Source organism: Gymnoscopelus braueri (assembly GCF_963280865.1).
Source record: "Gymnoscopelus braueri genome assembly, chromosome: 15".
Lineage (NCBI taxonomy): Eukaryota > Metazoa > Chordata > Actinopteri > Myctophiformes > Myctophidae > Gymnoscopelus > Gymnoscopelus braueri.
The window spans coordinates 26,538,146-26,608,964 of record NC_137620.1 but is presented as its reverse complement, the minus strand read 5'-3'; the positions used below and the strand labels follow the sequence as shown (position 1 = coordinate 26,608,964).

General features: G+C 41.5%; 6 protein-coding genes and 1 long non-coding RNA gene across 12 annotated transcripts in view; 2 read left to right on the top strand and 5 right to left on the bottom strand.

Annotated features, from left to right (window-relative positions):
- The window catches only part of tnfsf12 (TNF superfamily member 12), a 10,183-nt gene extending 809 nt beyond the window's left edge, over positions 1–9,374 (bottom strand). Inside the window, exons 1-6 of one of the 4 annotated variants that reach the window (XM_080451852.1) lie at positions 7,673–9,372; positions 5,867–5,948; positions 3,692–3,748; positions 3,502–3,525; positions 3,251–3,378; positions 1–2,609 (exon numbers count right to left, since the gene is read on the bottom strand). The exon at positions 1–2,609 is cut by the window's left edge and continues 809 nt beyond it. In XM_080451852.1, coding sequence (XP_080307978.1) covers positions 2,334–2,609; positions 3,251–3,378; positions 3,502–3,525; positions 3,692–3,748; positions 5,867–5,948; positions 7,673–7,861 — 756 coding nt within the window. In that variant the 5' untranslated portion in view covers positions 7,862–9,372 and the 3' untranslated portion in view covers positions 1–2,333. Of the gene's footprint in view, positions 2,610–3,250; positions 3,379–3,501; positions 3,526–3,691; positions 3,749–5,866; positions 5,949–7,672 lie in introns of all 4 variants that reach the window. The other 3 variants (XM_080451853.1, XM_080451854.1, XM_080451855.1) reach the window with 3 other exon arrangements.
- A 103-nt stretch (positions 9,375–9,477) lies between these two features.
- Positions 9,478–20,974, bottom strand: sat2a.1 (spermidine/spermine N1-acetyltransferase family member 2a, tandem duplicate 1). The gene is made up of 6 exons (XM_080451857.1): positions 20,823–20,974; positions 19,155–19,206; positions 18,478–18,561; positions 16,768–16,869; positions 16,369–16,409; positions 9,478–14,787 (listed from the first exon to the last, which is right to left on the bottom strand). The coding sequence occupies exons 1-6, from the start codon at positions 20,883–20,885 to the stop codon at positions 14,620–14,622; spliced, it is 510 nt and encodes a 169-aa protein (XP_080307983.1). The 5' UTR covers positions 20,886–20,974; the 3' UTR covers positions 9,478–14,619.
- Positions 20,975–39,859: 18,885 nt separating this feature from the next.
- Positions 39,860–43,796, top strand: LOC308102233 (uncharacterized protein). The gene is made up of 3 exons (XM_080451848.1): positions 39,860–40,241; positions 42,597–43,328; positions 43,634–43,796. Exons 1-3 carry the CDS (start codon positions 40,226–40,228, stop codon positions 43,717–43,719), a joined length of 834 nt encoding a protein of 277 aa, XP_080307974.1. The 5' UTR covers positions 39,860–40,225; the 3' UTR covers positions 43,720–43,796.
- Positions 43,797–47,015: 3,219 nt separating this feature from the next.
- On the bottom strand, positions 47,016–49,702 carry LOC308102240 (uncharacterized protein). The gene is made up of 5 exons (XM_080451858.1): positions 49,617–49,702; positions 48,702–48,765; positions 48,091–48,256; positions 47,533–47,730; positions 47,016–47,226 (listed from the first exon to the last, which is right to left on the bottom strand). The coding sequence occupies exons 2-5, from the start codon at positions 48,711–48,713 to the stop codon at positions 47,102–47,104; spliced, it is 501 nt and encodes a 166-aa protein (XP_080307984.1). The 5' UTR covers positions 48,714–48,765; positions 49,617–49,702; the 3' UTR covers positions 47,016–47,101.
- A 2,649-nt stretch (positions 49,703–52,351) lies between these two features.
- Positions 52,352–53,146, bottom strand: LOC308102245. The gene is made up of 3 exons (XR_013934622.1): positions 53,063–53,146; positions 52,866–52,937; positions 52,352–52,501 (listed from the first exon to the last, which is right to left on the bottom strand). It is a non-coding gene; the product is annotated as an uncharacterized lncRNA (long non-coding RNA).
- Positions 53,147–55,065: 1,919 nt separating this feature from the next.
- Positions 55,066–66,132, bottom strand: man2b2 (mannosidase, alpha, class 2B, member 2). Of its 3 annotated transcripts, none has more exons than XM_080451828.1 (19): positions 65,959–66,132; positions 64,871–65,017; positions 64,646–64,751; positions 64,368–64,540; positions 63,860–63,978; positions 63,169–63,346; positions 62,584–62,782; positions 61,250–61,440; positions 60,716–60,887; positions 59,697–59,833; positions 59,175–59,452; positions 58,684–58,875; positions 57,983–58,226; positions 57,672–57,782; positions 57,375–57,567; positions 57,010–57,153; positions 56,677–56,783; positions 56,095–56,212; positions 55,066–55,360 (listed from the first exon to the last, which is right to left on the bottom strand). In XM_080451828.1, exons 1-19 carry the CDS (start codon positions 66,094–66,096, stop codon positions 55,257–55,259), a joined length of 3,051 nt encoding a protein of 1,016 aa, XP_080307954.1. In that variant the 5' UTR covers positions 66,097–66,132; the 3' UTR covers positions 55,066–55,256. The 3 variants fall into 3 exon arrangements, with proteins under 3 accessions (XP_080307954.1, XP_080307955.1, XP_080307956.1); XM_080451829.1 differs by having other exon boundaries at positions 59,175–59,446; XM_080451830.1 differs by lacking the exon at positions 58,684–58,875.
- Positions 66,133–66,762: 630 nt separating this feature from the next.
- Positions 66,763–70,498, top strand: smim20 (small integral membrane protein 20). The gene is made up of 3 exons (XM_080451861.1): positions 66,763–66,932; positions 69,782–69,838; positions 70,108–70,498. The coding sequence occupies exons 1-3, from the start codon at positions 66,824–66,826 to the stop codon at positions 70,149–70,151; spliced, it is 210 nt and encodes a 69-aa protein (XP_080307987.1). The 5' UTR covers positions 66,763–66,823; the 3' UTR covers positions 70,152–70,498.
- The last annotated feature ends 321 nt before the right edge of the window (positions 70,499–70,819 follow it).

The following is a 70,819-nucleotide window of genomic DNA, read 5'->3' as shown; positions in this document are numbered from 1 at the left end:
GTATGAGGAAATGGAATGATTACAGGCTTCATAATTACAATACACAAGAATTCAGCCTTGCCATTTAAGGCTTATATACATACATACATACATACATACATACATACATACATACATACATACATACATACATACATACATGATACATACATACATACATACATACATACATACATACATACATACATACATACATACATACATACATACATACATACATACATACATACATACATACATACATACATACATACATACATACATACATACATACATACATATTGTTTGTATTACGACTTGTGATATGCTAGGTTTTGGACTCTGAAATAAGATATCTACAAATGGTAGCCAAGGACTATAACGGGGAATAAGCTGCAGTCTTGTGAGTTTGGCAAGAAAACACATAAGTCCTTGATCAAGCAATATTTTGATGATTAGTCTGGAAAAACTGTTTTAAGCCAATGGAAAAATGTAATGATTGAGAAAACAGCACAATACTGATTAACCTTCATAAGCATTTGGTCAACTATAATAAAGGAGAGATACCAATTCACAATAACTCACTCAAAAGTAATTGTTTCTGAACATGAAAGAAAACATTCTGTCGAGTCACAGATGTGTTGAACCTCGAGCTACTGAGACTGACTGGGTAGATTTCTTAAATATTTACTTGAGCTTTATTTTTTATTTTATATTATTTTAGATCTCTGATCTGAACCAGCAAATCGACAGTCTACACAGTAAAATCCTTAAATCTGTGTCAGTTTAGCTTAGAGAAGAGTACAAATAGAACCAAATCCATTTGGTTCCATTTGTAAGTTAAATTGACACTGAGGATTTTGCAGCGTTCCCCTTCACAATCCCACTTGAGGTCTTCCTCATTTGGTCTTTCATCAATCATCTCCTTACTTGGCTATGAAGAAATAAAATAAACAATCCGTAATTCAAACTAAAACACCACAGGGCAAACATAAACGATGTGATGTTCCCCATTATATAGTGTTTTAACTTTCAGTTTATAAGTGTTACATCACTAGAATGAGGTTTCATGAATGCGCAAATTAAACTGATCTCTTATTTCCTCTTACTTTAATTCTGGTTCATAATAATGGTAAAGGCTGTAAAAACGTTCTTCTAATGCTCTCATATAATTGACATAATAACCAAATCACATGCAGTGCTTTTATTTCAGCACCACTTCAAAAGAGTGTGGGATTTTACCTCAGATTACAAAATGTGACATTCACTCTTGACATACTTGCGCCATTGGCTTTGGATCGGCAAATACCTCCCAAATACTAATCTATGAACAATTTGTAACGATAAGTTAATAATTTCCTGATGGTTTTCAAATAGCTTGTAAATTATAGCTATTGTGGTGCCAAAAACGTATCAAAGGCAGAAAAATAGAGAGATGCAAAAAGCAGACATTAGTCTTTTAAGCTCCAGGCTTGGTTTACTATAACCTGCTTTTTAAAAGTAAAGCCAAGTAGACTATACATCCAGAACCTTATATATAGAAAGGCCCTGATCCTAGAGATAATAATAATAATAGGTAGAAATTCACATCTATGTTGTTATTTATAAACTTTTGACATAAGAATGCTCCCAGTTCTACTTCAACTCCCACTTCCATGAGCACATAAATTATCTACATGTAAAAGAAGGGTGTGAGTGTGTGATTATTTTAGGTTGTTTATAGTGTGGAGATCTGACGCTCATTTATGTGCTCTCAATTTCCTGAGGCACTTTGCGATGGAACAGTGGGAGGGCATGCACAGCTTTGTTCAGTCATGGTCCTTCTAATAAATCAAGTATAAAAGCACAATGTAAAAAACGATCTTAAGATCAAGTTGACGATCCGTGTATGTTTTTATAAATTGCGGGCCCTCGTCTACCAAAGAGTATCCATCACATCTGTTCGCTTGGCCACCATCCAAAAGGGTCCACTATGGGTCCTGGGTTTGGCCACATTCAGTTCCTACTCCACAGTCTGTGTTGCATTCCAAAAAGGCAACCGCGGGTCCAGAGAACATTCCATCTGCAAACTCCACAAAGCAAGACTCCGTTTTATGTCTTTGAGGTCTTTGGGGAGAGACACTGACATGATGTGATGTCTGACAGAATGTTTTTTTTTTTACATCAGGCTTACAGGGACAGATCGATGTACTCATGATGTGCTCTTTAAAAACTGTCATCTGGCTTTACAACGTCGCACTCAAAATGCGCACAAGTAGTTTCAAACTCCCCTCCTCACAGGTCTGTGCTCATGAAATCTGCACCCTACACATCCCAGCGGACGGGCTCACTTGGCGTCACCCTTCTGTTGACCTTCAGTTGACTTTAAAGATGCTGAAGACGTGTGGCGAAGCGGAAGAGGTTCCCACGGCGTGGAGCCTGAAGTGATGCCCCGTGATGGCCTGCAGCTCTGCCCCTCGGTCCAGGCGCAGGAGGCCGGACACCTGGCACGGCTTGAGGAAGTGGAAGGGGTGAGGCCCCGCGGCGGGCGTGGTGCCGTAGCCCTCCATACACTGGAGCTTCTGGGTCTTGTGCCCTCTAGCCACCACGTCCAGCTTGACGTACTGAGACTCCTGCTCGTTGAACAGAACCTGAGGGCAGGTAGAGTAAGAAATTCAATATACTACTGCCAAAAAATGAAAGGTTCAAGATTCAAAGTGGGTTCTGGGGGCCCTCAGGACTCAGGAGTCCTTGAGGGGATTCCAGGGGGGCCCCAACCAAATAAATAGTACAACAGATATTTTGATATTGCTACAATGAATCTATTTCTCATGTACAATTATGAAATTTAGACGATTCCGATCTGAGCCAAGTCTCCTGCAGGTGGTGTGTCTGAAGCCTGTCCTGGACAGGAGTCTCCGAACGTAAAAACAGAAGAGACAATTTAATTTAAACCAAAACATTTTGTTTTCATACCGGGATAGAATCATTTGAAATGGGGGTCCATGGTCTAATGAAAGTCAATGACATGAATCAGTTTGAAAACCCATCACTGATTTAGTCAATTGTCCATTTCAATAATGAACGCAAACCAAATTCAGAAAACACTACAAAAGTCAGATGAGGATAAGTTAATAGTTAAAGAAAGGTATGGAAAAGCGACGGAGGAAAGAATATATCAGTGGAGAATTAGAGAAACAGAACGGGTCATAGCTGGTCAAGTATGACAGCATCTCCCATCGCTGTTGTAGTCCTTCAATAATATATTGACTACATTTTTCCAGGGAATCACCTGGCAGTAGAGGAAGTATACCCCAGCTCTCTCCACTGTGAAGGTGCCTAGGTCTCGGTTGTACCTCACTGCTTTGCTCATATTCAACGTCTCCTCTTCCCAGCCCTTTATCACACCGCCGTCTCCCACTGTAACACACACAACACACACAAGGTATTACTTGGGCTGGGACCATGAGACACCAAAAAAAAATCACCACAGATCATCAGCAATCACCAAACATCATCATTATCCAGTTGTTAGGATCTTACCTGGCTGAGAGGACACTTTAGTAACTGAGAGAGAGAGAGACAGAGACAGAGAGGGAGAGAGAAAGAGAAAAGAGAGACAGGGGAAAGTCAATTAAGATTTTATTACTGCAACTGTATAGGGGTATATGACTGAAACCACTTCAGCAGATGCTACATAAGGAGGCTATAAGAGATCTGCCAGGGCACTTACTCTCAAAATGAGACGCCACTTTCCTGCCACTTCCACTCTTCCCTCGCACGCTCCCCCCTGACAAAAGCAGGGGAAAGAGAGAATACCACGTTAGAATGACAGACAGACAGAGAGAGGGAGGGAGGGAGGGAGAAAGAGCGAGGGAGAAAAACTTCTGCGGTTTTTCTGATCAGAAAAACAACAGCTGCATCTCTGTTTTAACATTGCAAATACGCTTTTGGGCATTTTTTTCTTCCACCTGAAGCGGTTTAACGCGCTTAGCAGATGGACAAGGATTTCCTTTCTCGTGCTTTTGATATATTTCTTTATACTTTTTTTTTTTTGTTAGTTTTTTTTTTTTCATTCAGCATGTGCAGGTTTTTTTCCCCTTTCTTCTCTTTTGGAGCTAATCTGAGAGCCAGCTGCTTCCAGTCATCTAGAAGATACAGAAATACAGAGAGATGGGGGGGGGGGCGTGGGGGGTGCAGGGAGAAATGTAGATGGAAGTGATGGAATAGGAGAGGGGAGAACAAGGGAGTGAGTAGAGATGGAGAGAGAGGAGTGAGTTGTGTGTTGGGGTTGAAGGGGAATAGAAAAAAGAAAAGAAAAGATGAACCACAAGAGTGATGGATAGGGAAAAAAAGTGAATGAGAGAACACTTAACTGCACAGTGAAAACAAGGGAAAAGGGGAGAGAAAGAGAATGCATAAAAGGATAGAATATGAGAAAGGGGGGGCGGTGGTGGAGAGAGGGAGAGAAAGAGAGAGGTCTTTGGCTGTTCTGTGACCCAAAAAGAGATCGAAGTCAGGCAAATGGAGTGAAGCAACAAGACATGGCCCCCATTCAAATAAATACAATAAATAAAATATGTTTCTTCAGGACTTCAACGAGTGGCCTCGTTATTAACCAACTGTTTGTTTTGGTTTTGTTATCTGACCTTGAGGGGGCGATTTCAAACAGAGATATGGCCACAACACTGTATGCATGGATGGACTGTGGAGTACATGCACTGCTACGTCTCAAAGACGGAGCAGCAAATGCAGGGGGAGGCCCCCTCATACTGGAATATTGAGCCCCTGCTAAAATAACTCACAGGTGGGTGACCCTGGAGATTTAGGATTTTGCTATGGCTGAACATTATGCCTTCGAGCAACAGTGATTTTCCGGCTAAAGCTGTCAGTCAAAATAAAGGGAATTACTCTGTGTCCTGCAGAAATGTGGCAAAACTCCACGAATTGTGAAAAACTATTTGACTTTTCCGTTCACGTTTGAGCATTTTTTTTAACACTGTAACATTGTGTTTTGCAAGACAATGTAAGCTGTCAAGTATGGTAAAACTAAATATATGTGCAGTTTCTTGCACCAGATACTAGATCCTACATGAATGCATCCTTTTGTCAATATGTATACCACATTTATTTCTTGACTAAGATTCTACATGATCTTTACTGACAAGCTATGGAGAATACAAAGTCCAGCAATTCACCAGCGGTGACGCAAGTGGGGCCCATAAATACTCCAATGATAGGTCATCAAATATCACCACTTTCACAACAAATCATAGCTGTGTCAGCCACGTCCAGGAGAAGAAAATCACTTTTATTCCCTAAAGCGTGCAACAAGGCCTTACTCCTTGTGCCAGCTGGTTTTCTGGGTTTGAGGCCATCCGGGCAGACCTGTAATTTCTGAAACAGTCATCCAGCCTACTTTTTCCTGTGTCAACTTTTAGCAGCGGGTAGTGCCCGCAGCCAGCTAGACCTGACCAAAGTGCCATGTGGGCCAAGTATGGCCAAGGTTTGTGTTAAACGGGCTTCCCGAAAAAACAACATGGTCCAATTTGTAAGTATATCGTGTCTGTTGTGACAGGGGTGATGATTTGGGTGGGAAGAGCTAGATACTCTATAGGATACCAAAGTAAATGTGGACTCAGTTGACTTTTTCTTGCCTGTGTGCATTAAGATATTTGACAACTGGAATCACATAGCACGTGGGCATATATGCAGTATATTTGCATGCAGACAGACAGACAGACACACAGACACGCACGCACGCACGCACGCACGCACGCACGCACGCACGCACGCACGCACGCACGCATAGACACACACACACACACACACACACACACACACACACACACACACACACACACACACACACACACACACACACACACACACACACACACACACGTACCATCTCTCTTCACTCTCTGCCCCACAAGCAACTCTCTCTTCTCCAGGATGAGCTGAACAATAGCCTTCCTCTGAGTATTCACCTAGGGAGAGAGACAGACAGGCAGCAGGCATATATATATAAGACTTGGGGCAACAAAACAAGCAAGGCACATTAAGGAGAAGAAAAAAAAAACTTCTACAAAAGCCCATCCAGTTTATTATTAGAATACTGCGCTGGCACAGAGCCCAAACGGACACAGACGGTTCCTTCCACACAAACAGCTGTCTTTTCCAGTGTCTGCCCCCCCAGTGCCATGCTATACTGTAGCTTTTTAGCAGTGGTTGCGACACCTAACGAATGTTTTTAGTGCTTTGCATTCTTCACATTTCTTAACTCCCCTGCTGTGGAAAAAAAAGGGGGGGGGGGAGCTGAATTTTGTCCAGCCAGCAAATATTTAAATCCTCAGCTAGGGGCCTCATTAACTACCTGGGGGCCCTATATGAAATAGGAAAATAAAGGTGGCTATGGATCGGATGTTTGGATATACTGTATAGCTACTGTGGAAATGGGGGGGGGGGGGGGGGCACTCTCCATACAGTCATTCACTGGCCCACTGGCTACCATCAGGAGTTGGGTAAAAGACTCTAATTGACAGGCCCCTTGGGGTGGACTCCAGCATCAACACTCCACATGTCCCATCCAGGGGTACATGAGAGAGAGAGAGAGTGTGTGTGTGTGTGTGTGTGTGTGTGTGTGTGTGTGTGTGTGTGTGTGTGTGTGTGTGTGTGTGTGTGTGTGTGTGTGTGTGTGTGTGTGTGTGTGTGTGTGTGTGTGTGTGTGTGTGTGGTGGGGGGGGGGGGGTCATGCGAGACAAAAGAAAGACATTTTTGTGCATACGTGCTTCTGAACATGACACACAGGCGAACATGACTTTTAACTGCCACGTAACTGGGTGACACAGTCACATGTCATGATCTCAATGCCAGTGCATCTTCGATTTCAAAACAATGCACATTTGACAGCATAAGCATTTCCATCCTGTGACTGCTGTTTCCTTTCAGAGGGGGTACTGCAAGTCATTTGCTTCATGATGCAATCTCATGCATGTGCATAGTATTTACAAGCAATTTGTAGGTAAGATGCATGCAAGTGTAAAACCAAATAGGACTACAGAGCCTGTGTGTTTACTTTATAATAATAGTCAAAAGACACAACTTGCAATTTACAAATGAGAGGGGGCTGGTGGCACATGTTCTAAATCACTTAAAATCACTTGAGACTTGCCGCAATAGGTTACTCTATGTTTTACCCTCAAAGCCTCAGTGCACTCAGTTGGCTATAAAGGCAAAGAAGTTAAGGGTTTCCAGTAAATTGGTCTATAATTGGAGCACAACTGGCAGCAAAACAATTCAATTGGGAGGTGGGGATGGGGGGGGGGGGTACTGGATGCAAAAAAATAAGCAATAACTCCACCACTGCTTGGCCACACTTTTTTGGTAAAGCAATAAAAGAACCAAGGTTCGGCCCACATATTACCAGCTACTAAGTGGTACAGTCAGTGCAAAGGCAAAGAATGCACAAGGGGGTGAAAAGGAGGAGGGGGCTGGGGTGGTGAAGTGGCTTCACATTTTTCCATGCCCCCCCCGCGGAGATTCCCGTAACCGCAGCCACAAAGAAATTGCATAACAAACTAGTTCCAGTATTTAACTAACTTGCCAGGAGTAAATAAATAACATTGTTGATATTGACGTTAAGGAATGCATGCTATGCGAAACGGGACAGAGTTGTACTTGTATCATCGCGTTTTAATTAAATGCCCCATACATTACGAACCTGCTCCAGTCGATCCTGCAGGATCCTGAAGGACTGGGACAGGTCCCGCGTCTGTCGCCAGGTCCACGCCGTGAACAGCGCGCTGCAGGCGGCCAGCGACAGGGCCACCAGGGCCAGGAAAGCCCAGACCACCCGGACCTTGCGCACTGATCGCGATCTCTTCTGCAGAATTCGTTGCATAGTTCGTGCATCAGACACTTGGCTGCACTGGCTGCTATTGACCGTGGCAGACCATCCGACGTTTGTTCGTGCAGTCAGACACTGCACTGGCTGCTATTGACCGTGCACAGTCAGACCATCCGAAGTTGTTTCCACTTCTTCAGCTCCATTCCATCAACAATGCATGCGATCCCACCAGATTTAATTGTGCCCAAATGTCCATCATCTCGGTGGGGACAACACGCATGTGGATGGATTATACCGCTCAGAGCAAGTCACGTCAAATAGGCTAAAAATAGCTGTTTCCCCCCCAGTATTGTAACTGCATTTTGTCCTGTTATTTTTGATTGTAATGTTGATATTTTGTCATAAAAATGATACAAAATAAAAAGTCACGTCAAATAAGAGGCAGACAATTTCTGTTGGCATGAAAGACCAGATCGTTTCAAAAAATACCTCCCGTACCTCCAGATGTGCACGGTTCAAAGCCACCATAGTCCGCCGGCTGCCTCGACACTACAGCAGACCGTCTTCTCTTCTCACTAAGTGTAAGTGGATTTTTCACGATGCAACTGATCGCTCACAGCAACTGTTGCATCCGATCCTTGTGATTCGTTGACTCAGCTTTCTCTGTCTTCCCTTTTATCCGCTTGATAGGGTCACTCACTCTATTAAGGACAGAGTGGTGGTGGCCGCATCTGACAACCTCACTGTGCCATCAATTAACTCCAACCTGGGATCCCGGTGTCAGTGTGCGCCTGCTGCTGCAAAGAAAATCCAACGGGGTCAACCGACGCTAGAAAAGGCTCTGAGGAGAAGAGCCCACCACCACCGGACTTTTACGCGCAGCTTCAGTTCCCAGATCACTTTCATCAACTTGCAGGCAGCAGCTCTGAAAAGAAGACCCATTGACGTTTTGACCAGTTCAAAATGTGACCACGCGGTGGCGGTAGTGTACTAGGGAAGAAGTAAAACATTCCTCAAAAGTGTACTCAAGTACAGTGAGTAGGCTACTTGAGTAAATGTATTTAGTTACTTTACACCACTGCATACCACCCACTGCACGTCTGTATTCACTGACTCCAGCACAAATAACATACATGAGATTAGTGTGGTTTTGATTAATTCATTAAAGATTTGACATTGCTAGTTACTTTTAAGTTAAGGCATGAGTTTAGTTTTTACATTTTAGTTCAGGTTAGGTATCATGTTAACGTTTTTTAGGCATGGGTTTTTTGAGTGGTTTAGTTAATTAATCTTTGTTAATGTTAGACACGGTTATGGGTAAGTTTAGGCATTGGGTTGGTTTGGTGTGGGAATGTGGTTTAATTAATAAATTTTCCTTAAGGTGAGGAACATCTGTTAAGTTTAGGCATGGTTTTGGTGCGGTTACGGTTTTGGACCACAGGAGGGCGTTCTCCAATCTACAGAGTACCGACCTAAGGTTGAATGTCCACTGCCTAGAAAATGATGTCTAATAATGGATAAAAGCTATACTTTTTATAGTTAAGTTAGGCCTTTATTGGTTACCTACATAAGATTATAGCCTACTTATTATTTCATGACAAAACTACTGACATGATGAGGTATATTAGCTGTGCAGTCACTGTTGTCAGAGAAGATACACAAATACAATGTCAAATAGTACATTTTATTTGAATGTAGGCCTAAAGGCTTTACAAGCTTTGTTCTTCAACAATTCAATGTCAACTGAACACAACTTTAGAATTCAGAGTGCAACAAATTGTCAGTTTTCAACAATGGGTGACAGCAACAAAGTAAAAAAATAAATACATTTTTAAATCCAATGAAGTCTTAAGTGCCTTGTAGATGGCAGCTTAACACATAGGCTACCCTTGTTTTGGCACCTGTAATGTAACCTGACACAAAGCATTAAAAAGCATATTATTGTGTGACAGAGTGATCTAATCATGGCAGGCTACTAAGATTTAGCAGCACACCCTGATTAAGGCAAGGTGGGCTACTATTGTGGGTTACATCAAATGATTACTTTGGTAAAAAATGGAGAAAAAACAAAAACAAGGAAAAAACTATCTCACCATTATTTTTTATCTATTTTGGCAAACTTTATCTAGGCCTACAATTGTAAATGGTGTATTGCCCAATATTGACTGATAACAGTTTCACAATGGACAGTGTTTGTGCTCAATACAACATTATCACTCTCTAGTCTAAGAAAGGCTACTACTGACAGTAAACACTGGTGTGGACACAGACATTAACATGGACAAACAGTACTTCCTAATTTGATCTAGTATAAACTTCATAATAGGTAGTTGTTGTTGGGTTGCTCTCAAATAAAATTTTGCTTAAAGGACTTAATGTACAGTACTTTGGTGAGAGGGACAATTCACTATATTCACAAGATTTGGATTATCCTTTTCTTCAGGATACTTTATTTGAGAGCTAATTTCTTGATTTATATACTTATAGGGCTGGCATTGTATGAGGACATTTTTTAGTGTAGACCATATGAAAATGCCTACGCATTCTGTTGGGGCCTACTTTACTGCTGAGGCAGGGACTTTGTTATCATGTGATGAAATGGTGTTCAAAGTTTCTCCAAGGGTCTCTATAGATGTCATGTAACCAACTACTGCAATTGCTCGTCTTCCATGAACCATTTGAAAATATTGCACAACCCATGAACTGAAACAATATACGTTACAGTAGATAGATACATACATACAATAAACAATGAACACATATTTCAAATAAATATGCATCAGGTGTCAACTATAAGGTTCCTTTAAATTCCTTAGGGACACTATGATGGTTTTGATGTGCATTTAAGGTGTTGTTTCTGTATATCATAATCTACAGACATAACAATATCTATGATACAATCGATGTTGACAGAGAAAATTCCCCTTTCTGTCCGTTTCACCTTTCTCTGTGTTTCTACAATTCCCATGATGCATTTCAGGGACACACATCATCCTGTCACGACTATACAATCTATGGCCACATTACATCAACCTGATTCATATTTTCTGGATCAATTTTGCCATAAACACAGTGAACAAGAATAATGTAAAAACTACAGAGTAGCAGCCAAAAACATGAAGTAAGGGGTTGTAGTTTTCACTTTCACAGATTTTACCACAGTGGTGTTCAGCAGCGTTTCAGACAGAAGACTGCTCAGTTTCATGGCTGCTAATGTATCATTAAACCTACAACAATTATTAAGAAATTATGTTGAAAATCGTGATAGTGTCCCTTTAAAGGAACAGTAAATATATCAGTCTAAATATATAAATTACAAAACAAATCAAACCAACACAACTTTCTAATCCAGCGTCAGCGACACTGAATGACATTGCCCAGAAAAGAGATACAATTAGTCTTTAAATGATTATGGGACACACCCCAGGTTTGGATTACAGTGTTTAACTACTGTAAGGTACTTATTTTAGTCTATTATATTAGACATGTTGTCCTTACAAACTGTATTTCAGCATGAGACACGGTAATATTTGGGGTTTCATGTTCTGGATTCCAGTCTCATAAATAAATATGTTTTCATGTGGTGGCCTTCAATACCAGAAACAAAATAAAACCTGTTTGCCTTCCCAGCCTGTTGTTTACACTGTACTACACTATGATAACATACACAATGAAAATTATATAAACTGAGATTACATCACACCATGTTTAACAGTTTCCTCCTGATGTGGGGATGGGTGACTGATGATATGGTCATAGTCTGTTGTATGACACTAAAGGGTATATACTCAGTGCCTAAATAAAGCTCAATTTGGGGTCCGGGGACCCCCAGGCGTCCTTGAGGGGGTTCCAGGGGGTCTCCTTGCCAAATGATGAGTAGCTAATGTCATTTTAATTTAATCATTACAATACAAAAAGTGACTATTCTAACGATATGTTTCAGTATACTATCTATGTATAATGTACAATTAAGAATGTTTAGACAATTTCATTAAAAACAAAACAAGTCAAACACATCAACATACTGCATTCATTCATTGTATTTCATATCAGGGTCCTAGGACGTAATCATTTGAATTCATGGTCCACGGCCTAAAGTCAATTTGGAGGTCAGACATTGACCAACTTCTACTAATAGAGGATAACATTTCACAGGGGCCAAAACACAATACTAAATGGAAGTTTAGTAGCTTGGTACAAGTACAAGTTTTACTGCGCAATTATCAAACACTGTATTCTTTCCTCCAACTGATATTAATTAATAGTAATAAATAGAATAAGAACATTATTGATCCCCAAGGGGAAATTTGTCAAGTAAACCCAGCAGCAATGAAAAGAGATATAAATCAACATAAATCACAATTCAAATACATTTAAAAAAGAAAATAACTATGCCACCAATTTATCTGAAAATGGGTGTGGAACTGGATCAATGATAAAATATTAACAGCTGATACAGTTATCCTTAGAGCTGCATTGTGCAATATTTCAGACAGTCGTGAGGTCTTAAAACCTACAGTATTATACTTAGTTGACCGGTGTCCCCCAGAGGTCTATACTAGGTCCGCTACTATCTTCCCTCAACACCAAATTTCTTCACCGAAAATAGGCGATCTGCAAGTTCACAACGCATTTCATTGTGGCGCATTGTGAGCTTGTAGATCTGCACTTTTTACCGAATGTTCGCCCCCAGAATAGGGAAGCTAGTGTTCATTAACTTTACACTACACTCATACTATGGGGAATGTTTTTGTTGCAGTGGTGAACGGGCATTCATTTCCTATCTGGACTAGTGGTGACAGCAGAGTGAGCAATATGAGCCCCAGAGCGGAGAATAAGCGAGAATAGTCAAACCTGTTTCAATATTGTTGCTGTCGGGCAGAAACCTTTTTATATTCTTTCGTACATTAATGCCCTACTTCAGCATAAGAGTGTGGCACAAAAGTAGTGAAAATAGCAGATCTACGAGCTCACTGTGAGCTCGTAGATCGTCTATTTCTATTATGTTATTTTAAGAAAAGGAACGATTTTGGATATACAAGGTTTCCACCCGACAGCGACGATATTGATTTCCCCAGCGAACCCTTCTCTGACCTCAGTGTCTGCTGGCAGTCTATGACATGTCATGATGACTGCTCCATAATCAATCCCTGATGCAAATCACCAAATCACACTGGAATCATGAGGGAAATGTCAAACAATCTTAACGTTACTGTCGGGCAGAAACCTTATATCTCCATATCTAAACTTTGTATGTGTTTTTGTAAATGAATGCCCTACTTCTTCGTGCAAGCGGCGTTGGAGATGGATAGGCCATACTCTCCGTAAACCAGCCTCAAACACCACAAGACAGTCCCTCAAGTGGAACCCCCGAGGAAAAAGAAAGAGAGGTCGGCCACGAAACACCTGGCGCAGAGACTTGGAGGCAGATGCCAAGAAAATGGGCCACACTTGGGGACAGCTGGAGGTGTTGGCTCAGGACCGAGATGCTTGGAGACCTCTGGTAGACGGCCTAAGCCCCAGAAGGGGTAATAGGCGTAAGTAAGTAAGTTCTTCGTGCAACAATGTCGCAGAAAATGAGCAAAAATAGCCAATCTATCTACTATTTTTGAAAAGAATTGAAAGTAAAAGTTAAAGTGGTTAAGTGTGTCTGTGGGTTTTATAATTATTGATAATTGAACCAATAAAAAGTATTAACAAGAGCTTGTGAGACAGGTTATTTTTCCCATTTCCTGAAAAGTAACGCTTTTGGACATACAAGGTTTCTACCCAACAAGATTAGAATAAGTTCGACTTCCAGCCTTATTGATATACAGTAAGGCTTGGTTGGTATTAATAGATTTATCTTCTGGCATGCAGCTGCTCTGAATTAGCATGTATGCTAAAACACTTAAGCAAAGCATCTCGAGTGTCCAATGTAATTGCGTCAAACTTAAACTTGCTGTCTTTATCAATTTTCTTTCTGTTCACGATTCATGTTGACCAACCAGCTGAGCAACACAGTTGTATTACAGAAATATGAGTTTGAACTGACTTTTGAATTGAGTTTTTGGGCCAATGGTAAACATAAACATCGGTGTCATTATCATTTAACACACGAAACCTGAGTTAATCATCCACGACACTTTTGAGCAGCAGCTCCAAAACAGTGAAATAATGTGGCATAGTATGTCTCTAGCATAATGCCTATGAAGGCTTCATTGAGATGCTACTAACCAATTTGTGCACGTGTTGGCCATCTATCTTGCTGTTTTCCACTCCTTGTCAAAATCCGATCCAACTTTGAGCTCCTCTCCCCTACGCGTGTCCCTGGTTTTTAAAATCTGCTCTCCCCTTCGGCTACCAATGCATCCCTCCGACTGTATTATGGCAGTTTTTCCTGAGCAAGATTACTTCCAGTTGTGTTTTGGCTGAACAGCCGTTATAACAATGCCTGCCCTTGCAAAGGACACAGTAAGTAAATAATATAACAAATTGCTAGTATACATTGAACCTACCCTTCTCTTCAGTTGGCGACGGCGTAATATTAAAAGTGCAACAGAAGGTAAGTTGTTTGTCTCCTTTTTTCTGCCATAGTCTGTTGGGTGATAATTTTGTAATAGACAAGGGACGGGGCAAAGCTGGCTTGTTTTGATATACAATTTTTTGTTAAGATCATTTCTATTATTTAGCATATAGAATAATGCAGTACAAAGCAGTGTGAGGTAAAAACAAGGAAGCTAATGACACCACTGAGTGCTTCTCTATCCCTGCATTGTGTAGGTTGACCTCTGTGTTTGTGATGGTCAAGAGGTCTCGGCCCCGGGGTTGGGTTAGGGTTGGGCCAAGTTCCCCAGAGCTTCTCCCTCACAGCGCATGCAGTGATAGCCCATTTCAGATGTCACATCGAAGCAGCCCTGGCTGAGGTAGAAATCCATTGATGGTTTGTTCCAGTCAAGCACCGTGAAGTTGAGCTGGTTGCACCCTGCGGCCATTCCCAGCTGCACAACAGTTGGGTAAAACAAAATACACATTGTCAAGACATGGGAGGGGAAATTACATAGAAACAAACAATAAGGCACACACATCCACTCACTAAAAAACAGGTGCTGGGCTGAGGTCAGAATCCAAAAAGAATAAAGTCTGCACACTGGGTCATAGCTTAAAAATGTATTGGTTCCTTTACACCATCATTGGAGAATGGAGACGAAACGTCAAGTCCAATGATGGTGTAAAGCAGGGGTGGGCAAGATTTATTTCCAGAGGTACACATTGTACAATTGAATTGAAACTTGAAACAAATAGTGCTGAATTATGTTAAAACTGCATGAATTTGGTAGATATGCCAGACTACTTTACAATAAGGTACTTATTTTCACAACAAGAATTTTCAGTTAAAAAATGTTGTAACTGAAAATTGTTCAGTTAAAACAATTTCTTTTTTTTCAGCTGTACTGTACTGTATCACTCTGGTGTACTCTGGCGTTACAATAAAAAGACTACTTAAATAAAACAATCCATGGCAATGCCGTATCAACTTTTAAATGAGCCTATAAATGTATACAGTATCTTATCTGATATGCACCACTCCATCGGTCATATTGCATTATGTTATAAATATCATGGTTGACTGTTTCACTGTTACATTATAAATACAAAACATTTGAGTACATACGGATGGAGGAATGCAGTTATAGTACTCAAGTGGTAAATATTAATTACTATTAATTGGAGTCAAGTTAAATAATTTGTTCTCAAAACCATTAACATGCGGCAGCCATTTAGAATGTAGATTTTTGTTGGGGGGGTCATTTTGTTTTTCTTTGAGGACTTGGCGTGGTCAAAGGCCAGGTCCCCGGGCCGTTGTTGCCCATGTGTGGTGTAAAGGAATCAATAAATGTTTAAGTTTTGGAGCATGAACCAGTGTGCAAACTTTATTCTTTTAGGGAAAATGACTTGGACATGAAAAGGATATTCAAGCACCAAAGGTGTGCTGGTTTATGGGAAGAGTGGGTGTGGATTTAGACAAACTGAATGAGGATCTGTGTATGTATTAGCCTATATGTCAATATGTTATAATGCACTTAGTTATGCTGTCTCTGTGAGAGTGTACAGTACATATTATGTGTTTGACTAAGCGTCTAATAACTCAGCATACTCCTCAGGTCTAACTGTTGTGTTTGTTTTTTCTTTTCTTTTAGATAATCTGTTGATTGCTGCTTCTCTATCAAAGTATATTTAATGTAAACACTATGTCCTGTTGTCAGAAAATATCCCTTGTGTTGTTGTTTCTTATTTTCTATTTCATTTAATGACTGCAATTCTAACCTGTTCTTTGTTTCTTTTGCCTACTATACCTTTAAAAAACGAAGCTTTAATGTACTGTACGTATTGTAATTATCACCAAGAGTGCCAAACACCTCAATAAAATAACTTACATAAAATGTATGTAGAGTGCACTGCACATATTGCTTTTTAAATTTGCAATACCAGTTTCTTCATTCACATGGAGAGCAAAAGCTTAAGGCAAATTACACATGCGCACACAGAATAGCAAAGACAAAGACACATGCTTTACTCACCTGTGCAACCTTGCTCATCAATGCTTTCCCCATACCTTTTCCTGGAAGATAATATTATTACAAGAGATGTTATTAACTTACTGTAAACAGATGTCCACCAATTGCTGTAAAAGTTAGAATTGTCTGAGTGGTTACATATAAATAACTACATTCTTTCATCATACCTACCATACATCTCATAAATCATTTAACCCTTGCTGGGCATGGCCTATTAGGTGAACATTCAGTGAAAATAGCCTATCTACAAGCTCACAATGTGTCACTATGTGACACGTTGTGAGCTTAGTAGTAGTAGATAGGCTATCTTCAGTGAAGAGATTTCGCATAGAGGGAGAAAAGGTGCATTTTCTCTTGTCTGTCTTTGAGAGGATCATTGCAAACAGGTGATGGTTACTGTACCTCTGAATTCAGGCATCACGTACAAGTCCTCCATATAGACAGCCCTGCCCTTCCATGAGCTGTAGGTATAGAAATAAAGTGCGTAGCCTACCTTGGTATGACCTGAAAGCAGACAGACACAAATATGAATCCACTGTCCAGGGAAACATTGAGGTTGACATTCATACATTATGCAGCCAAATCAGCTTTTTCTTTCCTGCATGCCAGTGCTAGGTTCTTGTAAATTAATTAAAAGTAGGCATTCACACTGTCCAACATTTCAGCATGATAGATCTTATGGCTATGAGGTGGCCATTTTAAAGAACATTATTGTTTTTCTATTGCAACGTTCAAAGCTGTATCTATACTTGATTATTATAAATTAGGGCTGCAACTAACTATTATTTTCTATGCATATAATTTGGACTGTAAAATGATGGTAAATAAGGTACTTAAGTATCAAATGATGCTACATTCTCCACTATAGAAATCCCTGCTGCATGGGAATCTTCAGTCTGTGACTTGCATGTGTCACATTCCATTCTTCATTGTAACTAACAATTTCTTCTGAAATGCCTATTGTTCTTTATTTAAATAAATACAAGCACAAATGGTTGCATATGTGACACACACACACACACACACACACACACACACACACACACACACACACACACACACACACACACACACACACACACACACACACACACACACACACACACAGAGTGCGTTGTAACTATGGAAAAATGGCTGTGTCATGGAAGAAAAAGTCAGTACAGGGCAGCAGGAGGAATGGTAATGTTCTCATTATTGTAGTCTCATGAAAATAGATGTGTCAACGTCGTTATGTAAGTGTTGTACAGAGAGAGAGAGAGGGGGGGGGGGGGCAGCTCAGCACTAGTGTGGTTAGGTAACAAACTGAGATATATGTGCCTGTGTTTCTACCATAACCCTATGGATCCTGCCCAAACTCATTTTGAGAAAATGTGGATTTTATGTAAAAAGAATGCCTTTTTTTGTACAATAAATCAATTACACACTTAAACCCTATATGCTTCATTGACGGGGGTCAATGAAGTCTTCGTTGAAAATAGCCGATCTACAAGCTCACAACGAGTTGCAAAAGCTATTTTTGATAAATGTTTGCCTGTTTTCATAGAATATTCATCTATTATGAAATGCCCAGAATAGGGACACTAGGGTTCATATGGTTAATTTTCGCAATTCCTAAAGATTGTTGTTAACCAAATCAAAGGATAAATGTTCTTTCCCAAGCTTGCAAATGTGGGGAGAGATGATAGCGGACAACTGTAGAGATTGTCAAATAGCAATCACACATGCTTTATTTGTTTGTTATCTCCACCAGGCCGGACGGCGCGCTGAAGGCCGGAGATTATGTTTTTGTCCGTTTGTCCGTTGTTCCATCTGTCTGTGAACAGCTAATCTCAGGCACCACTGGACCTGAAACTTTGCACGCACACTCCCAGTATGCAAATAAAGAACCTCCACCCCAAATTTTTCAAATCGGCCTCACGGCGGTGCAATAACAGGCCGCTTCACATTTTGGCATAGAACTCTTGAACCGTAAGTGCAGGTACTGGGCCGGCCTGCGCCAGCCTCACACAGACAGGGTTTCTTGCGAGTCCTCTGACTCGCGTGCGTGTCGTAGGTAGGTACAGTAAAAATAATTATGACATGAGAACAGAGTGAGTAGTAGTCTTCCCTCACCATCTTTGGTCTTGTGCTGCTCCGGTACCTCTGCGATGATACCATGGAAGAAGGGGTTCTTGGAAAAGCCGTCCTGCTCCAAGTCTGAACACAAAGCAGGAATCAATGTTCTCAAAAAGGTCTCATTTTGGATGACAAGTGAAGTATTTACTATACACAAACAAAAATAAAATTAGAATATACAGTATGTTGTGTTGTAAAGACATAATTTTCTTAATATTTAACAGTGATAGTGGTATCTCCATTGTAATCAATAGATAATAAATATATTTTAAGGGTATTTAGTGATTTCTGTGAATGCATGCTCATGCAGTCCAAGTGGGACTTTAATTTCAATAATTTGATGTAATCACTATATCAGTGAATAATAATAAACCATAGCCAATTCTTTCAAGGGCATTTAATTTATTGTGAGTGTGTGCATGCTCAGCCAATAGCAGGCCTGTATTTATAATGTTCAGACTCTCATCATAGCACTGTGGTGTTTTGTCTCTATTTGGTCAAAGTTAATTAGCCTACAAGGCAGCTTTTGGATGCCAAGGACAATCATGGGTATATGAAAGTCAAACAACTTCAAACATGAGAAATGGAGCAGGTGGGTAAGCAGCATGTGCTAATACCAATACCAAAACGAAATGTCAGCAGATAGTTTTTTCATAAATCATTTAGTTCTGTACCTCTCTGTGTGACTTTTACTTGATCTGGGACTTTCTCGTATTCAGCCAATTCCTACAGGGAATGAAATGCATCAGACAAGAGAATTCCACCCAAACCAGTCACCCTTAAGAAAGCCACATTTAAACATACGGCAGTGACCTCGCATCACCAGTCTTTCCACCTCGGAGGAAATACGGCAGTGGTTCCCAAAAGTTGCAGCTCAAGACCCAAAAGAGAAATTAGACGTTTGCCCGGTACCCAAACTAGTGAAAATAGCAGATCTACAAGCTCACAGTGTGCTTGACCCAAATGTTAACTCGCACTTTGAAGTCTTTGTGCAATATATTAGTCGTATTTCTCAATATATATGTATTTTAATCCCGTCTGTGACCGAACGCCATTTTTCCCCCCTAGTTTACTTCCTGTTTACATTGAGTGTAATACCAGCTTTCACCGGATGCGCCCCGCCACTACCTCCCATTGAGGAATAGAGGGAACTGCCGACAGAATCCGACACAGACGGGATTAAAACACATATCTATTGAAAAATACGGACTAATACATTGCACAAAGACTCCGAAGCGCGAGTTAACATTTGGGGCAGCCGGTTAAGCACCTTATTTTTATTTTTTGGTACATGTACGGATAAGTACGGGCTTTACTGGTGAAAGGGCAGGACGCACTGGGGTAGCCCTAGAATGTCTGTGATCTTACATACATTTCAAGTATTCCAAATACACAGTCATAGATCTCTCTCGGTCCGCCACTGTGTAGTGCCCATCTGCGCGGCCATAAAAGTGCTCTAAACTCCGTCTGTACTCACCCAATAATTAATTCCTAAGAAGTGGAGTCATATTTTGTCCTCTAGTTTCATATCCATGTGAAAGTTCTGCCAGAAAACGTGTGTTTAGTCAAATATCTCCACTTATTCACGAGCTGCACACGGACGAGTTCTGTGCGACGCGAGGGGCCAGGAATGATTGCAGCACTGAATATACGTAACTTCCATAAGGACGCACAAATGTTTGGGACACACAATTGACAGGTGCTTGTGATTGGTGCGGGGTAATGAATCATCACCTGCCAATTGTGTGTCCCAAACATTTGTGCGTCCTTATGGAAGTTACGTATATTCAGTGCTGCAATCATTCCTGGCCCCTCGCGTCGCACAGAACTCGTCCGTGTGCAGCTCGTGAATAAGTGGAGATATTTGACTAAACACACGTTTTCTGGCAGAACTTTCACATGGATATGAAACTAGAGGACAAAATATGACTCCACTTCTTAGGAATTAATTATTGGGTGAGTACAGACGGAGTTTAGAGCACTTTTATGGCCGCGCAGATGGGCACTACACAGTGGCGGACCGAGAGAGATCTATGACTGTGTATTTGGAATACTTGAAATGTATGTAAGATCACAGACATTCTAGGGCTAGCACTGGGGGTGCTAGCCGAGACTATCGTAGATGTAAAAATGTAAAAATCGGTCAAATACATCTAATAGTCTTCATCCAAGGCTATGTCTGTTCCATTAAATAACAGGTTTCTTGTCAACCGCGTTAATCTAAGTGCGTTGTTTGACTGACGCGAGTCTATACTGTATTATGTTGTTGAGTCTATTTTTATTTATCAAAAACACGTGCGCAGCCGCCAAAGGGGGGGACACGCGCACGTGCCACTGCTCACCAAAATCATCCGTGCAATGTCTTTGCAATCTTCCAGGTTTGCGGCACGAATAGAAAAATCCATATTGTGCAAATGTTCAGGTACACACAGACAGTACCGTACGATGTGCCCACTTGTCTAACTGGTCTCACAAGAGGAAGAGGAGAGCAGAGATTACGCGAATTACATCATAACCCCCAAAACAGGATCGTTGATAACTTGACTAACAGCGCCCCCCGCGAAGAAAGTGGCGACCGTGGGAAATGGCCTGTATTTTAGGGCAGTGGTGGAAAGTAACTAAGTACATGTATGTACTCAACACTCAAGTACTGTGCTTAAGTATAATTTTGAGGTATTTGTACTTTACTTGAGTATTTGCCATTTCCAATACTTTTACTTCTTCTCCACTACATCTCAGAGGCAAATATTGTACTTTTACTCCACTACTAAGTTACTAGTTACTTTGTAGATTTGTTATTATTACAAAACACATACATTAACCACTTCGCCCTATATACAGTATACATTTCGGCCATTTGAAAATAGCAGATCTACAAGCTCACAATGTGCTGTGATGCATAGATCTGCTATTTTCAAAAGATTGTTATACATTAGAAAACTTGAAATGGGACATTCTGTATAATGAGTACTCTCTACTTTTGGTATTTAAAGTACATTTTGATACCAATACTTGTATACTTTTACTCAAGTAATTTAGTTCTGGACAGAGTAATTCTACATTGCAGTATTGATACTTTTACTTAAAGGAGGAGTTCACCCCCAAAAAAAAAATCGTATTTTCTATCAATTGCACACCCCATGAAGCCTTGAATATATTGATTTATTTTTGTTTTTGTGGCATTCCTAAGCCAATAATTTGATGACCGGGTGTGTATCCGGTAGGAGACACAAATAATCTACTTTGTGTCTCCTACCGGATACATTAGCCGGTAGGAGACAGGAATCAAATTATTAGCTTAGGAATGCCACAAAAACAAAAATAAATCCATGGATTCAAGGCTTCATGGGGTGTGCAATTGATAGAAAATAAGTCATTTTTTGGGTGAACTACTCCTTTAAGTAAACAAATTGAGTACTTTTTCCACCACTGTTTTAGGGCAATACAAATATTTTATATTTGAGCAAATTGAATCACTTCCTGATTTGTCATTTGCAACACACCAGCCATTTTTGGCAAACCACATTAAATCACTGCTTTCTCTTTCTTACTGTCATAATAAATCAGATTTTTTTTCTCCCAAATAATCAGTTCTATGTTTACTTGTGTCTTTAATAGTTCATTACAGTATGTGTATGTGTATGGCAGGCCTAGTTACTTATGTACATAACCTGAGAACACACAGTGCAAACTAAATCCAAGGCATACTGTAGGAGCATTCTGCAAAAACAGGTTTCCTGATCCTGAGTGATGGACATTGTTTGCATTTATGGAAAATCAATGAACCATGGCGTTTTTGTTTGGTTTGTTTGTTACTTGATCAAATTATTGCAAGTGTGTGTGTGTGTGTGTGTCTGTCTGTCTGTCTGTCTGTCTGTCTGTCTGTCTGTCTGTCTGTCTGTCTGTCTGTCTGTCTGTCTGTCTGCCTGTCTGTCTGTCTGCCTGTCTGTCTGCCTGCCTGCGTGTGAGAGTGAGAGTGAGAGAGAGAGCACGAGCTGGGGGAGAGGGTACATTTGTGTATTGATCAATTATGCACAATAATTGAAACAAAGAAGCAGAATTTTAGCCCAGTGGTTGTATTTCCTTAAAAGTGGTTGTGGTGACATGGCATGACCATGTGATGGGACTGTCAAATTCAGTGCCAGAAATAACCCATTAAAATGATGTCATGTATTTGCACAATTTCACAAAGGCATGAAACTCCCAACAGCAACATGCTTAAGCCGCAAGAACAGATAAAGCCCCTTTTCACTGTTGAGACAAGTAATTGATGGGACAGCACGATTGATCAAGGAATGAATGAATCAATCAATCAATCAAGTCTTTATTTACACCTCATACATTGTAAAAAGTTTAGCTCAATGCATTTGCATATAGACATGGTTAATGTGGAATTGTAAAACTAAAACTTAGAATGAGCATTGTTGTATATTTGGTGTGTTATTGACATTGAATAGAATTAATGAAATAGTTTACAAGTATTGTTGTGCATATAAATATGATTTTGCTGCGGAAACCATACCAAGCCAAGGAAGTTAACCCATAATGTTGCTTACCCTCAGTATAAGTAAGAACAGTTTTAAAATCAAACCACTGTGTCATAATCAAGCTGACCGATAATCCATAATCAAGCTGGTTTGACCGGACAACATTAAATGACCCTACAGCAGGCTGACAAAATGTGAACTGAGTGACAACAGTGGTTTTCTGAAATCTGTGGAAAATATGGTGGAATCAATGAAAAATCTGGAGGACAAACAAATTCAAGTATTTCAAACGTCCAAATTAGAAATGTGCAATGGAAATATGATTGATTATGATTGAAATGTCTCAATTAAGCCACTATAAATAAAATGTTGACCTAATAGAACTCCCAAAATGTTATAGTGGAATGTAAGTTCATAGACCATTAACGTTTTGTCTGGTTAATCTTTACTACAGTGTCAAAGTAAAGTTGGTTAAATAGCAACACTTTAAATAGGTGAAAGTCGTTGCTTTGGGCTAAAAATAAACATGGAGAAACTGTAAGGGTGTGGAGGAAATGAGGAGAGTTGGGGGATTATTTTGCCAGGCTGGCTCCAAGGCCTCTGTAGCCAGCTTTTCCCTGAAGAGGGAAAGGCAACATATGTGCCTATTAATAGCTCCTATGTTCAGCCAGTAAGGTGGCGCAGCTCCTGACTAATGGGTCCTTTCATTCACTGTTCACAAGCAGAGAGCAGAGCTTACTGCTGTTTTCATCAGCCTCCTCCACACCCGGCACTGATGATGACGCGCGCATAGAGGCCCCAGACAACTTTATGGCGCACGTTGAGGACTCAACGGCACCTGGAGGTAGAAACACTGTGTATCAGCAAGAATAGAATGTAGTGAGTAAGAGAAAGGGGGGAGATTCAGCATTCGTCATCTTCATGTGGGCAGGATGAGAAAGAAATATTAATTCAGAAAACTTCAGAAAATCCTCAGTGTTGATTTAACCCTTATGAGTAGAAATATGGGCCCACATGGAGGGCGAATTTACTATGTACACACAACACAGTACACAGTATGTAGTGTGAACCCAATTCAATTCAATGCCAATGAGCAGGGCAGTGGTTACATAAGGCTGAGCTCCATGCCTACGAACGGAAACACAGAAAGAAGAAATCCAAGGGGAAAATGTGTAGGCCCTAATCCTGAATGTCAGCATTTTGAATGTTAACTTGGAAAAACTTGAACTGCTTCACTTAAAAACTATGCCAGCTTCACCAAACCAGTTCAATGTGCTTTTTACTGACTAAACAATCAAACTGGAATTTCTTTGAATCACTTTAAATGCTGCCCTAGTTTACTGTAGTAGGCCCTGACACATAGAATGCTTTCTATGTGTCAGGCCATTATAACTGTAATCTGGAATGTTTTAAAGAGACCGGAAATCACTTGATTCCACCCCTGACAACAATCACTATTATTGTACTATTCACTTGCAGTTAACGGCATTCAAATGTTCATTTAAATTTTAATGTTTTATTTACACCAGTAATAATCTTTACTGATTTTATTTATTTATTTAATTATATTTTTTTATGGCAAAATGCTTTTGCGTTTGAGTTCATAAATTGTGAAGAAAATCCACTTCCTGAATGTACTGAACTGTCAGGGATGCCAACAAACAACTAGCTGGTGAGGAAGTAGTTTGGAGTACAGTTCAGAGGACGAGGAGGAAGCTGATGAACCCCTCTCATCCCCTCTATGAGTCTGATGTGCTAGCTGGGATGATGAGGAGCACAATTGCAGACATGTCATCATTGCCCTACACAAAACAAAGCAACTTGTACAGTAATTTGGGCCAGTATAGCCATCAGGCGCCACAACCAAACCTGATCCCCATATGTACTGCTGTGTTCTAGGCTTACTGACTCCTGCTTGGATTTACACTACTGTACTGAACCATGGTACGTATATAAGGACAACTGTTAAGAGACTCACTTACAGTATATTCACTCACCATTGATAGACTGTATATATTGATAAAACATGTTAATTCAGACCACATGCACATTTATAAGGTAACTTTTTTGTATTATCCATACCTCTCTACGCTTACCTGTAGGCTACATATCCTGGTGTGTCATGCTTACTGCTGTTGCTACAACAGCTGAATTTCCCCACAGGGGTCAAGCTCTATCCTGTATCTTATTTACACCTTCACCAACATTCTAGAGTCACAGTGCATTCATCACGCCGTTTTTAGCATGTTTGTTTTGGATTTTGTTGTTAGTCTGCATGGTCCATCTGATAATGTTGTTGTGCATGCATTGAGGGTGTGTCCGCAAATAACTCAGAACAGAAGTCCCCCCCCCTCCCCCCATCGCCGCCCAGGAAGCCACCTCCCCTTCCTGTTTAGTCTGTCTCTGATTGGTCCCTGAGCCTAGTATGGGTATTTCTACAACAAAGCAGTCAACACCACATTTATCAATATCTAAATAACCTGACACTGATAAAAAATAATAATAAAGAAGTAGACTATCAGTGATATTAATCTCCCTCTGTCTGCATCTTCCCAAAAAAAACATTTTTTGGATATGCGATTACAGGCATTCAAAACACCACTGATGGCTATGAACTTACATACCATATTAGTGTATTTCTATACTTCAAGACAAAGAACAACACAACCCTGCCCAGTGCAGAGAAAATGAGGCAATGAGATTTCAAAGCTATTGAAGTGGTGAGACAGACGCCTTCTGTTGTGTTTATCACCAGCAGACCTTCTCAAGGGAAGCTGTGATCACAGGGGAATTCACTGAAGTACTATTTTGATTTGTTCTACATTTTTACACAATCTCTCTCTCTCTCTCTCTCTCTCTCTCTCTCTCTCTCTCTCTCGCTCTCTCTCTCTCTCGCTCTCTCTCTCTCTCTCTCTCTCTCTCTCTCTCTCTCTCTCTCTCTCTCTCTCTCTCTCTCTCTCTCTCTCTCTCTCTCTCTCTCTTAGCCAACCATCTTGACCTGCAGACTCCAGCTACCAGCCATATTAAGCTTACCAACTACTGACAGACATAGGCGCTTTAAGCTTGAAATTTAAACACAAAAAAGGAGAACTGCGTTGACTGAAATAATTCCCAGAGACAGACGCTTCCTCCTATCTTAACCCAACATGAACCCAAGCATCAACAACCAGACATATCTTTTTAAATAAGAGGAAATTATCTCATCAGGCTGACGCAATCCTCACACGAGATACTGTAACTGGGGAAAGCAAGAACAGACTGGGTGTCATTCACTTGCCTCCTCACAGTCACAGTGGGCCTATTAGCCATCTTCATGCCATATTAGGAGATCTGCAGCCGTTGTGTGTAAATGCCATTGGAGTGTGAGGCACCGGTCGGGCCGACAGATGTTTTTCTAAGAAGCCGTTCCTGCTGTTCCACTCAGGCGGCAGTGACTCATGTGACTGAGAAGGGTCAGGCCACTTGGACTTACCGGGACTTTTGTCCAAGTGGGATGTTCACTAGAAAGTTAAATAATAACAGTGTACACCCATTGTCGGTAATGCAAAGAAAAATAGAGGCTTATCACTTCACGGCAGTGAAAAGAAAAGGTCTCGTGTTGGCTCTGTTCAGCTTTTGCTGTTGACATATTATATGTCCATTCCAGTCCTCAGTCAATTATTCATTGCCTCTGACAGAACAAAGGCTCCTAATCATTGTCAGGTGGCTCATTCTGAGTAAAAGTGAAATGTGAGCAAACCTTACTTTCACTATCAGCTTATGGTAGAACTAGCAGCTTATAATCAAAATTAACCACTTGAAACCTATTGTGTCCCTATTCTTGGGCGAATAGTTGGCGGAGAGATAGGAGAGGGCCTAGTATAGAGCCCTGCATGGGAACTCCGATCAAGATAGGGTTCACGACATGTTTTCTACTTGAAAAGCCCTCTGTTTTTGTGCCACCAATTGCTGATTGTGGACGACACCTCCTTAAACCCATTCATTTAGTTTCTTTTACATCTTTTGTACATACACCTGACCTAGAGTAAACTGTGTCACACTTCTAGTCACACTTTAAGCCTCAGGCAAGCCAATTATGCGGTCAACTCTGTATACAGAAAACACTGACTTGCGTAAACCTGTAGCTATTGTAAACAAAAGTCACCTGCTGGATGAGTTTTAACATGGCTCATCCTTGTAGCTTTAGAGACGCCTTGCAAACTATTACGCCCTCCAGTTCTTGCATGATTATGCAAATAATGCAATGGTGAATTCCTTGGCAGACTTCAAAACAAGTGCCTGGCTGCTGTTATAAAGACGAAGAATGAATCACTAATGCCAATAATTTACTTGAATTGCACCTCCATTCCTATGTAAAATGTAGCTCAAATTGTTTCACAAACAATAATATACCGTATGTAAAGAAAAAAGTTTCCATAGCCACAACATTACACACTACCCTCTCCCACCCGGAAACAAGGAATTCTTACGTGAGAATGCTGTTTATAGATTACAGCTCAGCGTTAAACACCATAGTCCCCTCCAGACTTGACACCAAGGTTTGGTACCTACTGTAGGACTCAACCCCAGCCTATGCAGCTGGATCCTGGACTTTCTAGCGACACCAGGTCGTAAGGATAGGCTCCAACACTGCTGCCCCCCTGACCTTCAACACAAGAGCCCCCCAGGGCTGCGTTCTTAGTCCCCTCCTCTACTCCCTGTACACCCACGACTGTGTAGACACGCACAGCTCCAACCAAGTTCACTGATGACGATGAGGCAGCATACAGGAGTGAGGTTATGAACCTGGCACAACGGTGCCAGGAAAACAACCTGTCTCTCAACATCGACAGGACTAAATAGCCCGCACCCTTCTCAGCGATGTGCACATTACTGAGAATCTCACCTGGGATGGGCACACACCAGCCATGTAGTGAAGAACACACAGCAACGCCTCTTTCACCTCTGGTGACTGAAGAAGTTTGGCATGGGGCCCAAGTTCCTATGGGCCTTCTACAGAGGTAGGCTACCGCTGAGAGCATCCTGTCCAGTTGCATCACTGCCTGGTATGGGAACAATGCCCTCGACCGCAAATCATTGCAGAGTCATGCAGACAGCCCATTGTATCAGTGGATGTGATCCAGGACATTATGCGACAGATGTTGATTATCAAAGACCCTGACCATCACAACCACAGACTGTTTCAGATGATGCCACTTGGTAATGGGCTTCGCAGCCACAAGGCCACGGCAGTAGTCAGCGGAATAGCTACTTCCGAGGTTTTTTAAATGAACAGACAAGGAAGACGTCCACCCTGACTGACTGTCTGTCTGCCTGTGTGTTGAGACAGCTTGTGTCTCAACGCACAGGCTTATATTTAAATCCATACCACGCACACTGGTAGCCTGGTAAACCCTCCCTCCGGAAATCTCATTTCTATTTGATTCCAGGAGTGAGTCTGGCCTGAAGGCTTGTATGGGCGTTTCTAGCGCATTACCAAAAAACCGAGCCTATCAGCGTCGTCGCTCATCGTTCTGTGATTGACAGCAAAAGTTGGTCAATCAGGTGGCGAGTTCGAGTGAGCCCGAATGGACCCGAGTGCAGCCTGAGTGCAGCCGACCAAACACGAACGGCAGCCATTGTTTCTGTGGGCAGTTTTCTCTGCTGTTTTAGAACTTCAAAAAGCTCTCAAACTTCTTTTTTGAGGCACGGAATTTACTTATAAGATATCGTTTGGATAGAATTTAGTTGTTTAACTTCATATATGTGGTCAATTAATCATGACAGAGCCTATTTAAAAATAAAAATTCAGAGAACTGGCAGGGGCGGGCAGTGACACGCATGTATCCGAATAAGGCAACCTATTTTGGGCATGGCCATCTCAAAAGTCCCGTTGCGTCACATTAGTCACGGAGGTGGTAAAAATGCACTGCAATTGGCTGAAGGGGAAAAACGATCATTGGCTGAAGGGGTTGTCAGTCAACGGTATTACTCCCGCCCAACTCCAGCCCACAGTCACTATTGCAGAATGGGCGATCAGGCCAGACTCACTCCTGGAATCAAATGGAAATGAGATTTCCGGAGGGAGGGTTTACCAGGCTAGCACACTGGCACATGACACCTTGCATATCAATACTGCACACACAAACATACAGTATGCACATTGTGTAAATGTACATACACATACACATGTAAAATAGATATCTACACACATCTCTCTTGTCCGTGTGTGTGTCTGCCATCCCACATTTTTCAAATCGGCTTCATGGTGGCGCTATAACATGTTGCCTCACGTTTTGGCCTATAAATCTTGAACCGTAGCTCATACAATCAAAAATCCCTGTATTCCTTGAATCGTGACGGAACTACCCATATACACATTTGTGCCACATTGCATTTTATTCCATTTTCCATTTTCTTCAAAACACACTTTTTCCTACAGATTCTGGACAAAACTCACGCAAATCAGAACACATTATCTCTGGAGTAATGTGATCAAGCTGTATCTTTCAGATTTTTCATATGAGTATGCCATGCTGATTTGGCTATGACTGACTTTCAAACTTTATGGGCTCTGGGTAGGCAACCCGGCCTGTTGGAGACCTGCACTCCGAGGAACTCACATTTTTATTTGTTGAATCTACAGATATGTTGCCATTTGAGCCACAAAGTAAACTTTATGGTCATGAAAAAATATTGTTTTGAAAGAATATTAGCTGATAATATAGTTTGAAAACAAGGATGTATTATCAGTTGCCTACTTCCTTGCCTATATTTTCCCATCCAACAACTTCCAGCATTTACAGTCAGCCAGCACTATGTGACATAGACACGCTCTAGTCTAGATAGAACACTATAAATCCATTGCCAGAGTTAGCAATGCCACAGGAGAATCCTCTCCATTCTCATAAGTAAACATCCCAGGGGTCTGGCCAGTGATATAATTATGCACGTACAGAAAACAATTCAGAAACATGCAAGTAGGGCGCACAGACTGTAGGCTAAAGACATCCTGAGGAAATCACCTCACCCCCAGAGTTTACAGTAATGATGCTTCAAAGCTTGGACCACAGCCAAGAATGGGTGTGTGTATGAGATGAATTCGTTTTTCAGTGTGAGAAAAAATCAATCAATCACAAAGATGACGAAAAGTCCTCAAAATATTGACACAGCCCTGGTTTAGTGCATGTGTTGTTTCCCAGAATGTTGATGAGACACAGAAAACACATTTATTCTCTCTCAGTCCTCCCTCGCTTTGTTTTCTCAGGAGCCTGGAGTCGTGAGCCATGAGTTCCTTACCTAGATATATTAGATTGTGTTGTTTGAGTTCTTAAGCATTTTGATAAGCCTCACAGGAGGCTAAAAATTGAACCCCAAGGTTATTGTTTTGCATTTTTCATTCGTTTTTATTTTTCTAGTTTTTAATTTTTGTTTAAATTTTCAGTTTAGTTTTAATATGTTTTTGAAGCTGGTTTGCTAGTCTAGTTTATTTTTATTTTTTTTCAAAATGCCTTTGAGTTTTTATCAGTTTTAATGTTTTTTTTAATTGTAATATGGATTAATCAGGGGCGAGATTCAACAAGGTCAGAAAAATTGCAGATCTACAAGCTCACAATGTGTTGCATCGAGACTTGTTGTGAGCTTGACAATCTTTGACAACAGGGCTTAAAACATGCCACAGCTAAAAATAACTGAAGATAAGATTTCATATCTCCCCAAAATACTAGCCTTGTATGAATTATGTTAAGACTAAAAAGACTAAAACTAAGGACATTTCATTTCGTTTTAGTTTGTTTTTCAAGCACGCAGTTAGTTTTCATTGTTTCATTAGTTTTAGTTATAATCATCCTGGTGAACCAGGGTTCTCCAGGAACCTTGTGTAATAGAGATGAACCTTTTCTAGTAAGATGATGTAAAGTGGGAGCAAATAAATACACACCTCATGATGGTTTTCTCTGTGAGGGTGTTAATTGTCTCATCATCTTGGGCTTAAACTGGTTAAAATATGTAAAAAGAAATACTGTACGTACAAGCTTGTCTCTCAGTCAGTCAGTCAGTCAGTCAGTCAATCAGTCAGTCAGTCACTCACTCCTGTATTATTTATAGGCTGTCACTTGAACAATCGCATATACACCATTAATGTATTTGTCCCTGATTCATCAATATGCAATTGTTCACTTAGCCTTGTAACCCCCCCCCCCTCCCCCAATTTGGCTGTGGCCGCGATCTGGGCGGGATTAGTACCGTTGACTGACAACCCCTTCAGCCAGTCAGCAGTTCGTTCCCCTTCCACCAATCAGCAGTTCGTTTTCCTCACCACCAGCCAACGTGACGCAAGTGGACTTTTGAGAGGGCCATGCCGAAAATAGGTTGCTTTATTCGGATACATGCATGTCACTGCCCGTCCCTGCCGGTTCTCTGAATTTTTATTTTTAAATAGGCTCTGTCATGATTAACTGACCACATATATGAAGTTAAACAACTAAATTCTATCCGAACGATATCTTAAAAGTAAATTCCGTCCCTCAAAAAAGAAGTTTGAGAGCGTTTTGAAGTTTTAAAACCAAAACCAAAACAGCGGACAGAATTTCAATGGCGGCCATCCCATTTCGGTCAGCTGCACTCGGCTCCATTCGGGTTCACTCGGGTTTCACACCTGATTGGCCTACCTCCGCTGTCAATCACAGAACAATTAGCGAGGACGCTGATTGGAGAGTTCATGTTATGAACTCCGCAGAAACGCCCAGACAGGCCTGCAGGCCAGACTCACTCCTGATATCAAATGGAAATGAGATATCCGGAGGGAGGGGTTTACCAGGCTATTGATCACTACCATGCATATTGTGTCAGAGATCTATTCAAGAGCCATCCATGCTCTCAGTGGATCTGAGCTTTGAAGTGTAATACTACATCACAGTCTTGGATTTTGTAGGATTTTGTTGTTGTTGTACATTTGCATTCAGGCTAAAAATATCCCAATCAGGTTCACCATCAAAACACATGGAGTTTACTATTGACAAATAAGCGTGTAACGTATTGGCATTAAACCAGAACACAGTGTGGTGATTGACACAGATAAAACGGAACACAAAGTAAAGGAACAGGTCCTGAGCTTATTCCTGTTCTTGTAAACATGCAGGCACTGTGCAGAGCAAAGCGTTGTGAGTTGTAAATCTTGTTATTCGTGTTTGCATTTCACTAGGACCTAGGCCTTATCTAACTTCCCTATTTTATTTTTATGTAACTCGACCTATAACGGAGAGCAGGGGTGGCTGTTCAGGTTACAGTAATAACAACATGTCACTGGAAGCTGGATATTATGTGTTTTTCCAAAACAACTGTTGGGTAATATCTGCAGATTCTGGTGGTTAACGATTGTTGACCGAATGTTTGAAATGCTGCTGACATGGTGGCTTAAGATGTATTTATATTTTGTCTATATATTGTTTAAATTTTGTCTTAAGACGGTGTCGCTCACTGAATAAAATACAACAAATACAACAAAGGCTTTATGAGTATGATTCTTACACCTCAGTGCTTTGCATGGACATCTCCCTTCTTCCAATGATCCCCAAAACATGCTCAATTCTGCCTTGATGTCTGGGTCAGTGTACAGTATATGTGTCATGTCACAAGTGTGACAAAGTCATCTCCCATTGACTTGTGTTAACCACTTAAAGCCAGTGTTTTATACTCTGTAGCACTTATTTGTTATTATTATTATTATTATTATTATTATTATTATTATTATTACTGGTATTATTATTAGTATTATTATTATTACATCCTGTAAATCGTTGACTGGGGTCCCCCAGGGCTCTATACTTGGTCTCCTCCTTTTTTTGCCTGTACACCAAATCTCTTCACTGAAAATAGCCAAACTACAAGCTCTCATAAGCTTGTAGATCTGCTATTTTTGGTGAATTGTTGCCTATTTGATTTGATAAATGTTCACTAATTATGACATGCCCAGAATACGGACGTAAGGTTCACGTGGTTGCAGGGCCGGATCTAGGCATGGGCAAGGGGGGGCAATGCCCCCCCAAATGCCCCTTTTTTTTTTGACGGGGGGGCTTGTGAAAGTTACATTTATGTCATGATATGAAATGTGAGCTTACCATAATCAAAATAATCCTTAATCATATTCCATCATGTATCATTGCACAATTCAAATAATCCTCTGCCCTGACTTTCCATGGGCAGTGTTGCCAGATATTACTACTCCTAAACAATAGGAAGCAGTATTACACAAACAGCCGGAAAAAACGCAAAAAAACGCAAACATTTTTTTCGCCGCCGAGGAAGCCGCCCCCCAGCATTTCTTAATGCCCCCCAATTAATAATTTCTGTATCCGGCCCTGCGTGGTTGAATTAGATCTGTAATTAACAGGTTGGCAATGCAGGTGACCATTGTACAGTATGAGGGAAAATCTTCACAATGAGCTTTTTATAGCCCAAGTCGTATTTGTGTCAGGAACACAATGTGTCGCTACATTATGTTCTATGTGTGGATAGGGGTTGCAGATTGCAGATCGGAATGCAGTGTGACCTGCCAGGCATATTAGAAGTATCTGCGAAGTATAGGCCGAAGTATAGGCCTAACCACTTTACTGCTCGTTGGTCCCACACATGTACGCACACGCACGCACGCACACATGCATGCACGCGCGCGCGCACACACACACACACACACACACACACACACACACACACACACACACACACACACACACACACACACACACACACACACACACACACACACACACACACACACACACACACACAATTCAATATTGCAACTATAAAGTTTCAATAGCCTTTAATATGCCAACCTAGGCATAATTTAATTGGACCAATGCTACCCTACTGCCCTCACAGAACGAATACAAGACAGGTGGGCGCCATATTTTAGGATAACTGGGCACCTGGAGAGGTGGGCACCAGGACAACTGGGCACCAAAACCATCTGGGCACTAGGGACATGTAGGCACCTGGACAAGTGGGCACTTAGGGGTGGAGATAACTGGGCACCTGGAGAGGTGGGCACCGGGATAACTGGGCACTAGGACGAGTGGGCACCTGGACGAGTGGGCACCTGAATTAGGATTTGTATCCTCAAGTGTTTTTTAACGAGGTCAAAGGTACAATATAAGAGTTTATTTGACAAAATAGTACTGAGGTTCTATCATTTTATTGTGTACTGTTTAGTTATGTTATGATTGCTGAACCGCATTCAGTTCAGCAATCTTTAAAGTTTGTTTCCCTCTATCTTTTAACAGTAGGCTACAAATTGTTTATTTTTTTATTTTTTTATTTTAAGTGGGCTACTATTTATCTCCTTTTTTTCTATCGTTTTATAGTGTACTGTTTAACTATTTTCTCTATCCTAACATTGATCATTTGACCATTATTTGGTATCCTTGTATTTTAACATTTTTGCAATTTGTTCTATTTTTAACAGTACTTCTATTAAAACAAATACACTCTAATATTGTACTTTGAAACTCTGTAATAATGTACTTTTGACTATTTTGGCAAATAAACTCTTACATTGTACTTTTGACCTCGTTGTTGTGTTGTGTTTGGGGATTTAAAGAACAGTGGGTTAAATATCACTTACCAACAACAAAGCATCATGCTATGTAAACACGAATCCTAATTCAAGTGCCCACTTGTCCAGGTGCCCACATGTCCTGTCCCTAGTGCCCAGATGGTTTTGGTGCCCAGTTGTCCTGGTGCCCACTTCTCCAGGTGGCCACTCGTCCAGGTGCCCAGTTATCTCCACCTCTTAAGTGCCCACTCGTCCAGGTGCCCACATGTCCCTAGTGCCCAGATGGCTTTGGTGCCCACCTCTCCAGGAACCCACTCATCCAGGTGCCCAGTTATATCCACCCCTAAGTGCCCACCCATCCAGGTGCCCACATGTCCCTAGTGCCCAGGTGGTTTTGGTGCCCAGTTGTCCCTAGTGCCCAGATGGTTTTGGTGCCCACCTGTCCTGTTACCCTCAGAACCCTATAACTTCACTCTCTCTCTCCCCGGCCATCCGCCTGAGGCGGTGGTCGTGGTACTGGTTTACTTACAGCAGGCTATGACCCCCAAGTGGAATTTTTTTCCACTTTCAACATTTGAATTTCATGCATCATTTTCATTCACAACCTGTCCCTCTTTCTGTCATTGTGCTCTATAGTCCCTCAAGTCCACTTGGGGACTTTCCGGAAGATTGTACCCATCTCATTCTACTGGGTGACTTCAACCTTGCAATGCACCAAGGAGGCCAAAAACCTTGGTGTAATTTTTGACTCGAATCTCAATTTTAATACACATTTCTCCAACATCACAAAATCTGCCATCTCCCAACTAAGGAGCATCTTGAAAATTAGGTAATTAATTTCATTTTCTGATGCACAAACTCTCATTCATTCCTTTGTCACTAATCACCTGGACTATTGTAACTCCCTTTTTTCCGTCTCCCTCAAAAAGCTATCAACCGCCTTCAACTTGTCCAAAATACTGCAGCTAGGGTTCTTACTAGAACCAGAAAATTTGACCATATCACCCCTGTTCTGGCCTCACTACACTGGCTACCTGTGGTTTTAAGAATTGATTTTAATATATTATTGTTTGTTTTTAAATCACAAAACAGCCTTGCACCTGCCTATATTTCAGACCTTTTGTCCCCTTGCATCCCTTCCCACAACCTTAGATCATCAGACCAGCTGTTGCTCGAGGTCCAAACATCAAACCTGGTTACAGAAGGGGATAGAGCATTTGCCGTCAGGGCTCCACTTTTATTGAACAATCTTCCTCTGGAAGTCAGACAAGCTACCTCACTGGCCATTTTTAAAACTTGTCTAAAGACCCACTTTTTTAGAATGGCTTTTAACTAGAGCACTCTAACTATCTGAAGACTGTTTTTTGTTTTGCTTTCCCCACACTGTCTGTTGTGGGTTGTGTTGAGAAGCACTTTGTAAACTTTTTTTGCTATACAAATAAAGATTATTATTATTATTATTATTATTACGAACCACAAGTATCTTTATTGTTACTTATCTTCTTATCTCCTTCTCCTCCTACCCATAGACATGGTAATGTATTGGACCCAGTGTTCTCTAGACTCAGAGCCTACTTTCCCTCACCTTTCTGATACTCCCGTTCATGTCTCAGACCACCATTTTATAACCCTTTCCATCATTGCAATGAAAAATCCATTATTTGTGATTAAAATTGTGTTATGGTTTTGTATAGGCAACACTCATAGATGCCTTCACAGGAGCTTGGTTCCCACTGGCTCCCACATAGCTCAAACCCTGGGCCTAACAGTGTTACACACATTTGGAACAAAATTCTTCAATAACAATAGTCAGAAACACTGATAGTGTGCATGTATTTACCAAATAATAGAATTGTCCATATCTGATACGTTTGTGAAAAGGGTATAGTTTCTGGTTACGCTCTGTTTTTCTCATGTGAACATTCTGTGGTTAAAACCTAATTTATACCTCAAATAACAGATCTTTCAAAAGCTGTTATTTCCGGTGAGTGTCGTCACCGTGACGAGTAGGGATGCAAGATGCACTGATATGTCCGCCACATATCGGTATCGGGCGATATTTGCCGGTGTCTGTAAATATCGGTATCAAATTAAGTTGACATATTTATCTGTTGTTGGGAAGCATACATTTTTGCGCTGGCTATATTGGTGTGGTTATCTGCAGCCTATCAAGCTGAAAATTCTGAACAGCTATTTTTTTATTAAAAAATCAAAAACATGGGGGCACGGTGGCGCAGTCGGTAGCGCTGTCGCCTCACAGCTAGAAGGTCCTGGGTTCGATTCCCGCCGGGGACGCTGTGGGCACTGGGGGCGTGTCTTCTCCTCCGCGTCATCAGCGCCCATACCCTAGGTGGGGTTGGCGAAAGGGCCTACTCTGTGTGGAGTTTGCATGTTCTCCCCGTGTCTCCTAGGGTAGTTAATACCCTCACAAAAACATGTAGTAATCCTGGTCACTATACCGCCTCCCCCATGACAGCCGGGGCGCCTGATGGAGGGGAAGGGAACTGGTTGGAATAACGTGTTCCTTCCACGCGCTACGTCCAACCAGGGAAACTCCCCCCTGTCAGGTGACAAGAAGGTCAGTTGGCTCTCATGCCTGAAGGAAGCATGAGCTCGGCCCTGGCCTCCCTACTGTGGGGTGACAGGTGTAATACTGGTGTAGGGCTGGTGTAGTGCCCAGGATCACTTAGGAAATTGGCACCGGGTGAAAAAAATGGGTTACAAAAATCGCGGGATAAAAATTTAGAAAAAAAAAAAAAAAAATCAAAAACATAGGCTACATGTAGCTAATCACACAGGCACCTTTTTTTTACATGACCCCCAACTCATTTGGTTGCATGGTAGGGTAACACCACTAACTTGGCGCCTGTTTTGTGGTGTTCCTAAGTAAGATGGAGTGGGTGGGTGTGATGGACCATTATGTCACTGGTGGCCAATAATAGTTACAGTGTCTCTTTCTAGGTACTGGGGTGGGTGTGACGTACGGTCCAAAACTTAACTGTTGTTGGGCCCAGCCCAGAAGAAACAGGGGCCCTACTGTTTCCACCATGAAGGACACACCCATACACATAGGCACATATGCAATTGCAAACATGCACTCTCTCGCTCTCTCTCTCACACACACACACACACACACACACACACACACACACACACACACACACACACACACACACACACACACACACACACACACACACACACACACACACACACACTGCGTGTACACGCACACAAACGTACACATGGAACCGTTTAGCGCTTTCCCCTGCCACTGTTCAAATGCCCCCAAAATAAACAGTTGAAACAGATCTTAACAAGTAAGGCCAGTGATCCCCATTAGAAATAGGCGGCGTGACGCAATGTAATGCTGGTGAGAGGTAGTGGGTTTCAGATGTTTTAACCAGCTATACAGTATGTGGTTTATGTGTGAAGTGATGCTTTCATTTGAGGGACCCTATCATGTAATGGGCTTAAAAGATGATGGAATATTGGCTACCAGAGACAGACAATTCACGTCACAAATATAATCCCCTTCAGATTCAATTGAAAAAATATGCCACATTATGCTTTAGCAAAAAAAAAAAATCTAATTCTCCGACACATGATTGTCAACAAGGTTATTAGATTTAACAAAAAAAAGTAAAGCGTGAAAAAAACATCTTAATAGGTGACTGACAACAAAAAAAGTACAATTTGTCAACACAATTAAGGATGAGGAGGCATTATTGCATTTGTTTAATGAAAGTTAATAGTCAATTGTGTTCAAATTGTAATACAGTACTATGAACCTCCCATAATGAAAAAAGTAAACTGAAACTATTTGTTAAAAATACCCTTTCTCTTAGGGGATTCACCCACACTCTTTTCTCCTATAGGACTATGGGGACATTATATTTTCCCATGGCACTAATGGCAGAGCTGTGGATTCAAACAATGGGCTGGCAAAGATTTGAGTAAAGTAATTGCCTTGTATATTGGAAAACAAATGACCTTTGATCAGGTTAGTAGATATAATGGAACCCACTTCATTAATACCTACTACAGATAAAGAGGAGCTCCATAATATCACAGACCCACTCCTTAGAGGAGCCACCCATGTCTGCTTAAGAAAGGATCACTCTAAAAATAGTATCGAGATCACATCATATTCAAGGCCAGTTGTCTGTAGGCTATTTTATGATTCGCTACAGCAATCAAAGGAAATTGATACATTAAAAGACAGCACCGGAAAAGTACTATAGCTATTAATATAGTATTATTAATTATATAATGTTGTCTTCTTCTTTTTAGAAAAAAATATCAGATGTTGTGGTGGTTTGGGGGGGGGGTCAAACTCAAATGTCAATCTAAACAATAAAAAACTAAACTGAAACTAGCAGCACTCTGAATTAATCTGAATGAAACCAACTGAATTTGCAAGACAATAACCTTGATTGCCTATGTGTGTTTGAAGGTGATTCGTTGCGTGGTGGGAGTGGGGGGAGAGAGAGACCGCGAGACCGAGAGAGAGAGAGAGAGAGAGAGAGAGAGAGAGAGAGAGAGAGAGAGAGAGAGAGAGAGAGAGAGAGAATATTGCATTCCTATTATCATTATCTGAAACCGCAACTATCTTGTTTCCAGTGTGTTGTCATCCTCCTCCTCCTCCTCCTCAGGTCTTCAGGCGCAGTCACATAACATGGGCGCGCACTCCACAGCAGTGGTGGAAAAAGTACTCATTTTTTTTACTTAAGTAAAAGTATCAATACTGCAATGTAGAAATATACTCTGTACAAGTAAAAGTCCGGAATTCAAGATTTACTTGAGTAAAAGTACAAAAGTACATTGGCATCAAAATATATATATATATATTTAAATATATATAATATACTTAAAGTACCAACAGTAAAAGTACTCATTATACTCATAAGTTTTCAAATGTATAAAAATCTTATAAATAAAAATAGCAGATCTAGCTCACAATGCCTTGCATGGCAACTTGTGAGCTTGTGGATCTGGTATTTTCAAATTGCCGAAATATAGGGCTGAAGTGGTTAGTGTGGCTTCATGGCTTGTAATAATAATAATAATAAAAATCCACAAAATAACAATGTAACTAAAGCTTTCTAATAATTGAAGTGGAGTAAAAAGTACAATATCTGCCTCTGAGATGTAGAGGAGTAGAAGTAAAAGTACTGGAAATTGAAAACACTCCAGTAAAGTAAAAATACCTCAAAACTGTATGTAGGTACAGTACTTGAGTAAATGTACTTAGTGACGTTCCACCACTGCACTCCAGTCAGTGCCCAGGGACGACGCGCCCACGCTGTTCAAAAGCACAGCTCCGCACCGCCTTTGAGTCATTCAAGTCAAAGCCACATCAACGAGCGTCACACACACAGACAGACAGACACACGTCAACTGCCTGGTGAATAAAGAACGATCAGCGAGAGAGCTTTCATTTCCCCGACTGCTGCCACGTTTGTGCCGTCATTTAACGCTGATCCCCATTGTTTGTGGGGGGACAGACAGGGACGGGACACACAACAAGACATCATCACCAGCCCACCAGGCAGCGATTAGCGAGAGAGAACCAGACCTGTTGCGTGGATTGGAACGATCGGACGCGCTTTAGCTGACTTGTGTTATTGATGTTGGATATTTTTAAAGCCCGTCTCCTGCAGCGGCAGCCACCTTATTGTTGCACCACCTGTCCACCTGGCTGAAGGCACAGCAGGGAGTCTCCATGACACTGTGGCCAGGTAAGACAACACTGCTTAATTTTGTATTTTATTCTATTTTATTTTATTTACTTTTACATTATTATTTTTTTTCTTCAGGTAAGACACTTTTTGTTTTGCTTTAAGCCCTTCTTCGTACCAGTGGTGAAAAAGTATTCAATTGTTTTACTTAAGTAAAAGTATCAATACTGCAATGTAGAAATACTCTTGAAAAAATTACTTAAGTAAATTACTTAAGTAAAAGTTGTTCTTAAAGTCTTACTCATTACACAGAATGTCCCACACAAGTTTTCAAATGTGTAAAAATCTTTTGAAAATGCGAGGCATTGTGAGCTTGTAGATCTGCATTTTTTTTTCAAATAGCCAAAGTTTAAATAGGGCTGCAGTGGTTAATGTTATGTAATAATAATCAAAATCTACAAAGTAACAATTAACTACATTTTTTAAATAATTGTAGTGGAGTAAAAGAACTATCTGCCTCTGAGATGTAGTGGAGTAGAAGTAAAAGTACTGAAAATTGGAAATACTCCACTAAAGTAAAAAATACCTCAAAATTAAAGTTACTTTCCACCACTGCTACTGACAAATCAACACATTCTCAGTCCCAACTCCCAGCTTGTAGACCTCACTCAACTCCCAGATATAGGCCTATATGTATATATATAGCTTGTTTTCACTTTTTTATTATTAAAAAAAGGACATTTCTTTTTTTAAATGTAATGAGCGCAGTGTCCAGTTTTGTGGCCAACAACCTGAGATTAACGGAATATTAGCCTTATCAACTCCATACCTGTGTGTTGTAATGTTGAGGCATTTAAAGTGTCTTAAAAGCACTAAAGTTTTGATTGAAAATATTAGAAGCTTGTTTAGAATACTGTGTTTTGACTATGTTATGTGCTCTAGGTTACAATGAAGGTCAGACCTCATAAACTGATAGGCCTATTTCCCAGTATTCCCACCCCTATCAAAATTCCCCTTGAAACTGTGAGTTGGCTTTACCGTTGACATTATGTGAACAGTCGGGATTAAATACCACTGTTGGAGCTACTGTGCACCTATCTACTCAGTTGACAGTCTTGTAGGCAGATCTGTAAAAAAAAACTTTGAGGCATGATAATGATTACAAAATAACTGTACACTGTAAATGTACAATAACATGTAGGCCTACACATAACTGTACATTTGTATTGATAGAATGTACACATGTTCAGAGATACAGCAGATAGGGACAGCAGCTCAGTATTGTATCTTTATCCGTACCTTTTAATTGTATTGTCTGGTGTACCATGAAGGTGTCAGACATTACGATTATTGGACTTGTCTCTGCCATGGCCCATGGTTGTCATGTTGGTGTGTGTGGGAGTAATATGAGACTGTCTGTGCTCCTCCTACATGTCTGTGACCTAAACATGTATATGTGTATGTCTGGGTTTTGGGTCAGACCATGCTTTAGTTCAGCTTTCTCTTTGTGACGTGACACACTCACCAAGGCATGCCATTGTTTTTAGGAGAAATATTTGGCGGGGAGCGCAAAGCTGTTTCCTGTGCAGGGGGCTTGACTAACAATGGCCACTACCTTTAGAACAGTCGGCGGTTCTCTCTAAGTCACTTCTGAGGCCGTTTGTAGGATGTTGAAAGAATGGCCTACAAAAGAGAAAGGGGAAAAAATAAAATTTAACACAATGGCTGTACCGACCAGAGGAGAGTGTTGAAGTTTTTGGAGGGTCAAAGACAATGGGGGCAGCTGTGAGGATTGCATAAGACATTAGTTGGTGAGGTCACATAAGCCCTAATGTGTGGAATGCACTTGACTGTGTCCACTCTCTCACGAGGACTTGACGGAATCTTCAAGATTCTCGTGTATCCCATGACTTTAGGTTCTCTCTTAAAGAACTGAAATGGGGTGGTGAATGGTGATAACTTTATTCCTAAATATATTAGACATCCGTTGATGCTCCATAAAAAAGACTAGGGTAGCCAATGATCTTAACCAAAGTCTGTGCGTAAGTGCATGTCTCAAGGGTTCATTCCCGTCAACAAAAGCCCAGGCCAAGCCCGCTCGTTAATATTTAACGGCTGGTGACTGTGGTAAATTAATATTATGTGTGGATGCGTCACTCTTGTCAGCTGGCCTTTGTTTTTCTGCACTGTGGTACACTGGTACAGTGCCAGCCACTTTTGTATTGTGGAAATATGTCCCCATTTCCATAAGAGCAACTGGTCAATGTCAAACCATTCAATGAAATGTTATTCAATAAATTAGAACATTTTCATATCTGAAGATTAACTACTAATATTTATGTGCTATTTTCAGCACATAATTCTTCATTGAAAATGGGCCTGCTGCTAACCTCAGTTTCATCCGTTTTATTCCAGATAAGAGTGGTGGATGCGACGACACTGCATCTGTAGAGGAAAGGCAGACCAGTGGAACAGAGCCTGAGGAGGATCCATCCACCTCAGCTGGCCCAGAGCTGGCCTCTGAATCTTCCCCCAAGTCCTGCCTGAAACGCACCATGGCTCTCAGCACCCTCCAACTCATGCAGACTCTTAAAAACTCCCCGGCTGCCCTCCGCCGCCGCTTCCTCCGAGACCGCACCGAGTCGCTGTCCCACGGCGACCCGCTCTTCAAGGTCCACTACCTGGGCACGGAGAAAATCTTCTCCCTGGATCGAGAGCAGGCAGAAAACGCTATAGGCCATTTGCTAGAGGGCACCGGCAACGGAAAGAAGCTGGGCAAAGACCATGCCCTGGTGGTGCGTCCGAGGTACGTGGAGGTTAAGGAGCTGAGCACAGGCCGGCAGCTCACCAAGACCTACCTGCAGGACATTGCCTACTGTGCCGCTGATTCCAACAGACCCAATGTCTTCCTGTACATCTGTAAGAAGCAAGGGCAGCAGCTCCAGTGCCGGGTGTTCTGGTGCAGCCGGGCAGAGCGGGCGAGGGACATGACGGCCTGCCTGGGACATTCCTTCCAGCGGGCGCTGAGAGACTCGCAGCAGGACGGCTCAGCTACTCTCCCCCTGGGAGAGGTGAAGGGGATGGAAGACCTGCCCAAGACCCCTACAATGCCCAAGAGCTGCACACTCCCCACCAGTCTAGGAAAAGGTGAGCTTTCTCCATAAGAATTAGGCTTTGAGCGATACATGGTAATATTGAATATTGCAATACATTCTGTGATACTATTTCAACGATAATGCAATGTAATTTAGAACTAAATGGATGTTATACCCTCCCCCCCGTGTAAAAATTCACCTTAAATTAAGTCTGGATTTGTCTGTAGCTGTATGATGAGATCAAAGGTTATTCCCTCAGGGAGACTCGAATGCCCGTAATAACCATTTTGAATGCCACCATATGCCTTCATTTTCACCAACTGACTGTACTGACTTTGTGTTTTTTTGTGTTTTAAGTTCGCTGGAAGAAGAGGGGCTCGATGTCTCACAGCCCCCTCAAGGCCATCACTAGAAGAGGATCAACTTCAGACAGTTGGAATTAAATCAATGCCCTGAAGACATGGGGCCACATTAACCTGATCTAAATCTCAAGCACCACAACACTGACAAGGGAGGGAGGGAAGGATTAACAGAAAGAGGGAAGGAATGAGGGTGGGATGAGTCCACACGTGGACATCTGAGGATTGCAGGGACATTTCTGTAGCCAGTGACTTGATGGACTTGAGAGCTTTGGAAGTAGCAGCATCAGCTGTTGACGTTTGCGAGTAGGCAAACCATACGGTTGGCTGATGGCACAAGAGGCTGTTGACAGCTGCCATTATTCACGTGTCAACAGCTACTAGCAGACTTGTGGCTGACTCTAGACCACTTCATTTCCACTGCCACTAACGATGGCTTATTGGGTCGAAGAGTCTGGTTGACCAAATGACCGATGAAAGAGACAAGTGGTGTGAAGCTAACGGGTATATCACCAAAACCAACAATGTTACACAGACAGGACAAAGCCAAAACTGGATCAAAACACAGCCAAAACTAGATCCAAACAGACATACAGGACTTAGCCAAAACTGGATACAAGCAGACATACAGGATTTAGCCAAAACTGGATACAAACAGACATACAGGACTTAGCCAAAACTGGATACAAACTGGGTGCTGGTTTTAAAGATTGTCTTTTTTTTTTTTTACATACATTAGCGAAAAGTCATGTTGACTTTATTAAAATCTTCCACCCTTTGGCGCTAGCAAGCACCGTTCTCTTAAAATGTACAATTGAATGATTTTCATTTCAGCGTTAACCTAAACGTGGCAGATACAGTAAACTGTAAAATCTGGAGTGCTAATTTACCTCTGAAGTAAAAAACAGACCTGTAAGGATTCCTTTTCTTACTTTCAGAGATTTAAAAAAAAAAAACACTCCGGATTTTACTATGTATTTGTCTTGGCCCAAGTCACAGTATAGTGTGAGGAGTTGCAGAAAAATGTCTGGGCTCTTATTTTCTTTTAAACAAAGGTCTATAGGATTGGTTTCTAAAGCCTGATTTATACTTTGTTGCACGCCGGTGTCTTGCATCGAAAATAGCCGATCTACAAGTTCACAACACATGGCAGTGGAGCTTGCAGATCAGCTGTTTTTGGTGCGAGACAAGATGCACAACCAAGTATAAATCAGGCTTAATGCTCACAATTCTTTTTTGACTTTCTTTGAGCACCTTCTGAATCACTTTATGATTTGCCATTTGCAACACTATCGTTTTGGCAATAGATCATCATAAATAATCAGTTCTATGTTTAGTTCTATGTCCGTAAAAGTTCATTTGTTTGCATTATAGTATGTCACGTGTATGACAGGCCTAGTTACTTGTGTACATAACCTGACAACCCACAGTGCAAACTAAATCCTCCCTTAAGCTATGTACTGTAGGAGCATCCTGCAAAAACAGGTTTTCTGAGTGATGGCCAATGTGATAAATTATTTGCATTTATGTGGAAAATCACTGAACCGTGTGCGTGTGTGCGTGCGTGCGCGCACGCACGCGTAGTGTTCCCACGTGGAGCCCCGATTTGGAATGTTCGGCCATGCACCTGCATTCTGAAATTCAAGATCTTGGATCTTCTCAAAGACTGAATGGAAAGCCATCGCTGACTTTATGACTTTGCATATTGTTAAGTATGCGCATGCCTGTTTGTTCTGTCTCTCTCTCTCTCTCACTCCTCACATTTTTCCATACCACGTCAGTACATTCCTACTGTGTAACGACAGCTTTGCGTTCAGAACCATTAACATGGTCACTTTACCAGAGCTGTGAAAAGTGCCCCAATTCTTTGTGACTGCATATTAACTGACAGATATAGGCATCACTGTGGGCAGGATTGCATAACATGGTCTCATGATAGCAACTGATTAAAGGTTTACAAATGTTACACAGGGGAGACTTGAGGGTAGACGAAGGCTGCCAGTAAACTCCTGAGTGTTTGTTAACTGAGTGTAAAAATGGACCCTTACAGGTCCACTTTTACACTCAGGAGTTGAGACCAGTAATGGCATAAGCTAAGCTAAGGAGTTCCACAGTAAAGGTGCCTATTTTTATTTTTTTATTCTTGACTGTGTCAATGTTTTTAATGTTTTTTTTGGGGGGTGTGTACACTGATGTGTCCCAAACTACAAACGGCACCGTCCCTAATGGGCTCAAGTGCCCGCTTTAAGTGTTATTTTATTGTCTGTGTACATTTTATGTTATCTGCATATTTAAATATGTATTCTATTGAATAGTAAAGTTTTTATACAGCAATGTTGTGTATGTTGTCTCGTGAATGTCTGATCTGGCTACAATGTTTCAAGTCCTGACTACAAATATCTGTCCAACCTGAACTTTGACCCATGTGCAGTACCACTACTTGATAAATGAGATGCATGATGAATGGAACTTGAGCACGGTTCCAAATCGGAACACTCACACACAGTTTTTAAAGAGTTATATTTGGCCTGATAAAAACAGAACTCTACCGTGTGTGCACGTGTAAGGGGTTGGGGTTGTGGAGGTCAGGACATTCAGAGAGGTCCTGGGATTTCTTTTCTTAAAGTCACGTGACTAATTTCCCAGGGTACAAGGTATGTTTTTAGTTTTTTTACATTTCAAAGACTTGGGTAATGGGTACACATGAGTGCTTCTAAACCCCTGGCCCCATTTGATTTTTTAATCTCTGGGACCCCAATCTACACCGTAAAATCCTGTGTTAATTTAACTGAGAGCGTATGAATGGAAGCAAATGGACCTGTAAGGGTCGGTTCCATTTGCACACTTCAGAGTTACAGACCTGTAAGGGTCTATTTGGTTCAATCATTTAACTTAGGTCTCCTGGAACCCCTCCCCAAGAACCCCACGCTACGAACCACTGCTGCAGAGTACAGACCAGTGTGAAACTACAGATCTTCAGATATTGTATTGAAAGATGCCTTGGCCCTTGTATAGTAGAACATGTCGAATATGGACATAGTATTACAAACACATTGGGTAACAAATAGAGCTACAGTAGATCAGTACTATTAAAAAAACTAAATCACACCACAAAACAATGGCATTCGACAGCAATTTAAGTGAAAGGCTTCTGATGACATTAACTTCCAAGTATTGGTCTGAATATACATGGAATGTAATCTCTCAAGACAGGTCTTCAATGCATTGGGGAAAAAAATATTTTATTTTAAACGAATGGATTCCCAGATTGCATGGAATGTGACCAAAGTTGTGTCTCAGTGCAGTTTTCCAAAGATTTGACTTGTCAGAAGCTAGCACTAAAACCCTTAAACCTCAATTTATGCTCCGTCACACAACGGCGTCGCTTGCCAACAAGAACAGATCTAGGAGTACAGATGAGGCATTAGTCATCCCTCTATGCAGAGGATATAAAGGAGATCCGTGGTCACTGTTGTCCAGAGGCATGCTCTGTTTCGGGCGTGTTATTGGGCCTGGTGCTCCGATGGAGTCTCTGGACCTCCAACAGTGACTGGACATGAAGTCGCCTCAGAGGCTTGACTTCCTCCACCACTGAAATGATACAGTACAAAAATGGACAAGCCAGTAAAAACGCTGGTGGTCATAAGCGGCTAAAGAGAAAGAAAAACAGACAGAAATAGATTGATGGACAGCCAGATAGATAGAGAGCAAAAGGGATGGAATGAAAGAGAAGAGGAGATGCAACGAAGTTAAGGAAAGAGAGAATTGAGTGACTGTAAATATTGTTCCTCCACAACAGCTCTAGAGCACCACCTGCTGTCTGTTTCTTACAATTTCACCTATACATGTCAAATGGCTTATCATTCATAATAATATTACCAGTTATGCCAGTTGTACCTTTGTCATAGTGCAACTCGTCGCTGTTTCCATAAACCACATACATCTCCAGGAAGTTGAGGAGGGCCCCTGTGACTACGAACCTCTCTGGGAGGAGAAGGCTTTTAACATAGCTCATATCCAGGGCAAAGGGGTTGGAAGGAGAAGGAATGGTGCACAGGCACACCAGCTCACTGACAATGTCCCACACACGTATTCCTAGATGGAGAGAATTGGGGGGAAACAAAATAGAGGAGTCTGCATGTTTTGTAAACAATGTAATCATGTACAGACCCAAAGATGAAGTGAAACAATAGTTTATACAGGAGCTTATATGCCAAAAGTAAATACAGCTTGTATACTTTGTTGATGAATAAGACTAAACCCTCACCACATGCAATCTAACTTTCATCTTTTCATGCCCCTACAGGAAATTGTATCTCACTATGGGTGGACTCAGACACACATCTGTAACGAATTCAGCTCGTGGAAAAATAGACCAATTATTGAATCTGTCAACATGGTCTCATTGAAACAATAACTGTCTACTTTTTAGGATTCCAGAAATTTTTTCCATACCTTGTGTTTGCCAGTCTGTGATGGACTTGAGTTTCATGGGTGTGTCTTTCACCATTGAATCGGTGCCTCCGATATTGACCAGGCGCTCGTGATTGGAACGTATCCAGGCATAGGGCCGTCCATATTTGGCGTAACCAGCCAATAGGAATAGAGTACAGTTCACTTCCTGGTGAGGGAGAGAGCAAAGGCAAATCAATGTGTATACCATATGGAATATTATTACAGTAGAAATGCTATATATGCACAATTAATGTTTCCATGGTCTGCAGTGTCTCACACACGCACGCACACACACACACACACACACACACACACACACACACACACACACACACACACACACACACACACACACACACACACACACACACACACACACACACACACTTCCATCCAATTTTGCCCAACTACAATACATTATCTAACATGGCTTATCTAAAAAAAAGCATTGCCACACCGTTAAGGTTAGGTATTTGAGTCTCACTGGGGCCACCCATGCTGAAAATGGTCTGAACATGTGGGATTTGTCCACCAAATGGCATTGATTAACTTGTTTTTGGAAAAAGGTTCCACCTAGGAGACCAAAATGAGTTGGAGGGTGAGCAGCTTACGGGCACTGCCATCTCTCTTTCACTGGGGGAGGCTGGGAGGAGATGGCCCTCACTGCCAGGAGCCCTGGGAAGAAAGAGAAAGAGGCAGTGGTGTAAGAAGTACTCATTATTTTCAAAATCTGTCAAAATCCTTCAAAAATAGCAGATCTACAAGCTTACAACACGTCGCAACACGTTGTGAGAAAAATATCAATAATAAAAAGAAAGAAAGAGAAGAGCTGAAAAAGAGAACATCAGTGTATGTACACGTGCAAATGATCTTGGTATATTATATATGTTACAGGGAAAATGGCATTCCAGGGAAATTGAAAGGGGTACGCTTGTTTTCATGCCCCTCATGCAATTCTGTAGAATCAACGCTAGAGGGCAATGCAAGCCAGACATGAGCCCCACACCACACACGCACGCATGCACAAACCAGCACGCACACACGCATGCGCACACGCGCGCGTGTACACACACATACACACACACACACACACTCCAGGGGGCGGGCCTGGCGGGCTATGTTAGTGCAGTGAGTGGCACTTGGGGCAAACGCAGTCCCCACACAACATCATTTACGATTCTGTGCCTATCGGTACATAACTCGGACGGCGCTTAAGTCGACTAGCAGACCATCGCCCGGTCGTCGCGGGCACTCGCGCCTGGAGGCGCTCGGGCGCGACTCCTCGGGCTCAAGGTCTGCTAAGTCGGAGCGCCTTCCGTCATGGTCCAAAACTATACTTTATCAGCGAAAAAAAAGTAGTCCGCGGTTGTTTGAAAAAGTAATGTCCCGAGCGGGAGTCAAACCCCGGCTCCCAGTGGTAGTGGGTGGGGAGTCCAATGATTATCGAAGTGCGCCACTGAGGCTTGTACTAGTGGTGCAAAGTAACAAAGTAGATTTACTCAAGTACAATTTTGAGGTATTCGTACTTTACTTGAGTATTTCTCTCATATTATCCATTTTATTTTCAGCGTTCCCCTAGTGTAGCTTCCTGGTTAGTATGTTGTTGTTGTGGTCGTCGTCCTCGCATCAAAGCCCCGCCTCGCAGCACCGCCCCGTGCCTATAAAACAAGCGCTCCCCTGTCAATTTCCCTGGAATGCCATTTTCCCTGTGACATATACACCAACAGCAACAGTATTCATTCAATCAATCAATGCTTGGTCTAATCCCCATTATGTCACATAAATACCTCTGTATAAGATGTAAAACGTGTTTTATTTCTCCACAAAATGTATTACGAAACCCCACAAGGAAGTCAATGACCCAGTAACTATACTTCTCTGTCGTTCTGGGAATTCTGTTGTAATTGCATATGATGATAACGATCATTATATAGATATATTTCCAAATGACTACAGGGAAGCTAGTATACAGTATCCAACACATTCACTTACATAACAGGTGTTATGTAAGTGAATGTGAAAGGCTCTTCCGTGTGTTACTGCATGACAAGGTGAGGCGTTAACAATAGTTCCACACCTCTGCCACCTCTCTCCGTAGCCTCGCCGGCTGATTCTGTCTCTAAGCGATATGAGGGCATAGCAGTCGATGCCATTGTGAGAGCTCCTATGAAGTATCTCTGTGAAACGTATCCTCCTTGGTGTCAAATAGCTTGTGTTCAGTTCCCACAATAGATCATGAAGAGATATTCTGTTTCCATTTACCTGGCCATTGTCCCATGCAAATATGTTCAGATTTGTAGGGGGAAATTCTGAGTAGGGGAGAGAAGATCATTAGCCTACTAACCAGATTTAAATTGTTGTCAACTTGAACTTAAGCTACAGTAGATATTGTATCTCGACATCCCCCTCAGCTTTAGTCACTTCACTTCTCCAGTTCACAATATTCCTCACATCCAGCTGTTATTAACACACATCAGAAGATATGGTCACTTCTAACAGTATCTTGGAACTGAGAAATGTCATATGGACCTATAGTGCTTCATTTGTAAATTATTACAGAGGGTACCAGAGCCCATGAGAGTGTGACAGGGTCTAGTGCCCAGTTGACCAGGTGCCCACATGTCCCTAGTGCCCAGATGGTTTTGGTGCCCAGTTATCCCCATTGCCCAGATGGTTTTGGTGCCCACCTGACCGGTTACCGAGTGGAATACTGTGTATGTTTTGTAATGATAATCTATATCGGCAAAGTAATCGGCAAAGTAGATAAAGTAGTAGTATAAAGTATTGCAGAAAAGTATACTCAAGTAAAGTAAAAGTGTCTCAACATTGTACTTAAGTACAGTACTTGAGTAAATGTACTTAGTACTTTCAACGACTGGAAAGAGGTGTGTGTGTGTGTGTGTGTGTGTGTGTGTGTGTGTGTGTGTGTGTGTGTGTGTGTGCGTGTGCGTGTGCGTGTGCGTGTGCGTGTGCGCGTGCGCGTGCGTGTGTGTGCGTGTATGCGTGTTTTGTGAGTGCCTGTGCCTGTTTTACCTACCGCCTGCATGTCTCTGCTCTTACAGTATGTTTACTTTTCTGGCGTGTGAACATATAATTCATTAGTTTTAGCTCCACCTTTACATGTCTTAAAAGTCAAACTTATTTAGGCAAGAACCTTGACTAAGAACACACTCACTCATATTTATATAAATGGCCTGGGGAGGTGTAGTTGCAGGGAAAACGTTAAACACACACACACACACACACACACACACACACACACACACACACACACACACACACACACACACACACACACACACACACACACACACACACACACACACACACACACCACAGTACACACACACACGTGTGTTGCTCAAGGCCATCTTGAGCAGAGTTTGTTGACAGAGTGGTGAGCATGTCTCATTTACGTCCATCACCGTCATCCTATACAGCAGGGTTCCACAAACCTTTTCGGCTCGGGACCCGTCGCATCGCGACAGGTTGTGAGCTTGTAGATCTGCTATTTTCACTACTTATGAAAATGTCTGGAAAATATTAATGAATAAATGAAATAATAATAATAATAAAAAGGTTAAAAAAGGGGATATTTACTGTATATATGGCCCATACAAAAGTTAACACTATGTTAACAAGACTAACTAAAAAACTAAAATCATAGAGAAAATATTTTTCATACATAAGACTAGTATTTTTGGTGGATATGAAATCTATCTTCCAATTCCTTTTAGGTGCGCCAATTCATCTATCTATCTTCCACCGCTTATCCGACCGAAACCGGGTCGGGGGGCAACAGTTCCAGCAGAGAGCTCCAGACTTCCCTTTCCCGGGATACATTAGCCACTTAATGCTGGGGGATTCCGAGGTGTTCGGAAGCCAGCGTTGAGATGTAATCCCCCCCTGTGGTCCTTGGTCTGCCCCGGGGCCTCCTCCCAGTGGGACGTGCCCAGAGGACCTCCCTAGGGAGACGTTCAGGAAACATCCGTACTAGATGCCTGAACCAACTGGCTCCTTTCCATGTGAAGTAGCAGCAGTTATACTCTCTCCCGGGTGACTGAACTTCTCACCCTATATAGCTACTGTGCCAGATTTAACTGTGAATTCATCTTTTAGAATGGCACGTTTTTTATAACACAATACCTTCTCTGACCTTTTGGAATCTCACCCCGGACAAATACACCATATTGCACATGGGAACTCACCTGCTCGCCTGCGGCTGGGGCTTGGTGTGTGCGTGCGGCTGGGAGTCCCGCTGCGGGCCTGGTGTTTCTCCAGGTAGGGGCGAGCTGGTGTGGCTGGCCAGGCTGACGGAGCTGCTACTCTGGGAGACGTCACTGCTGTTGCAGGTGCTGCCGGAGGAACAGGAGGTGGCCCTGGACACAGCGAAGCCGGGTGACCGCCAGCCCTGTAGCGGCAGTAGATGAGAGGTTGGGGGATGTGTACCCAGGGTTGAGATGGGTCAGGGAATATGTGTACCCTGTAAATCACTAAATAAATCACTAAAAAACAAATAAGTATATATATATGGGGCTTGGGGTGGCCCTGGTATGTAGAAGTGTAGCAAGTGTACAGGTGTGTGCACATCTAACAGACAGTCTATAGGTGAAGAGCCGTATATGAAAAGAAAAAGGAAATGTAATCTGTCTGTGTATAATACCATACTGTAGGCCTATGCATCAAATGAATAAAGGCATTGCCATTTGCGCCCGTCATGCAGGCTTGGATTTGTAGTACAGCACAGAACATTTTTTCTTATTTTCAATACTAACCAGATCCTCATTAACGATTGTTAGCAGCAGCTCTTCTCTCCCTCGAAGCCAGGGCTGGAAGTACCTAAAACCCTGAGCACAGGAAGAAGGCAGCGCTGCTTTAACCATCTGACTGCATGTTATGTTTTTCTTGCCCAGTCTCAGAACCCAGTACGGATGGAAATGCATTGAATTGACTTTAATGGTCAAGAAACAACCTGCAGTGATCCCAGTAATGCCAAGTCTGCCAGGAAGTGCTGCAGTCTCCTCCTTTGATCTCTCTCTCGCTTCTGTGCACGCACGCACGCACGCACGCACGCACGCACGCACGCACGCACGCACGCACGCACGCACGCACGCACGCACGCACGCACGCACGCACGCACGCACACACACACACAAACACACACAAACAAACAATGTATAATGAAATACAGAAAGTGGGTGGTAGATGATTGATTGATTGAATACTATTAACAGTTTGCAAATAGTACAGTTGTACGGGTTATACAATGGTGCTAAAAGGATAACACAAAAAGCCCTAATGGCTTGTTTCCATTGTGGTCCTGTGTATTCAATTCACCAAGACATTTAAAGAAACAATAATATACAAGACATCATCAACACAAGTAGCAATAAAAACATATATGTAGGCTACAGTAAACAGTTGGGGGGCTGGGGCAGATATTAAATCAAGTGCTTTCTCATTTAACACGCCCAGCACTTGATTGTAATATATCCTGCAGTCATTTACAGACAGCTTGACCTAGCATCCTAGCAACTCCTGTGTTCATCAGCCTCCTCCCAGTGGCCAGTCCAGTATCCTAGCAACACACGCGCAACGCCCTTTTTCAGCATCCATTCCTCCCGGCTTGAAACCTTGAAATCTCAAAGGAAATGCCCTCATACGCCCACAACACAATGGAATGCATATAAAAGCGTTGCAATTCATTGATTTGTAACTCTGCAGCTTATTATTAATAATCATAGTCAAAGGCTACATAACCCAACGTTGAAATGGGCTAGGGATTTGGCAATGTTTTGCCTCAAACGCATGGATGGAATTTATTTTCTCTCTTAATGTCATGGACTGACACAATAAAATATTTTATGTGCGTATAGGCTGTATAGGCTACTTACACTACCACTGCTCATCATGTAGAAAACAGCAGATCAACGTCGTATGCTTGAATGAACGGTTGGCATAACGCGTTCATGTGCGCACACCGTGCGCTAATACTACAATCATGATTAAGCGAATAGCGACTCGTTGTAGCTACTGTTAATGCTATTCTTTTGTTTCTTCAAATCTTATCTCAGATATGACTTTCCAAGGATTAGGATTTTTCTTTCTCCAGATCGATCTTCCCATTGACAGTGAATTTGGTTTCTTAAGCCTCCTTAGCTTCCACACGGCCGGGTGTTGTCAGGTCGTATAACGGCAAGCAATGGATCATCCTAGCCCTGAAACATGACTGTCATACATGAGTCATAAATATGATAGTCATGGATGAACTTCAACCTGGTGTTTGCTTTTTCTCCTTTTTTAGCTCGTACATCTACATAAACGTTCAGATTTCAAATATTAAGTGCTTACCTTATGGCCTCGGATGTTACAATTATTTACGGGTCCTCAAAAGTACCGGTATCTTCCGTATTGTTCAATAAAAAGCATTTTAATCCGATTGGTGGCCATTTTCTCGTAGAGTTATAATGTATCAGAGTGCAATACACCTCCCAACCGATAGGGTCGCATAGTTGAAAGCGTAGGAGAAGATGGTCACCAATCGGATTAAAATGCTTTTTCTCGAACAATATGGAAGATACGGGTACTTCTGAGGGGCCGTACATAATTTTAACATCCGTGGTCATGGGGTAAGCCCTTTATATTTGAAATCTGAACGTTAAATCTGAACGTTTATGTAGATGTAAGGGGCAAAAAGGGAGAAAGTACAAACACCAGGTTGAAGTTCATCCATGACGTTCGTGACAGACGACCGTCATCATCCCTATTTAGTCTATTTATCTGAGAAACGCAGATCCAACCTGTAGACTGCACTGGCCTACGTTCAGCGTTCACCGTATTGATTTAATCTGTCACATTTTAGCTGGTGAAGAAAAAAACTTTTTAAATAACCATATAAAAACGGAACACTTTGGGGCATACACATTTGTTGAATAGACTGTATAGAACATGGTTTTGCAACCGACACATTATAACCAAACTTTAAAAAAGATTTTATTCAGCAAAAGTTAATTTAACACATAGCCCTATAATTCAAAATGACAAAGGAGCACATTAAGCACAATATCCATGATGACATAGTGCTTCATAATAAATCAACAAGTGTGCAAAAATACATTTTGTTTAAAAATGCAGCAAATAATTCACAGCAGGCAGAGAGGGGACAGTCAGATGTTAGAGCTGAAGTGAACAAAGAAGGTCCTGATCTCTTTGGGTGAGATGATCACATTGAAATCTTCAGTTGTTTGACAGCTGCACGATCGTTTGTTGTCTGCAATACAAAAAACACACATTCATATAACAAAGAAAGCTCTCATTTCAATATGTCACCCCTTAGCATGCATTGGTAACAGCCACCTCGATGTAAAATTGGCTATTTGGTCCAAAATGTACACATTCTACAAATGGATACAAAACGGGTCAATCCGATAAATTTGGACATATAAGAATTTGAAGGGTACATTTAAGTCTGATAATAATGTACTGTGCATGTTCAAATCATGCATACTTTACATTACTAATACAATTTTTCTAATATTTAATTTAACATTTTGCACAAAATAGCTAATTTTACATCAAGGTGCCCACTTTTACTTAGTGCCCACTCTTCTTGCATCCCATGCATTCCCCCAAATTACATTCTTGCCGCTGCACCCAGGCATTGCATGTAGATGGTACAGTCACATGCACATCACATATATTTTATGTATTTAAGTCTTTTAAGTCTCGTTAATTGGAATTTTATTGATAAAAGCCTGAATGCTGGGGTATGTGGATTTAAAGGCTGTTCAGGAATAGACTTGGAGAAATGTCAGTTAAAAAGTAATAATATAAATAATTATATCAAATCAGAGTAACATCAAATTAACTATCAAAGCAAAACTTTGCTTAAACTCTGCTTAAACGTTATATCACCTTGGTTATTGCTTTACCCACCTTCACGTCTCAAGCAGCACACGTTACCCTAACTGACAGTGTACAAATGCATCCAAACATCTCTCTCACCTGGTTCTAAGTTATCATTTGTCTTCCACTTCCATCTTTGGAGATCAGCGATGTCCCACGTCCCTGTCAGAGAACGTTCCTCCAGCACGCTTACTTCCCCCATGCCTTTCAAAACTTCCTGTTTGCACAGGATATATTAATAAAATTTATTTTTTCATTATTATAATGTGACAAAATCAACCACATGAACCCTAGCATCCCTATTCTGTGGGCTAACATTAGCCCACAGAAATAACTGATCTACAAGCTCACAACACGTTACAATGCGTTGTGAGCTTGTAGATTGACTATTTTCAAGAGAGAAAAAAGGAGCAGACCAGGTATTCACCTGTTTCCTAGGCTGTGTGTTTTCCACTTCCTGTCGATTTCATTGGATATCATTGGTCATCTGACCAGTTTCATTGGATTTCATTGGATCAAATCGACAGGAAGTGGAAAACACACAGCCTAGGAAACAGGTGAATAGAGCCCTGCGGGACTCCAGTCAAATAAGTAGTGGTTTAAATGTTATAGCTGCATCTGTGGCACTTGCCGTTGCTCAAATGCTAACATTTTGACATGTGTGTGCACTGTGCGTATTACCTTTAGGTTTATGGACACCGGCTTAGCGAGCACTGGGTCTTCCCCTTCCTCATAGAGATGCATGATTCTCAGTAGGACCCGATCATAGTCCGGCTCTGACTGTAGATCTTTATCAAGACATGGAGAACACACTCAGACCAATCAAGTCAACATTGCGGTGCAGCCTGTCTATCTCAGCCTGTATATCTCACACAAGCATTTTCAGCTTTCCATAATCCGAATGTCACAGATGACAGAGCAAAATACTAAAATTCTCCTTCTGAGACAAATCAATAAGGGCCTGTTGTTTGAAATGATATGGCCAGTAAATGGAAGGATGGCGTGTCAGCTGACCTGAGTCAATGTGGCTGAGGTGCAGGCTGTGTTTAGAGCTGTAGTTCCACCCAGGGATACTGAGGGTCAGCAGGTGGAGGTTTGGGGGAAGCACCACTGGCTGTACTGGAACGCCTCCTCTGGGGTCCTTCAGCCAAGTTCTCTCTATACAGTAGAATATTATCAGTATAAAATAGAGTAGACTCAATTCTAATTCAGACTTCCATATCATTTTACAGTTCTAATGACTCTTTAGATTGTAGACAATATATAGAGAGTATAAGTAAAATAGACTATATACATCTAAACTATCTAAATCCTGAGTTGCATTAAAACAAACATGGATTAGAGTTTACAAACTCCATGTCTGGTAAGTGACCACTTACGAGGCTGGTCTATGGGCATGACAAGAGGTCTGTGCTGCAGCTCTATCGCCCCCCTGTGGTAGAGCTGGGTAGTGGCATTGATAGAGCCCAGAATCATCCACAGGGTGGGCCGTACCACCGAGCTGTCGTTCAGCGTCAGGTTGTAGCCAAGGTTCCATGGCTGGTCGTTCCACAGGCGCCTGTGAAGCATCACCTGGAGGGGGGAACAGCAGAGAACCAAGTGTGTGTGTGTGTGTGTGTGTGTGTGTGTGTGTGTGTGTGTGTGTGTGTGTGTGTGTGTGTGTGTGTGTGTTCTACCTCTAGTTGTCCATGGGCCTGACTGGAGACCCCATGGGCCCTGTCACTGAGAAGCACCAGGCGGCTGATGTCATCTTCGATGTACGCTGCCCGAACCATGGGATAGTAGTTCTGAAAAGATCATACTGAATGTGTGAAACTGAAATGCTAGCATGTTTTTTTATGTATATGTACTATTTTCGTTTGCTTGTTTATCGTTTCACAATAGGGGGGCCGGAGCCAGAGGCTATGACTTTTTTGGGGGGGGTCCATGGCATGGAAATGTTTGGGAACCCCTGGTCTAAGGATGTAATGAATCCAATGTGTTTTACCCTGGCCAGGGTGTTATTAGTGAACTCCTTGTAGGTCCTCCTCATCATCTGGTAGCCGTTGTCGTCCGTGTACAGTGTCCTGCTGTTCTTCAGCGTCGTGCTGGTCCTGAGGATGACCTCGGTGTTGATGGCCAAGGGGCCTATGGAGTAGCTCTGCTCCAGCCTGTGACACAGCAGCCTGCCACTGAAGCCCTCTGGGACGCGGGTGGTGATGGAGTAGACGTGGTCCTTATCGTCTGCCTCCCTACAGAGGGAAAGCATGTATTCACTCATTGGAAAGTTCCACTCAGGCAGTAGGGACTGGGTGTAGTCTTTTTTAAGGAATGGGGGGAATCTAAGTTGAAAATATGTCATTTTTGTCGGTCGATCATAATAGCTCGCTGACCGCTAGCTATTCTGGCACTCAGCGAAAATAGGCAAACATTCGCAGAAAATAGGCAATCTACAAGCCCACAATGCGATGCAACGTGATGCATTGTGGGCTTGTAGATCAGCTATTTTCGGCAAAGATATTTGGTAAAGGGAAAAATGGAGTGGGCCTAGTATAGACCCCTGGGGGACTCTGGTCAATGAAGTATTTAGGGTTTAAGCGGTTAAGACTGAGAGTCAGCGGAAAACTACCACAATTTTTTTTTAAAGAACTAGAGGAAAAAGACGAACCATAACTCAAAACAGCACAATTAAACTTTATTCCTACACACCTGTAGAAGTATTGTCGGATCTCAGACACGATCTTGCCAGGGACTATTTCCATTTTCACAGCCTTGTAGGCTCTCACCGCTGTGCCATTGGCAGTAAAGATGTAATTATCAGAGATGGGCCCTGCTTTGGTATTTCCATTGGCTCGGTACTCCCAGAAATCTTGAGTCATCCTCACTCTCCTCTTTTCAAACCTGTCACAAGTCAGAGAAAAGTTAAAGACCTGAAAGTCCCACAAGTTCATGATGTGGCTAAACTAGCTTATATGAGGGGCCAAGGTAAAAGTCTGCCCATTAACTACCTCAAAGAAACTATGAAACTTGCATAAATTGGTGCTAATTTTGTTTGAAGAGAACATTTCATTTCTTAGCATGTAGATCAGCTATTTGAGGCAAAGAGATTTGGTGTAGAGGGGAAAATGGAGTGTGCCTAGTATAGAGCCCTGGGGGACCCCAGTCAACTCAGTATGGGGTTTAAGTGTTTAAAACCTTACTTGTGGGTGATGCTGTGTAGCAGATTGGTATCCTGGTCATACATGAGTTTGTAACATTCACTCAGAACAGGCAGGAGCCTCCTTCCCGTTTTTGCCCCATTTGGAAGGATCCGTCTTTCGAACGACACCATTTTGGCCACATAGGTGAAGCTGCACTTGGGTCCCACAGAACATGGCTTCTCAGAGAACTTAATTAGGTACTTCCTGTGCTCAAGACCCCTGAGGTTCACTACGATGAAGAGGTCATAGGTCTCATTGGACTGTGCTGACCTCTGGATCTTTTGTGGGGGAAAGAGAATGTATTATCAACATCTGAGTACTGAAAAAGAAATGGATTTCCATATTACAAAACGTTCATGCCAGTAATATAAGAGGAAGCTAATATCTTTGATAAAATACATTATGATTAATAAAGAACAGAAATTACTCAAATGGGTCCTTCCTTTTAACAAAGTACTTTAAATTCAAGCTTAAACGATGACACAATCAAACAAAAAACAAAAACACAAATAAAAGCACCACCTGTGCAGGCACAGCCTGTTGATCCTCGTCAAAGACAGTTGCCATAGGGAAGGTTACCGTCATGTTGATTAAAGTGGTGATGTTCCATGCTAGGGGGTTGAAGACGATGATGTGTTGCTCCAAATTCTGTGGAGAGCCTTGACATGAGAAGAATCACTTCCAGTAATTACAAACCATTCATCTGACTTAACTTGCGCTGACCTAGAGGTTCATAAACTAATTCCTACAGTGTATAATTTAGGCATTTAGCAGAGGCTTTCATCCAGTCGGAAATCAGAGTAAATGGCATGAACCCAAGTCAACATACAACAGGGTAAATAGTCACATAAGCAGAGTGCAAAGAGAACAATGTAGTGCTTCAAAGAAACTAGGATACCAGGTAAACAGTTGAAACAACAATTGAAACAACATTTGTGGTCAAGCAAAACAAATATAATTAACAAAAAATTTGAACAAGTAACCAACATAGGGTGCATTGTATATAGCATCTAGGTTCAAACAGGTTCAAACAGGAAGGCTTTGAACCTTCCCTAAAATACCATGGCCATCATCACTCCACCCATATAGACTCTTCTCCCTCCTGGCTCCCAAGCTGTAGAATAAACTCCCACTTGCAGTCAGAACTCATCTCACTCACTCATCTTCCAACTCAAACTTCCGATACCAGCTCACCCCTAGCACTCCTCATTGCTTCTATCCCTTTTTTGCCATGCCCTTGACTGCCTTGTAGGCCATCACCAGTGTTTTGTACTGGGTGCGCCGGGCAGCAACCGTAAGCCAGTGAAGGGAAGCTGACTAAATGGCCGACATGCCGTAGCGGTCATTGGCAGTGGACAACTGACCACAATACCATGATAAATATACCCTCGAGAGTTGAAAATATATGGCTACATCCAGCCTTAATTGGGGGTATTATTTCAGGCACAGTGTGCGTTGATCAACATTCATGTAAATTCAACAACATTTGCCATCTAGTTAAACTGCACTCCCTAGGCAAGATGCTATCATGCTGCTAATACCTTTTCTGTGGTAGTGGGTGCCAAGGATGCCAGACATGCCAAGGTGATGTGGGAGCAGGAAGAGTGCAGCCAAGACCTCCTCCACACCCATCATGGCCTGGCTGAGGTGTTGCATGTACATGTCTGCCACCTTGGGAGACTCTGTGCCTGTGATGCCATCATGGTGCTGAACCTATGGGCGTGAAAACAAGCATCAATTGCTGTAATCTCAATAACGTCATGTAGAAATATCAAACATGTTATTTCAGTAACATATTCAATATTAGTTTCCCCTTTTCCTGTTTACATCAGATGAGTGAAATTTGAAATGTACTTAAACCCAATGTACTTAGATGACTAACTGGTGTCACCCAGGGCTCTATACTAGGTCTGCTCCTTTTTCCCCCCTCTACAAATCTCATCGCTGTAAATATCTACAAGCTCACAAGGTGTTGGCAGCTTAGCTTGTAGATCTGCAATTGTCGCCCCAGAATAGGGATGCTTCAAGTTGCTGAGTGAAGTTGAATCTCTGTGGAATATTTGAATCATGGCTACCTCAGAGACCGCCCAACGGAGGGCCTGGAGTTTATACAGGGCCCAATCTTTAGCCACGGGTCCATCGGGGAAGCTGACTCGGTACCTGGCAAAAAGTGACTCGACCGCATGTAGCCGGGAACTGGCTCGGCGAGCCACTCCTTTCAGAACATTCCGGGAGGCATAGAACCCGGTCCATGCCTGGTAAGATTCTGGAAGAAAATAAATTATACATTAAAGGGAATAATGTGAATCCAGCCAGACAGATATGTGCTATTATTCTAGAACCATAGTAGACAGTTAGTATAATTATATAAATTATAATCAGCAGGGTTTATAGTCTACTGTATTTAAGAGCATACATGCCTGTAGCAGTCCATTTTTCTTCAAACATGTTACTTTGAAATTGTCCTGAATAAATAATAAATAAATACAAATACCAGTACTGTACTGTATGTTCTATGTCTATTTGTCTCTCTCTCTCTCCCAATGGAGAGAGGTAATTACAACGATGTCCGAACTAGAAAAACAGATGGTGTACAGTACAATCCAGGGTGCTGTCTGCTTCAAATAACTTTATTGACATTGTCAAACAGTCAGTTTCCTACCCGACACCAGGGTTTAAATTTCTCTATGGAAGAGTAAGGAGACAACCTCCAACCACTTCAGATGAGCTTGTTTTATTATATTAAATAATTGCATTCATTAAAGTAATACTAGGTAACGTTTTCAACAAAACTAAAGTTAAATTGTATATCTTTTGTCAGTGGCAAAAGTTTCACAACACCCACTCCATGAATTTCACCCCCGGAAGCCTTTTATTTATATATTTTCTATTGAACGTGCACGGGGGGGACTTTCCCGGGAAAATGACGTTCCTGGCCAACGTCATGACGTCGTGGCCGACGTCCCCAGGAACTACCGCAACGGTTTCCTGTTTGGCCAGGAACTACCGCGGTAATAGCAAAAAGGAACCTCACGCTGATGTTAAGAGAATGTAGGATTGGAAGATCGAAAAAGAACAGAAAAAGAAAGCACAGCTCATGGTAGCTATTGCTCCACTGGCTAAGAGAAACGATCCGTAGATAGTATAAAACAATTAAAAGATCGCTTTTTGAAACGCTTCCGGCTTCCGGTGAAAACGAATGGAATTCTGGGTAATCGAGGATTACGGAAATTGTATGCAGTGACGGTAGTGACCAGCAGAGGTTGCTAAAAATCGTTATTTGGGATTCTGCATTGTACAACTTTAAGTCCCAGATTGTAGCTTTAAATATATTGATGCAGGTTTCTCATACGAGAGTCCTAGGCATCAGGGACCACATGACATAACATATTGACACATAAACACAAACCAGTGGAATAAGGCAGGAAATCTTTACTCCCTCTAACGTCCCAGGCAACATCTGATTGATGGATGGCTTGGAAGTATTCACTGAGAGTGGCATACTGGACTGTCACTCCAAGCTCCTTGCTGTTCTCATTGATGTAATCCATCAAAGGATCCATGTTCTTGAACTGCACTGATGAGTTGTAGAACTGCTTGTCACAGCCCTAGACAGAACCACAAGATACGTTTTACATGATTAAACGCTATGTATTGTACTTAATTGACCGGGGTCCCCCATGGCCCTGTACTTGGCCACCTCCTTTTTTCCCCTCAACACCTAATCTATTTGCCGTAAATAGCCAATCTACAAGCTCACAACGTATCACATTGCGACACGTTGTGAGCTTGCAGATCTGTTATTTTTGCAGAATGTTTGGCTATTTTCGACGAATGTTCACCCCCTAATGACAAACTAGGATTCATTCATTAATCTCAGAAACCTTGGTACTGTAGATGATTTGAGAGCTTTTGTTTAGGAGTTCAAATGGAAGGAACCAGGATTCAATAGATCAAGCCTCCATTAAAGAGGTTGAGGTTTCTTTAGACTCACCCATGGCCAGAGCACATGTTCAGTCCTGAACCAGGCAGCCCTCTGCTTGATGTTCTCCACCATGTCCTGGGCATAGGACTGTATCGTCTCCTTGGTGACTGGCAGGCTCATATTGGGGTAGATGCCATCTTTTGGGGGATCAGGGAACAAGACAACTCCATTCCAATAGAAACCAGAACTGAGGTGGCAAAACAACACATTTTTATCTTCTCAGATCACCCAGTGATGTAAAAAATAAACTGCAAATCGAAAAAAAATCTGCACCTCATTAACCCTATTCTATTCTGAGGCAATCAATCGGCAAAAATAGCAGATCTACAAGGTCGCAACAAGCTCACAGCTAGTGTGTTTGTAGCTATTACAAACAGCTATTATTATGGATTTAGTGTAGGAAAAAGGAGGCGGCCTAGTATAGATCCATGGGGACTCCAGTCAACAAAGTATATGGGGTTTAAGTGGCCCTGGTTAACTGTCCAGCATATTAGACAGCTTTACTGTATGTTGTTGTTATACAATTGCATTGAAATATCCTCAAGATTTTTGAAAGCTCAGGAAAATGATTTAATAATATGACAAAAGTAACCAAAATACCCTGTAGCATACAGTAGAAGTAGCGGTATACAGTATATGATTCATTATAATCACAGAGGGAACACAAAGGGAGCCAAAAGCAAGGTCAAGGAAAGCTTACCTGTTAGAGAAGGAGAGGTGGGACGGGGTGCAGTAGCTAAACTGGTCCATGGTGTGAGTGAAGATCTCTTGCTGCTGGTTCAACAGGGACGGAGAACCTCGCCAAACAAACTGTAATTGCTGTTTCAATCACAGAAATTGCCTCAGCAAACTCAATTTATACTTCAGAGAGAGACATTTCAGTCGTTTGGTGAGGCAATATACCAGTATCATATATTTTCATAACAAATTATACATTTGGCTTAATGCCTTTAACCATTCTCTGAGCGAAGCACACATTTCATGAAGAATAGATTGGATCTATAGATGTATAAGGAGTCAACTTATACTGTGGCCTTAAAATTCTTGAAATGTTCAATAGAATCTAAGGATTCTCTAACTTGGAATAACTTGGAATTGAATGAATATCAGATACCCATAATACGGGTGTAAAGAAAGACAAAGGAATTGAATGAACATCAGATAGTTGTGGTGGGGTGTAAAGACAAACGAATTGAGTAGTACATTACCTTGTTTTTCTGCATCGCATCTTTGAGGTCATAGTCAATGCGGGATATCAGGTGACCATTAAACCCAGCTAGGGCAAAGAGGACAGGTGTCGTGGCAGACGCTCCAAACGGGTCCACGTGCCAAGAAAACCGAGGACGCACGCCAAAGGTTTCATAGAGGAAACCGTGGCCCTCTGACATGGCACAAAGAGAAAGCAAGAACCAGAGTGTTAATGTGAATGTGTCGTTTATGTTTCACACAGTTCTTGGATCTCAAAGACCACACATTGTTTTCCTACCTGTTAGTTGTAATATCTCATCATCTAAATCAGTCACTGCCTCATCGTGCATCACTTGGCCCCCGATTATGAACTCAAGTCGACCCTCTTTTATGAGCTGTCGCACCTAGAAGATGAAAAGAGAAAACGACAGTAGGCACAACACTAGATCACCCAAGACAACCTTAAAAGTCATTTATATAGATAAGAGTAGAGATTAAAACAAAAATGTAAGTCTCTCCTTACTTGTTTCTTATGTGTGCCAGTGGCTACAGAATCCCACCACAGTCTAAAAAATTCCTGTTCCACAGCAATGAACTTCCGGTGTTTGGCTTTTGACAGCTCCTCTGTCACAGTGGTATACACGTTGGCTGCGTAGGCATGCATACTCTCCTATGAAAAAAAGAAGAAGAAAAAAAACATTTTATTTATCCTTTATTTAATCAGAGAAATAATATTTACTTCTCATTTACAAGTGATCCCTGGCCAAGAAGGCAACAAACAAACTATGGCATAAAATTACAAACATCACATATCTATCTATGCAAAGCATAGTAAAACCCCAGGCTTACTAATGGTCCCTAAAAGGTGTATAAAAGACCATCCTCATATGTGGACTTTGAGCACAGTGCACTGCAAGCTAAAAACAAGTGCATGTCAACAGTCCTTCAATCCGGGGTTTAATATCATCAGTTGGTATAAAATTGTCAAGTTTCAATTTCAATGAGTTGGTAAAGCAAGTAACACCCTGTTGCCAGCTGTCCCACGATAGCCTTGTACACAAACATAAAAGAATGCATTTTGATTAAATGGCCATCCTGCTAATAATATAGGGTACAGTGAGTGACATATTTAACAAAGCCTCAAAGCAACCATCAACAGTTTGATTGCAGATAGATAATACATTTGTTTTAACATAACATGTTTGAGTTCAACCACTATATTAAAATCAGTGGTGGAAAAAGTTAATGTTTTACTAAAGTAAAAGTATCAATACCCTATCAGTATTCAAAATGTTGATATTTTCAAATTGTCAAAATGTATATAAGGCTGAAGTGGTTACTGTATGTTTTGTAATAATAATCCAAATCTACAAAGTAACTAGTAACTAAAGTTTTAAAATAATTGTAGTGGAGTAAAAGTATAATATGTGCCTCTGAGATCTAGTGGAGTAGAAGTAAAAGTACTGGAAATACTCCAGTTAAGTTTTTTTTTAAACTCAAAATTGTACTTAAGTACAGTAATTGGGTAAATGTACTTTGTTACTTTACACCAGTGATTAAAATAATAATCCCTCAGATTGAAAGAACAAAAGGTATCAAAGGTATTTGTACCTGCACAGTGTAAACCCAGCCAACATCCATGTGACTGTGAGGAATAACAAACGTTTGGAGGGGTTTGTGTTCTCTTCCCACTGCATACGGATGGTTGCCATAAAGAAAACACATTAAAAGGACAAATAAAGCCCTCATGTTCTGTCCTGTGGAGGAAGATAAAGTGCTTGAGTTGTTATGAGAGAACTCTGGAGAACTTCCTTATTATTGTTTTGCTACAGCACGTGACTAGTGTTGCCAGATTTTGTTAAAGAAATAAGCAACCAGGTCTAGGAAAAAAAGCCCAAAAGGCATCGGATATTTGAAAATAGCTGATCTACAAGCGTCGCAATGCAGCACGTTGTGAGCTTGTAGATCTGCCATTTTCAAAAACTCTTGCAATAAAAATGTGGAATATTTGAAGAAAAAAAAATTCTAACAACACAAATGCTCCCCTGGGCACAAAACATTTTCATGAAAATATTTGAGAACCACTGGTTTAAATAATAATAAATGAAAATTTGGAAGCAAGCCTAAATAAGCAAGTACACTTTAGAAAAAAGACCCCAAAAAACGCGACCCGCAAATACCAACCAACTTTACAATACAAGCAACTTTACAAAACAAGCAACTTTACAGAAAAAACATGCCCAAGGTCGCTTATAATAACCAAACATGGCAACACTGCATGTGACTGTCGAGACACGCCCCCTGTAGTACGGATAGCGAAAGGACTTCAAAAAGGCGTTAGCGCTGCGGCATTTATACAAGCCTTATTGTGAACACTGCTGTACTTGAACGCAGCTCTGTGTCGTCGTTGACCTCTACTCCCGGAACATCATTTAGAAACAAACACACACAGCTCAGAGGAGAAGTCACATTTAAAATGTCCAGAAATACCAGAATAGCGTTGGTATTTGGAGGCTTTATAACGGCAGTTGCCGCTGCATTTTACCCCATATTGTTCTACCCTATGGCTCACAGTGACGACTACAGTAAGTTTACACGTTGTTCATTATCTTCACATAATCTGGAGCGAACAGCAATCCAATCACCATCATGTACTAAAACCATTGACAAAAATTACCTTGATGATTATTTTAGATCATTTTAAATGGAGGCATCTTACTACTAACTAGATCATTCGGCTGTACATGACTGTATAGTATCGGGTCCTACAGTAGGATAACGTTCATATGGTCAGTGTAACTGAAGTGAAAGACATCATCCACTCCAGTCCAGATGTCTCATCTTTCACTCATTTCTCTCTCACACACACACACACACACACACACACACACACACACACACACACACACACACACACACCACACCACACCACACCACACCACACCACACCACACCACACCACACCACACACACACAGACACAGTAAAAGAACACACAGAGTAAAAGATTATTGATTTTTAATTTTTGTTATTAACAGAAAAAGCACAGAAAGTACAGTTCTATACAAAATGATGCTGAAAGGATTAAACCCAAGAAAGCACTATGGCTTGTTTCCATTGGGGTCCTGTCTGTGTATTCAATTCATTGAAACATTTAATGACAGACAATTATACAATACTATGCAAAAACATCATATAAACAACAGATCTTTTAACAACACACTCATGTGAATCAGAGCTGTGTCGGTGATCTAATGTGAAAAAATACATCAAAAGTATATCAAGTTATGTCGAGTTTTTGTATGAAGTTGTTATTCCCTCCTTTGGAAACTGCAAAAAACCTACAACCAGCCATTGGGTCGAATTGGTCAATACCCACTATGGTGTGTGCTGGGTTTGTGTGTTGTTCATCTATGTCATGTTGGTGTGTTAGCTCATTCTAATTCCAGGACCCACACAACCTTATTATTTTAGCTCATTGGGCTTCCAAAGTGTCAACTATAAAATGAAGAATTATAACATGTTTCTTGCTGGGAAAAAAAGACTTCTAGGACATTTGATCTTTGACACACAGTGGGGCAATGACTAAAGGCTGATCAATTAATCGAAAGTCATCAAAAATCATAATTTTAGTTTTCACAGTTATGTAGGCTAATCGTGAAACGTGGCAACTGATTGATTCAAACTTCATATTTAGTCACCTGTTGCACCTCGTCTCCTCACCGTTACATGAGGGTTAACAACCAGAACATTATGCAACAACAACCCATATCTCCACGCAGAGACCATTACATACTATTTGGCCAAATATGTGGCAGCAATAAATAACTGCACTTTAAAAAATCATTATCAATGATGGTGATCAATAATTGAGATAATAGCAAACTAACTAATCTGGTTATCATTTTAGTCATAATCTTGCAGCCCTACTATGATGTTAAATTTATGTGGCAACTGGCTAGGTTGTCAACAGTGAGCAGTAACAATGCCGTGTGAATCCCCACAGTCACTGGCATGAAGTTGTGGCAGCAGCAAACATTATAACCTGGAATCCAGACTGATTCACTACGTTCGGCCGAACGTAGTGAATCAGTCTGGATTCCAGGCTACAAACATTATGCATGCTGCCCACTAGTGACTAGACTCTTGTCACCCTGCGCCGGAAGAATATGATAGTGAAACTAGAAAAAGTGCTCCTCGGAGCACAGGTCTCCGCCAGGTCAGGTACGTTATTCTGGCCTCCTGGTGGCGCTATAATAGGCCAATGTGAAAAGGGTGCCATTTATTCTTAGGTCTTTCACGGCAATCGGACACTGCATTCATGATTTGAGGCATTTTGTTCCAAAAATGTGTTTTGCTAAATTTGACCTGCTGGTGGCGCTAAAACAGGCCAATGTGAAAAGGGTGGCATTTCTTCCTCGGCCTAATGGGAATGTGCGTGTGAGAATTCACGGAAATTGCAAGCTGCGTGCATAGTTTGAGGCTTTTTGTTCAAAACGGACCAATCCTGCAGACTTTGGAAGCCAACCATAGGCAATGAGGATGGAATATGGGAAATCGGACAGATTTGTGTTGATCACATGACTATAGAGATACTGTGTACCGATTTGCATGACGTTTGGATAAAATCTGTAGGAGTAGGAGGGTTTTGCACAAATCGGCCTCCTGGTGGCGCTATAACAGGCCCATGTGAAAAAATTGGGGCAGAGGTTCTGAATTGGCATCCAGGGAGTGTGTGTGCACAGTTTCGGAGCGACCGGGCCAACGGTGCCAGAGATTAGCTGGTAACACACAGACAGGACGGACGGACGGACAGACAGGGGCGAAAACATACTCTCTCGCCATGCCTTTCGGCCTGGCGGAGACAATAAATGATGACAAATGAAAACAGCAAAACGGATCAATAAAGAGTGTGATTTAAAGCAGTTCTATTTCTGTCTGTGCTGTATGCATAGCCTGGGGCCTCTGGATCAAGATTCAACATGCAGCTTCTCTAAACATTAAGTACTGCTGACTTGCTGTTCTTGTCTGCTTAATGACAACAAACATTAGGTTTTAGTGCTTACTCTAAAATGGATGGATTGACATGAGTTCATGTGTCTCCTCTTTTCTCTTTTATCCATTTTATGTGCTGTTTTTGTTTTTATCTCCTGTAATTTTGTTATCTTCCATCTGCCAAAACATATCTGTCAATTAGGGGGACTTGATTAACCCCATGACACAGGGAAAACAAACATTTTGATAAACAAGGCAACCTAGAGGTGGTGGGTGTAGTCGAGCAGCGTTACCTCTGGTGGACTGATTGAAAAATCATTTGTCTTAAACGGAAAACCTCATTACAATAGCTGAAGCTCCATACTCACCACTTCGATAATCTGTGATAACATTTCTAGAAATGTAGTCACCAATTGACTTTTTTCTCTTTTCTCCCATAGAAAAAGTCCAAAAGGTGAACCGGGCAGGAATCAACCAAGCAGATATACAGCCAGTGGGTAAGACACTGCTACCCTCTCACATCCATGACCAGTTATTACGGTAGATGGATCAGTAGTTTTCAAAGTGGAAGCTGTTTCTGAAAAGGATATGGCTTCTAAAACAACTTTCAACCATTAAACCTTCTGGCATATTTTGCCATCATTAATTCTCACAACAAGTTAAAAAGAAATGCATACGTCAGTACAAGAACTAAAGTAGTAATGGATGTTATACATGCTTACAACCTTGCTATTTTGAATGTATCTATATTTCTATTTATATCTAGGGGTGAAGGTATGGTCTGATCCATACAAACCTGCAGACAAGTGATGACGGTTATTACTAACCCTGGATGGTTCCCAAAACTGAAGCGGATGGAGATTATCAGAAGAGAGCCCCTGTGTGACGAGTGCTTGATGTGCGCATGAGTGAGTGAGTGAGTGTGTGGTTTTGTTTGTTAGATGTTAACTTTATCCTATGAATAAAGTGTAAAGTCCATATAACTAAAATGGACTGCTCCAGATAATGTTGTTCTTCTCTCTTTAATTGCATTTGTGCTTCATTATAATTGTGGGACAGGGGATTTAAAAGTAAACTTATGGGACAAATCATGCCATCAAACCTTTTTTGTTGAGATTTCAGGTGAGGTTGGAAATGTCAAGAGATGTGGTGGGCCACATAATCCTTCTGCAATGTACACAGCAATGTACACAGCAACGTACACAGCAATGTACACAGCAATGTACACAGCAATGTACACAGCAAAAGCCTGAGTGTTCATTTAACCGTGAGAGGGTCGATTTTTATACAGTTAAATGAACACTCAGGATTTTAGCTGGAGGAGTATGGTTGAGGGAGGACATTACTGTTGAGTCTTTTTGGCTGTCTAGTTGAAGATTTGAGAACTCCACTGACCCCCCCCCCCCACACAAACACACACACACACACACACACACACACACACACACACACACACACACACACACATTACACATTAC

Excerpts from the sequence above, each read along its gene's own strand:
- sat2a.1 (XM_080451857.1), bottom strand. The coding sequence starts at position 20,885 with ATGGATTTTTCTATTCGTGCCGCAAACCTGGAAGATTGCAAAGACATT. Across the intron at positions 16,410-16,767 it reads CGTGATGCCTGAATTCAGAG|GAAAAGGTATGGGGAAAGCA; the intron begins GTACAGTAACCA and ends ATTATCTTCCAG. Across the intron at positions 14,788-16,368 it reads TGATGAGCAAGGTTGCACAG|CTGGGAATGGCCGCAGGGTG; the intron begins GTGAGTAAAGCA and ends ACTGTTGTGCAG.
- LOC308102233 (XM_080451848.1), top strand. Across the intron at positions 43,329-43,633 it reads CCCCACCAGTCTAGGAAAAG|TTCGCTGGAAGAAGAGGGGC; the intron begins GTGAGCTTTCTC and ends TTGTGTTTTAAG.
- LOC308102240 (XM_080451858.1), bottom strand. Across the intron at positions 47,731-48,090 it reads CACAGACTGGCAAACACAAG|GAATACGTGTGTGGGACATT; the intron begins GTATGGAAAAAA and ends CTCTCCATCTAG. Across the intron at positions 47,227-47,532 it reads CGAGTTGCACTATGACAAAG|TGGTGGAGGAAGTCAAGCCT; the intron begins GTACAACTGGCA and ends GTATCATTTCAG.
- man2b2 (XM_080451828.1), bottom strand. The coding sequence starts at position 66,096 with ATGAGGGCTTTATTTGTCCTTTTAATGTGTTTTCTTTATGGCAACCAT. Across the intron at positions 63,347-63,859 it reads CACCTCTCCTTCTCTAACAG|TTCTGGTTTCTATTGGAATG; the intron begins GTAAGCTTTCCT and ends TTGCCACCTCAG. Across the intron at positions 57,568-57,671 it reads AGGCCCATGGACAACTAGAG|GTGATGCTTCACAGGCGCCT; the intron begins GTAGAACACACA and ends TCCCCCCTCCAG.
- smim20 (XM_080451861.1), top strand. The coding sequence starts at position 66,824 with ATGTCCAGAAATACCAGAATAGCGTTGGTATTTGGAGGCTTTATAACG. Across the intron at positions 66,933-69,781 it reads GGCTCACAGTGACGACTACA|AAAAAGTCCAAAAGGTGAAC; the intron begins GTAAGTTTACAC and ends TTTCTCCCATAG. Across the intron at positions 69,839-70,107 it reads AGCAGATATACAGCCAGTGG|GGGTGAAGGTATGGTCTGAT; the intron begins GTAAGACACTGC and ends ATTTATATCTAG.